This window comes from Ictalurus punctatus, chromosome 2 (assembly GCF_001660625.3).
Source record: "Ictalurus punctatus breed USDA103 chromosome 2, Coco_2.0, whole genome shotgun sequence".
Taxonomy (NCBI): domain Eukaryota; kingdom Metazoa; phylum Chordata; class Actinopteri; order Siluriformes; family Ictaluridae; genus Ictalurus; species Ictalurus punctatus.
In genome coordinates, this window is record NC_030417.2 from 19,687,650 (window position 1) to 19,758,800 (window position 71,151).

At 38.4% G+C, this 71,151-nt stretch overlaps 4 protein-coding genes and 2 long non-coding RNA genes across 17 annotated transcripts in view; 3 read left to right on the forward strand and 3 right to left on the reverse strand.

Annotated features, from left to right (window-relative positions):
- The first annotated feature begins 661 nt into the window (after window positions 1-661).
- nubp1 (nucleotide binding protein 1 (MinD homolog, E. coli)) lies at window positions 662-30,633 on the forward strand. Its single transcript, XM_017488918.3, has 11 exons — window positions 662-711; window positions 1,230-1,334; window positions 1,510-1,643; window positions 10,496-10,564; window positions 14,066-14,098; window positions 14,229-14,319; window positions 17,116-17,270; window positions 17,494-17,604; window positions 19,797-19,899; window positions 20,761-20,844; window positions 29,844-30,633. Exons 1-11 carry the CDS (start codon window positions 681-683, stop codon window positions 29,906-29,908), a joined length of 981 nt encoding a protein of 326 aa, XP_017344407.1. The 5' UTR covers window positions 662-680; the 3' UTR covers window positions 29,909-30,633.
- A 2,805-nt stretch (window positions 30,634-33,438) lies between these two features.
- Window positions 33,439-56,078, forward strand: ciita (class II, major histocompatibility complex, transactivator). 4 transcript variants are annotated; one of them, XM_017488798.3, is made up of 20 exons: window positions 35,443-35,584; window positions 38,170-38,217; window positions 39,892-39,954; window positions 40,057-40,095; window positions 40,300-40,386; window positions 40,515-40,565; window positions 40,719-40,850; window positions 40,940-41,032; window positions 41,118-41,174; window positions 43,258-43,377; window positions 43,493-43,558; window positions 43,652-45,326; window positions 45,913-46,092; window positions 48,418-48,483; window positions 51,433-51,513; window positions 52,236-52,319; window positions 52,423-52,506; window positions 52,711-52,794; window positions 55,312-55,395; window positions 55,799-56,078. In XM_017488798.3, the coding sequence occupies exons 1-20, from the start codon at window positions 35,545-35,547 to the stop codon at window positions 55,872-55,874; spliced, it is 3,210 nt and encodes a 1,069-aa protein (XP_017344287.1). In that variant the 5' UTR covers window positions 35,443-35,544; the 3' UTR covers window positions 55,875-56,078. The 4 variants fall into 4 exon arrangements, with proteins under 4 accessions (XP_053529584.1, XP_053529586.1, XP_053529588.1 ...); XM_053673609.1 differs by lacking the exons at window positions 35,443-35,584; window positions 55,312-55,395; window positions 55,799-56,078 and adding exons at window positions 33,439-34,074; window positions 54,408-55,060 and having other exon boundaries at window positions 39,886-39,954; window positions 40,512-40,565; XM_053673611.1 differs by lacking the exons at window positions 55,312-55,395; window positions 55,799-56,078 and adding an exon at window positions 54,408-55,060 and having other exon boundaries at window positions 35,438-35,584; window positions 39,886-39,954; window positions 40,512-40,565.
- LOC108276859 (uncharacterized) lies at window positions 40,739-43,249 on the reverse strand. 2 transcript variants are annotated; one of them, XR_001814996.3, is made up of 3 exons: window positions 42,843-43,249; window positions 41,312-41,417; window positions 40,739-41,171 (listed from the first exon to the last, which is right to left on the reverse strand). It is a non-coding gene; the product is annotated as an uncharacterized LOC108276859 (long non-coding RNA). The 2 variants fall into 2 exon arrangements; XR_001814995.3 differs by having other exon boundaries at window positions 42,822-43,249.
- On the reverse strand, window positions 51,154-52,704 carry LOC108276866 (uncharacterized). The gene is made up of 2 exons (XR_001814997.3): window positions 52,195-52,704; window positions 51,154-51,540 (listed from the first exon to the last, which is right to left on the reverse strand). It is a non-coding gene; the product is annotated as an uncharacterized LOC108276866 (long non-coding RNA).
- Window positions 56,079-56,190: 112 nt separating the features above from the next.
- On the reverse strand, window positions 56,191-59,802 carry dexi (Dexi homolog (mouse)). 3 transcript variants are annotated; one of them, XM_017488885.3, is made up of 3 exons: window positions 59,322-59,802; window positions 58,583-59,188; window positions 56,191-56,766 (listed from the first exon to the last, which is right to left on the reverse strand). In XM_017488885.3, exon 2 carries the CDS (start codon window positions 59,066-59,068, stop codon window positions 58,799-58,801), a length of 270 nt encoding a protein of 89 aa, XP_017344374.1. In that variant the 5' UTR covers window positions 59,069-59,188; window positions 59,322-59,802; the 3' UTR covers window positions 56,191-56,766; window positions 58,583-58,798. The 3 variants fall into 3 exon arrangements, with proteins under 3 accessions (XP_017344374.1, XP_053529610.1, XP_047006916.1); XM_053673635.1 differs by adding an exon at window positions 57,587-57,811 and having other exon boundaries at window positions 58,583-59,802; XM_047150960.2 differs by having other exon boundaries at window positions 58,583-59,802.
- Window positions 59,803-59,927: 125 nt separating this feature from the next.
- The window catches only part of clec16a (C-type lectin domain containing 16A), a 67,556-nt gene continuing 56,332 nt past the window's right edge, over window positions 59,928-71,151 (forward strand). For 5 of the 6 annotated variants that reach the window (XM_017488834.3, XM_047150941.2, XM_047150937.2 and 2 more), the window contains exons 1-8: window positions 59,928-60,142; window positions 61,178-61,306; window positions 61,396-61,529; window positions 61,642-61,790; window positions 65,092-65,197; window positions 66,651-66,656; window positions 68,260-68,383; window positions 69,101-69,275. In XM_017488834.3, coding sequence (XP_017344323.1) covers window positions 60,069-60,142; window positions 61,178-61,306; window positions 61,396-61,529; window positions 61,642-61,790; window positions 65,092-65,197; window positions 66,651-66,656; window positions 68,260-68,383; window positions 69,101-69,275 — 897 coding nt within the window. In that variant the 5' untranslated portion in view covers window positions 59,928-60,068. Of the gene's footprint in view, window positions 60,143-61,177; window positions 61,307-61,395; window positions 61,530-61,641; window positions 61,791-65,091; window positions 65,198-66,326; window positions 66,657-68,259; window positions 68,384-69,100; window positions 69,276-71,151 lie in introns of those variants that run through there. The other variant, XM_053673624.1, reaches the window with a different exon arrangement.

The following is a 71,151-nucleotide window of genomic DNA, read 5'->3' on the forward strand; positions in this document are numbered from 1 at the left end:
ATAATAATAATAATAATAATAATAATAATAATAACATTGTGCCCTGCGATGGACTGGCACCCTGTCCAGGGTGTACCCTGCCTTGTGCCCAATGCTCCCTGGGATAGGCTCCAGGTGCCCCGTGACCCTGAAAAGGAGTAAGCGGTAGAAGATGGATGGATAATAATAAATAATAATAATAATAATAATAATAATAATAATAATAATAATAATAATAATAGTTTATTATTTATAAGTTAAAACATTTATTTTCATTTCAATTGAGTCATTTATGCTGCATGTCTGAGGTAAAACGACAGAATATTTTACTGTATTCAATAACTTTAAGGCATGGATATTCCTATTTTCTTAGATATTCTCTAATTTTATGGATTTTTTTTTTTTTTCTTGGATCCACATATGTTTTATGAACATTGACATTTTCTTGGATATAAAAAAATATTTTTTGACTGTCTTTACTTTTTTTATTTGGACATTCTCATATTTTCTGGATAGTCTTATTTTCGTGGATATTTCATATATTTTATATATTTATTTAATTTATTTATTTTATATATTTAATTGGATATTTTATGCGTGATGTTTTATTTATCTCTGCAGCGGAACCTTTTATTAGCAGCACATAGTTTCAGGCCGGAGTCTCTTATTCTGCACAATGTATCCGGAAGTTTGATAGCAATATGGCGGATATTCCAAATGACGCTCCTCAACGTGAGTTACATAGAATAGTTTTAATTACCAAATTTTGTCTTTTAATTTAAGTTACATTGCAGTACTATTGATACTTATTGTATGGACTATTCGCCATTTATATAAAATAAATAAATGAATCAAATGGCTTTTTATAAAACTTTAAACCCAACTCGCCTATGTCACTGCCGGGCTGATAGGGAGGCTGTGTTCCAATTTGTTCCCCTCTCCCTGTATGAGTGCGCTATGTAGGGTGTAAAGTAATGGGTTCTACAGCGTATCAAGTGCACTTTGTATATAATAACGAGAGATTTGGAATTAGAGCCGAGTGTCGGACTACACTTAAGTGCTGTGTTGTATTTTTCTCTGAACTTTATCGTCTTGTTCAGCTAAAACCGAAACCTTTAAATAGTGTTTAAGCAAAATACGGGTTCTAAAATTAGCCAGCTAGTGTAAAACCCCTGCAATTGTCGTGTTGTGCATTTGTACTTGAGTTAATTTTGTGGGTTTATGTGTGTTTATTTATTTTTCTTCTCCAGATTGTCCAGGAACCAGCAGTGAGCAAGCTGGCAAATCTTCAGCTTGTGAAGGATGTCCGAACCAGGCCATATGTTCCTCCGGTGCTTCCAAAGCTCCAGATCCTGGTACCTTTTTAATTCCTCAACATTATTGATCATCTCTTCTCCCAGATTTTCTAGATTTTTAAAGTATTTATGTATTGAACATCATTGTCAGAACTTTGCATCTTACACTCTTGGGACCGCTGACAATAAACATTTCTTGACTTGTTCTTATACTATTTTTTATCCTTTTTTTAAGCTGTAGAGGAGATCAAGCTGAAGTTGTCCACCGTGAAGCACAAGATTGTAGTTCTGTCTGGTAAAGGAGGTGTCGGGAAAAGCACGTTTAGTGCTCACTTGGCTCACGCCCTGGCTAGTGATGAATCCACAGAGGTAGGTTCATATTAACACAAGGTACAATAAAATACACACTTCCAGCTGTTTTTGTGCCTGAAATAACCAAACGTTCAACAAATAATCAAAAAGAAATATTTTAGTAAGCATTATGAATAAACAAATCATGAGAAATTCACTGAATTTGAACATTTATGTCTTTTCCAAACTGGAATATGGCTGCGTTCATGCCTTGTCGGAATTACTGTAATTACTAGGTGACAAACCGGGCATTCTGCTTGGAGCTGTTCACGTTCTTGGACTCGGAATTAAATGAATCGGTGTGAGATGATGATGTTGATGACTGCACAATTACATTAAACTGTATTGTATGTCTTTAGTTTATTTTCACATTAATCTTGTGTTATTTAGACCTAGTCAATTTTACAAATTATTACACAGAAATATTACAAGTATTATATTAGTAGCGGTGGTACAAGGCAGAGCTCTCAGAAAATTCCTAGTTTACAAGTTGGAATTACGAGTTCTATGAGGACGTGAGTGCTTTTTATAAGTCGGAATCTTGTAACTACGGTAATTACGACATTACAAGCTTTGTTTGCTGATTTGTAGAGAGCTTCTTCAGTTCCGATGATTCTTCAGACGGAAATCCTGAAACGAAAGACAAAAAATTCCCACAAACTGAAGTCTATCAGGCTTAAAGATTGTCATATTATGAGGGTTTTGTGTAAGCAGTTTAAGCTGCAGTTGTAGTTTAACAAAAGCGAATCTTTTAAAAGTGTTGAAAGTTAAAACTGTGTGCTTGGGTGATTCGTGTCCTCTGATGACCTACAGTTTGTGTGCCTGCTTTATTGGCTGGAATTCAGTCGATGCTGACATTAATAATTTAGTGACGACCATAGAGAAAGGTTTTAAAGTTTTTGGAGCCTTGAAGATGGAAAGCAAAGGACGACGTTGAAGAGATTGTGAGGGTTATGACACTAAAGCATCTGCCTCCAAAAGGGTCCAATCTGCAAGGCGGAGTCCAGTCACAAACACCTGAGAGTGTAAGCAGGGGGTACAGGTGAGGAAGCTCAGCTAAATCAGGCTCATATTAAAGAGTAACACACTCATATATCTGTTTATAGTCACACTTAACTTAAACATGTTAGTCCCTGTTCTCACTCACGGCATAACAGACATGAATGCCGTCTGTTTCATGTTCTGTATCTAGAATATTGAAGAAAAAGGAGGTTACATGAGAACTGAAAACAGGAAATATTATTCGGGATTTGTTTCCTTGGAAATTTAACATCTAGTTTTTATTGGGGGGAAAAAATCATCAAGACAATCTGAGGCTCTTAAACCTGATATAAAAGAGAGAGAGATCAGTGAGGTGAATATTTATAATAGTGTAAAATGACACTGATACGTACAGTGCATTTAAAATAAAAATTAGACCAACATTACAACAAACCACAACACTAAACAATGTGGGTAAGGATAAAATGACACAAGATTGAAAAAGCTTTCACAGCAGTGATGAATGGAACCTAAAGGTCAGATGTTACTGTAATAATAAATAGCAGTTACATTTACATTACATTTATTCATTTAGCAGATGCTTTTCTCCATAGCGATTTACAAATGAGGAAATACAAGCAAAGCGATATATCAAGCAGAGAGCAGTACAAGTAGTGCAACCATACAGGATCTGTTAATTGAGTTCCAGAAGAAGCAAAGTGCACAGAGTAGAGGTGTAACAGCCAGAGTAATTTTTAAAAAAATTAATTTTATTTATTTTAATGGGATGGTTAGGTGTTCACGGAAGAGGTGGGTCTTTAGCTGTTTTTTGAAGATGGTGAGAGATTCTGTGGTCCGGATTGAGGTTGGAAGTTCATTCCACCACTGAGGGACAGATAGTGTGAAGGTTCTGGAAAGGGACCTTGAGCCACGCTGAGTAGGAACTACTAAGCGCTGGTCATTAATTGATCACAGATTGCGTGAGGGAATGTAAGCCTTCAGGAGAGTGTTGAGGTAGGGGGGTGCTGTTCCAGACAAGGTCTTGTAGATGAGCATCAAGGCCTTGAATTTGATGCAGTCTGCTACAGGAAGCCAGTGGAGGGAGATGAAGAGGGGTGTAAAGTGTAGTTGTGTGTGTGTGTGTGTGTGTGTGTGTGTGTGTGTGTGTGTGTGTGTGTGTGTGTGTGTTTGTAGTCTTGCCTACAGAGGGATAATTAATTACATCATATTTTCCACACTCTTCTCTCTGCAGTGTGTACGCTGCTCTTGTACTCGAGTGCCCTATTTTGTGTGTGTGTGATAGAAGTCTCCCATACACGACCTTTACCAAGGCATTGGCTCTGAGTGAACCATGTGTGTGTTTTTTCTGTCTCAGCTCTTTGACCCAGGGAAAGAAAACATGATTAGAGAATCCCGTTAGAAATTTAGTGTTTTATTCCCACTTCCTGCTAATATTCTGTTGTCCCTGACACACACACACACACACACAGAGACAATTTATCTCCGACTCCTGTACACACACGTGTCTAAAATAACACATGGCCGTTTTCCCAAACATTTTAGAGAAACACGTTCTCTGAAGGTCGCATTTATAACTAGATCTCTAGCTTTAGTTACACCCTTAAAATATTTCAAATAAAATCACTACTCTTAGTGATTTTGTTTTACACTAAAAAATTTTTTTTTTGCAGCATATTTATATGTGTAAAATCTGTTTTTTTTAAAAAAAGTGTAGTCATTATTTTTCCCCCCTCCATTTTCACTGAGGTAATGAGCAGCAGCTCCACTAGGGGTGGATGTGAGCTAGGAGCAGAAGCGTTTTTCCCTCACACACTGTGTGTGTGTACTGCAGTACACACGCTCACACACACACCGCCCACATGTGCAGATGATTAATACTGGTATCATTCGTTCACTCCACATCTGTTTTCCATTTTATTTCCACAAAACGAACACTGATTTCTTAATATAAAATCATCATTCAAATCTTAAATAATTTTTTCCCCTCATTTTTCATTCCAGCCATCCATTTTGTACCGTTTATCCTACACAGGGTCGCAGTGAGCCTGGAGCCTCTCCCAGGGGACTCGGGGTACAAGGTGGGGGACACCCTGGAAGGGGTGCCAACCCATTGCAGGGCACAATCTCACACACACACTACAGACAATTTGGATATGCCAATCAGCCTACAGCGCATGTCTTTGAATTAGGGGTGGAAACTGGAGTACCCAGAGGAAATTCCCAAAACAAATGAGGTACATTTGAATTGAGCCCTCATTTATCAACCTAGTTGACATTTTTAGCAGGTTGTCGTTCACTTGTCCTTTCTTCTGGGTCAAACAGACAAACTGTCAAAATATATATACACCTAAAGCCAAGCATATAGCTCTAGACTGTCCGGTGAAATAGAAGGAAATGGCAAGGAAATAAAACGGGCCAGAAAACAAGCTATTTATTGTTTATTAGGGGGCCAAGCGCCAATGTTTTCTTCTTCTTCTGGCTAGTGTGTCGAATGCAGCCTGTAGAACCATCTGGTAAAAAGTTGGGAAATTTGGTACACTGATTAAGGAGGGTCTAAGCAACATTCTGACCAAATTTGGGCAAAGTGTTGCTAATGCTCTAGTGCCACCATCACTTTTGGGCCTAATTTGGAAGTATGTTTATGGTCATAACTTCTGAACCGTGGGTCCCAAATTTAAAAGCCAGGCATCCCTGGGTTCCCTGCATTCAGAAGAGTCCAAGGCACCATATGACGCCAATTTCCACCTAATTAGATTTTCCACCATTTTGGATTTTGTCAAAAACTGTTTTTTCGCTACTCGTCCTACAAATTTTGTCCAATCATCATCATATGTGGCACATGTCATTTTCAAAGTAAGCCTCACAAAAGAATTTTCAATCCTCTAAACAATTTGAGCGTAACGGGCCAATGAATCTGACAGCGAAGCCACCAAACAGAAAGTGAGGCTGTATTCCAGCAACAACCTTGCATTCCGACACAAATCTTGGTAGGCATTATCAGGACCATGACCTGAGACTTTCCAACAAAATTTGTGACAGTGCCAGCTACTGGTCAAAAGGTACAATAACATGCTGAAAATGTTTCCATTTAAGTGCCATTTTTGCTACTCCTCCAAATCTTGTCCAATCTCTGATACTCAAAACTGTTCCCCTGTAACGCACTGGCAAATGAGTGAAACTACAAATCACTCTTGAATCCCTTTGCCTAAAGTTATGGCTCTGCTTTCCTGTGATTGCTTATTTGCAAAAATTATAGTGCGTCTGTGACTGTGCGGCTCACCGAGTCTGTGTGCTTGGCCTCTGAAAATGCTGCTTGCAGCTTTAATTATTATTATTATTGCTGAACTTCCATCTGTAAATCATCATTTTCTTTCTCTCTGCTGTGGGGGGAAAATTGTAAAAGCATGACATTCCTAACATTTCTGCATTTCTTCTACTTTATTTCCTTTCATTCTTATTTGTCTTTGCCAAACTCTATCCTTGTCACATAATGGAGGCTGAGAGAGAAGCAAGTGCAGGTTAGATAGTTTAATACAATAGTCCAATGGAACAGGCAGAAATCAATAAACAAAGACAGGCAGAGGTCAGGCAAACAGTCAAGGCAAAGAGACAAGGTCGTAAATGTGAACAAGGTCATAAATGTGTACAAGGTCAGAACCAGAATAAACTAGCACGGTATCAAGGCTTGGAAATGACAGAGATGAGGCAACTGCACGTATACATCGCAAAGAGTGAATGCACAGGAAGTCCTTTTATATTGTGGTTGTGATTGCATGGTGAATTGGCTGCAGGTGTGTGTGATTAGAATGAAGTTGAGTGTTCTGGGAATTGCAGTCCATGGTGGCCATGCTTGTAGGCTGCAGTGCAGGATGGGAAATGTAGTCACTGGTTTGCTGTGATATGACAGTCCTGTATGATTTCTCCTGCGTTCTTGTTTTTCTCATGATTAGTTATTAATAATTTAAAGATTTTATTATTTCTCCTTGTATTACGTCCATACTTTGTTCTTACTCTTTTATCACCACTAATTTCATTGTGAAGCACTTTGAGCCACATTTTAAAGATGTTGCTTTATTGTTAGAAGTAGTAGTAGTAATATTATTATTATTATTATTATTATTATTATTATGTGGCTTAGAAGTCAATGATCAGGAAAAATTAAGCTTGTTCATCAGAAGGAAAGTTGTCAGACTCAACCAGGAAATGATCTAACTTTCCATGGACTTGTGTTTATTTCGTGTGCAGATTTTTTCCCCTCTGCGTTCGTCAGACCTGCTTCACTGACAAGTGACGGATGACAGATTTTATGCAAATGACTGGTGATTTTTATTAGGTGACAAATCTGAGTGAACGTGTCCAGGAAGCCCAATCACACCACACCGCATCACTCCCTTACCGTCTCAGATCACACACAGGAAAGTTTCAGCTCACGGTCTGACCACGGCTCACTGTTACTAAATATATACTCGATAAAAACATGCATCGTGATGAGGAAGTTTCCCTCCCAACATATAGGGTCATGTGCAAGAGTTTACATCCTTGTGTGAAAAAAGGAATAATGTAGCTCTGTTTACTTTTATTTATTTATTAAATATATAAGTGTAAGATGTTAAAAATGTAACGTGGGTTAAATTTGTTACACGAATAACAGCAGCAGAAATAGGAGCAACCTTAAAATAACTTTTTAAATGACGGTCACATGGCAGTGTTTATGAACACCATCGACACATTGTCAGAAACCACAAAAATAAACACATTATATGGCCAAAAGTATGTGCACCCACCTTGTAATGATTGAGTTCAGGTTTTTGAGACAGAATGAGTTGCACTGAAGAGCTCAGTGACTTTACTGTTACAGGATGTCACCTTTATCATCTTTACAACAAGTCAGTTAGTGAAATTTCTGCTCCACTAGATCTGCCCCAGTCAAGTGTAAGTATTGTGAAATGGAAATGCCTATGAGAATCAACAGCTCAGCTACGAAGTGGTAGACCAGGCAAACGGGAAGAGAGGGAACGCCGAACGCTGTAGCGCATAAAACTCACCTAGTCTCTGTTTCATCAGTCACTATAAACTGTTGTAATGTTAATAATTACACATTCATATCAGGTGCTAACACAATCTTAAGGCATTATACACCGTTTTGGAATTAGTTACATAATTACAATTAGTTCTCTATGAGCGTTCATAACGCGTTATATGTTTATGTTGTATACTGCATCGTGACTCACCAAATGAATTACCACAGAGATGTTATCAGGAAATCTTATAAAGCTTTATGACTTTTGGAAGTGTGTCTGCGACTAAACGTAATGCACTCTAGGACTGATAATTGGTGTTTATTAATAATATAATGTGTTCTGAACAACAGTTATGATGCATTCTGACAGCAAATTATAAAACAGTTGCATAAATGATTATAACAACGTGTATAATGCTTTATGAATGCATTATAACCCACACATGCATAGAAAGTGTTACTGAAGGATATGTTTTAGAGCAAAATTCATACATATAAAGATCGAAAATAAATATTGTGATTAGAGATGTCATTATAGCACGTTTTCTCTTCTGATACTGGAGCCTTGAGGATTTCATTTCCAATACTGATGCACATTCAGGTTTTTTTTTTCTCTTTAAAATCTTCATGAAATGTGTTTTTCATGGTCGACGGCTGCACACAAGCTTAAGATCACTATGACTGGTCACTGATTGTGTTCTCTGGAGTGATTCATCGTCTCACCATGGATGACTTTTACAGTTACAATCAAAATTATTCAACCCCCATTGCAAATCAGGTTTATTGTCAAAATTTAGACTTTCATCTGTTTGCAATGAACAAATCAAACAAAAGCTATTTAAATTGAAACACAACAAATGCTTCAAGTGGTTTCCACAAATTCAACTGAAAACTTATGGTTCAAAATGATTCAACTCCTTCATGGCAAGCATCTTGAGTACTTATGAATAGAGCACCCTATTGCTGTTATGACCTGCTGCAAACAAGAGACATAGCTTCTGGCAGCATCCTGTTCCTCATGAACAATGGCCTCCAGTTCAGTAATATTATTGGACTTGCGTTCTGTAACCGTCTTCTTCACATCCCACTAGAGATTTTCTGTGGGGTCAGGTGACTGATGGCCCTGTAGAATCGTCCAGGTCGTCTTCTGCAACCAAGCCTTTGTGGAATTTGAGGTATGCTTGGGATCATTGTCCTGTTGGAAGGTCCAATGATGCCCAAGCTTCAGCTTCCTCACAGACAGCATGACGTTTTCTCCTAGGATTTCCTGATACTTCAATGAATCCACCTTGCCTTCCACACGCTGCAGGTTTCCAGTGCCAGAGGATGCAAAGCAGCCCCAGAGCATCACCGAGCCACCACCATGCTTGACTGTGGACAGAGTGTTCTTTCTTCATTCCTCTACTTCCAGATATACCGCTGATCCATCGTGCTGAAAAGTTCCAGTTTTGTTTCATCGCTCCACAGAACAGAATCCCAAAACTTCTGTAGCTTATTTATATGATTTTGAGGCGACTTTTCTTGTGCTTTTGGGTCAGTAGTGGTGTACGTCTTGGAGTTCTGGCATGGAAACCTTCTGCGTTTAGTACATGCCTTCTGTGCTCACTGTAACCTCAGTGCCTGTTGCCCCCAAGTCTTGCTGCAGGGCTTTTGCAGTCACTCGCGAGTTTTTCACAATTGATAGCTTCCTGTTTCTGCCCCGTCCAGGTATTTCATGCATTTTCTACCTCTAGCCAGTTCAGGTATTTCATGTGTTCTAGCTGAAGCACACCTGGTGCAACTAATGAAGCCCTTGATTAGTTTCATCAGGTGTGCTTGAGACACCTGTTTTGCATATTTGTGCTGTTGTGTAATTTCAAAACTGGAGAAATCATTATAAGTTGCATTTTCAGTTGAATTGTAAATTTTGACAATAAACCTGATTTGCAATGGGGTTGAATAATTTTGATTGCAACTGTAGTCCATTTATGTATTCATTTCGTCATTCCGTTATTCATTTATTTATTTTTCACCCGGTTTGGTAACCTTGTCATTAATTTATGCACTGTGTCTAGAGTGTATTCCCACCTCGCTCCCCATTTTTCCTGGGATCCGTGTAGACCGCAACCCTGACCACGATGAATTGTTTATTGAACATAAATAAATGAATAAATATAACGTTTCCATTTAGTCATTATGATTATTCCATCCTTTTGCCATGTGTTAGAAAGAAATACACATACATACAGGCACAAATACACAGAAAGACCAGAATAGAAGAAGAGCACAAAGAGGAACAGGAACCGGTGGGACTGCACGTCACTACAGGTCATGCTGTTATAGGAACGTAATCAGTGACCGGGAGCTATGTTTTTTTCATTTATCAGCACAGCCTGACAGTTTTATTCCTCTTACACCACACAAGTTTTTCATAGATTACAATTCTTTGTTTGTAAAAGATTGTCATGTCCTACTCTATCCGTTTTATAGTTATTTTTAATGTGAAACACCTGTGAAACGAGTTAGTTCCTGTTTCCACTGGCGCTATAAACAATCGCTACTTACTCATTACTTTCCCTCAAGTTATTAAGCAAATAAGGCAGCTGTCATGCTACCATATACACAAGATGGTAGGTCAGTAGTGCCACTAACCCATTTCATGCCCCCACCTCAGTTAACACCCACTCCACCTCCTTCTGCCATGCCAAAAAAAAAAGCCAAATTATTTTCTGGATTTATTATTTAAAAAATGAATGCAAAAAACAAAGGAAAGGATCGTTTCAATATTCTTTAAAAAAATTTTTTTTTATATTATCCGTATTTTTAAACTAGATGTTATGATGATTAACATTTTCTTCTTTAATTCCAGGTGGCTCTGCTGGACGTGGACATCTGTGGACCATCGATACCCAGAATAATGGGGCTAGAGGGAGAGCAGGTACGACAACACAGTGCTTCAGTCACTAACATTTCAAACCCAGTCTGGATCAGGAAGAGAGCGAGAGAGAGGCTTGGATTTCAATGGAAAAACAACAGACACTTTTATATATATATATATATATATATATATATATATATATATATATATATATATATATATCAAAAATTAAATCTCAAGATTTTTTTTCACGACAAAAGGGAGCAGGACCATGTGTGATACGTTATTAGCGATGTGCCGTTTAGTAATGATTTAAAAACTAATTGTTGGCAGATCTCTGTAGTGTAAAGTGGAATAACACTCTTGAAATCATAATTTTAGAGGAAAATAACTGGGGTGTATTATTTTTGTATATCAGTGCAGTTTGTTGCTGTTCCTTACAGTTTAGCGAGGTTGTGCTGAGGAGAAAAAAAAAATACTAGACACTTGCATGGTAAACACGTTTAAAGGGTTTATACCGTGAGGGAAAAAAGTATTTGATCCCCTGCTGATTTTGTACGTTTGCCCACTGACAAAGAAATGATCAGTCTATAATTTTAATGGTAGTTGTATTTGAAGAGTGAGAGACAGAATAACAACAAAAAAATCCAGAAAAACGTATGTCAAAAATGTTATAAATTGATTTGCATTTTAATGAGGGAAATAAGTATTTGACCCCTCTGCAAAACATGACTTAGTACTTGGTTTAAAAACCCTTGTTGGCAATCACAGAGGTCAGACGTTTCTTGTAGTTGGCCACCAGGTTTGCACACATCTCAGGAGGGATTTTGTCCCACTCCTCTTTGCAGATCTTCTCCAAGTCATTAAGGTTTCGAGGCTGACGTTTGGTAACTCGAACCTTCAGCTCTCTCCACAGATTTTCTATGGGATTAAGGTCTGGAGACTGCCTAGGTCACTCCAGGACCTTAATGTGCTTCTTCTTGAGCCACTCCTTTGTTGCCTTGGCCGTGTGTTTTGGGTCATTGTCATGCTGGAATATCCATCCACGACCCATTTTCAATGCCCTGTCTGAGGGAAGGAGGTTTTCACCCAAGATTTGACGGTACATGGCCCCGTCCATCGTCCCTTTGATGCGGTGAAGTTGTCCTGTCCCCTTAGCAGAAAAACACCCCCAAAGCATAATGTTTCCACCTCCATGTTTGACGGTGGGGATGGTGTTCCAGGGGTCATAGGCAGCATTCCTCCTCCTCCAAACACGGCGAGTTGAGTTGATGCCAAAGAGCTCCATTTTGGTCTCATCTGACCACAACATTTTCTCCCAGTTGTCCTCTGAATCATTCAGATGTTCATTGGCAAACTTCAGACGGGCATGTATATGTGCTTTCTTGAGCAGCGGACCTTGCGCGCGCTGCAGAATTTCAGTCCTTCACGGCGTAGTGTGTTACCAATTGTTTTCTTGGTGACTATGGTCCCAGCTGCCTTGAGATCATTGACAAGATCCTCCCGTGTAGTTCTGGGCTGATTCCTCACTGTTCTCATGATCAATGCAACTCCACGAGGTGAGATCTTGCATGGAGCCCCAGGCCGAGGGAGATTGACAGTTCTTTTGTGCTTCTTCCATTTGCGAATAATCGCACCAACTGTTGTCACCTTCTCACCAAGCTGCTTGGCAATGGTCTTGTAGCCCATTCCAGACTTGTGTAGGTCTACAGTCTTGTCCCTGACATCCTTGGAGAGCTCTTTGGTCTTGGCCATGGTGGAGAGTTTGGAATCTGATTGATTGATTGTTTCTGTGGACAGGTGTTTTTTATACAGGTAACAAACTGATATTAGGAGCACTCCCTTTAAGAGTGTGCTCCTAATCTCAGCTCGTTACCTGTATAAAAGACACCTGGGAGCCAGAAATCTTTCTGATTGAGAGGGGGTCGAATACTTTTTTCCATCATTAAAATGCAAATCAATTTATAACATTTTTGACATGCGTTTTTCTGGATTTTTTTGTTGTTATTCTGTCTCTCACTGTTCAAATACAACTACCATTAAAATTATAGAATGATCATTTCTTTGTCAGTGGGCAAACGTACAAAATCAGCAGGGGATCAAATACTTTTTTCCCTCACTGTATATAGACAAAAGCATGCAAAAATAGCCCCAAGAGTTGACTGTAGATGTATACAGTTGAGGTCATAAATTTACGTACCACCTACAGAATTTGCAAAATGTTAATAATTTAAAAACAATAATTTTTAAAAAATTTTATTGGATGATGAACGACTGTGTTTATGTTTTGTGATAGTTGTTCACGAGTCCCTTGTTTGTCCTGAGCAGTTAAACTGACCACTGTTCTTCAGAATAATCCTCCAGGTCCTGCACATTCTTTATTTTCCAGCATCTTCATATTTGACTCCTTTCCAGCAGTGACTATATGATGTCGAGATCTGTCTTTTCACACCGAGGACAACTGAGGGACTCGTACACAACTATTACAAAAGGTGCACCAACTGTTGCACACGTTCACTGATGCTCAAGAAGGTAACACGATGCATTAAGAGCCAGGGGGTGTAAACTTTTCCAGGATGATCAGTGTAAATTGTTATTTTGTTTAAAGATCTGTTTTTTTTTTTCACTTAGTACTGCCCTTCAGAAGCTACATAAGATATTTCCAAGTTTCCCAGAACACAAAATAATAACAATTTACATCGATCATCCTGTTAAAAAGTTTACACCCCCTGGTGTAAAATGCATCATGTTGCCTTCTTGAGCATCAGTGAATGTTTGCACCTTTTGTAATAGTTGTGTACGAGTCCCTCAGTTGTCCTCCGTGTCAAAGACGGATCCCGACATCATATATCCGCTGTTGGAAAGGGGTCAAATATGCAGATCAAAAAAATCATACAGTGAACATTGTCTTTGTTCCTCCTTGAGCTGTCGTCATTGCTCATGGCTCTTCTCTAGAAGTTTCCATTCCACTTTCTACTCGCCGTGTTGCTCAATGATGTGGCAGGAGCACAGATTTCTCAAACATTGGAATGCACTATACAAATGAGCAATTTTTTTTAACCGTCTTTTGTCGTTTTTAGAAATACGTGTTTTTAGAAATGCACTTTTTTTTCCGTGTGATTTTGGTCTCTGTTTTTTCCTTTTTAAGATCATGGCTTAATGGCTTATAGACGGAGTTCCTCTTTTCAGATGTGGCTTGGTTGTGTTCCTCACAAACCACAGTGATCTTTAATTGCTTCTAAACGTTACAGTTTTATATTGCTTTCTTTTGTGTGTGTGTGTGTGTGTTTTTGTAAATTCTCATCCTAACCCACTGCATAAAGTGAGGAATAAACCACTGTGTGTGGCGCCGTTATGGTTAACTAATCAACAGTGACATGGTGTGTTGAAGCAGAGACACTGCTGCTACCCTGACGTTGATTATTTTCCTCTAAAAGCACGTCCTGGAGTGTTTTATTCCTCTCACATCACAGCAGAGTGTCATCAAGTACAATTTCTATTAGTTATAGCTGCAGTATGTGTTTGGAGTGTTTGTGATTTGTGATCTATGTGTGCGTGTAGGTTCATCAGAGTGGCTCTGGCTGGTCTCCTGTGGTGAGGATCTGTGATTTAAATGTTCTAGATTATACTATTTACACCTCTAAAGCTGAATAAATGTTAAAAAGTTGAACCGCGCGTGTGTGATTGCAATTAATGTCACTGTGTGTGTGTGTTCTCTCCTCAGTACGTAGAAGATAACCTGGCTGTCATGTCCATCGGCTTCCTGCTCAGCAGTCCTGATGACGCTGTGATCTGGAGAGGCCCGAAGAAAAACGGTGGGTGGAGCCACGAGCTGCTGTGAGGAGGAGAAACGAGACTTCCCCCAACTCTGCACTCATCTCAGCACACTTACAGCAGTGACCCCACCACACCTTCTTCTGTTCTTTTCTTTCTTCCTCTTCTTCTTGCTCCTCGTCCTTTTCTTCATCTTCTTCCTCTCGTCGTCTTCCTCTTCTTTCTTTTCTTCTTTGTCTTCTTGTTCTTCCTCTTCTTCTTCCTCTTCATTGTCTTCTTCCTCTTTGTCTTCATCTTGTTTCTTTTCTTCTTCTTCTTCCTCTTTGTCTTCTTCTTCCTCTTTGTCTTCTTCTACTTTGTCTTCTGCTTCCTCTTTGTCTTCTTCTTTCTTCTTCTTCTTTGTCTGCTTATTGTTCTTCCTATTCCTCTTCTTATAATGCCGTATCTTGTCAGATCTACTCAGTAGATTTCCTCGACACCATGACAGTCACGTCGTATGACTGTTTGAAGGGGACATGATTTCCTGAACCGCACGTGGCTTCTCTCGTGTCACCTGACACCTTGATGCTAAATGGGAAGTGCTGCAGCATGTTTGCTCCCAATGTTATTTGTACCTACCACCAAACCACCGCCATGTAACCAAAATCCAAACAGTACATAGTGCTGAAAGGTTCGATCTGCACCACGTCAGCGCACCAAGTCGTATGCAGCTTTATTTTCGCTCTATATTTAAATAGGATTATAGCACAGAAGGCCATGTGTAAGACCTATAGGACCTGGTGAAGCAGTTTATATCCTACACTGCTTGGGGTTTTTTTTTTTTTTTTAAACACTACTTCGAGCCAGTACACCGGTTTCACTTCCTCCAAACGGATGAAAATGTCATTGGCACACAATTTGCGTTCATCACCTGCTCCGCTGTGGGTGACACGGTTCCCTTTCAGCACAAAAAAACCCACCCTGTCAGTGCTGTGGTGGTTGAATATGCTAAATTATTCCCCAAAAGTACACAACATGGTGCATCGTTGTGTTGATATTTCCGATATGAGATGGACAGCGCAACGGATAAAGGTCCTGCAATTAAACACAAGGGTGTGGGGCTGTTATAGTACAATAATATACATGTGATGAAGCAGAGTCACTCGTACCATCCTCATGTTGATTCATTTCCTGTATCACCACGTCCTGAAGCGTTTTATTCTTCTTACACCATAAATGAGTGCAGTTTGAAATATTAAAGAGCATCATGTTGGACTTTTTATCTGATTCTGGTTACATTTAATTGTGTTGAAATGAGTTCTCGCTTACGTTATAGAAGATCTAAACAATCGTTCCTTCACCAACATCTCTTTCTTTCGTTCTCTCTCGACGTAAAAAAAGTACAACCTCAGCTTGGCACTTGTCATTTTATCGAGAAACTATCAAGCGTAAACCTTTTTGTCCTAAAGACGCCGGAAATAGTTCCAGCTTCTACTGAGTGTTACAACAATCAATCTCTGCAAATGAGCGGTTACTACAGAAACGTATTGGAATCAGCATGATAGTTATAAATAAACCTGTGATTTGTTTCTGCACTAAAGTCAGAGCTACTGTAATAGAAAATGAATCATCATTATGACCAATCAGAATCCAGGATTCAGTCAGTAGCGTTTTTTTTCTTCTTTCTTTTCTGCAGTACATCGTAAGGAAATGGTTATTTCCTCGTCTCCTGGTGATGGCACTATGTCAAGAAAAACAACAATAAAGATAAATATTTATTTTTAGGAGTCTGTTTATAACCTATTGGCCCCTTTTTTGGGTGAGGGGGACTGTTATACAAGAATAGGAATATAATGATATAAAAATCTAAAGATCCAGATTGCTTGATGAGAAAAGGTGCATGCACTGCATTTCTCTGAGATTATCAAAGCTTACATGAAACCTTGTGGATGATTTTGAGGAAGTTGAACTAGGCGGACGGGAAATATTTTTACTTTTATGATTACGGATACATATATATGGGTGGATGTACGGATGTGTTTCAGAGATACAGGCCTAATGTCTGTCTCTCTCTCAACAAGCTGAATTTTTTTTTTATTTTATTCGGGAACGTCTGTTTGTGCAATAGCACAAGCGATAACAGAATGTAACTTATATGTTAGAAATGTAACTATAAATATATAAAAAGTATGATGTGTTGTTCTTTAATAAATATTAAAGAACACCACATTAACAACTGATGCTTAGTAGTGCGTACTCGGCATGGCTCATGGTCCCTTTCCAGAACCTTCACACTAACTGTCCCTCAGTGGTGGAATTAATTTCCAAACTCAATCCGGACCACAGAATCTGTCACTATCTTCAAAAAACAGCTAAAGACCCACCTCTTCTCTGAACACCAATCTAACCCCTAAAACGCCAACCCCACATTATCCTTTAAAAAAAACTTACTCTGGCACTTCCACCTCTACTCTGCGCACTTTGCTTTTCAAGATCTCAATTAAAAGATCTTGTATGGTTGCACTACTTGTACTGTTCTGTTTGATATATCGCTTTGCTTGTATTTCCTCATTTGTAAGTCGCTTTGGATAAAAGCATCTGCTAAATGAATAAATGTAAATACAATATCAACAATATTTAAATTTTTTTATTTGTATTTTTTTTTTACATTTTAATCATATTCAGACTGTGGTGTAAGAGGAATGAAACGCTTAAACATAATGAAACAGGACGTGCCGTTAATGCTAAATAATCAACTTCGGAATGATTCATTTCCTCTAACAGCACAACACACAAGGGGTTATTCCTTGTGTAACCTTTAGTGTTCTAACTGCTGAGTAATGCGTGTGTGTGTGTAGGAATGATTAAGCAGTTCCTGAGAGATGTGGACTGGGGCGAGCTGGACTACCTGATAGTGGACACACCCCCGGGAACCTCCGATGAACACCTGTCCGTGGTGCAGTATCTGAGTGGAGCAGGCATCGATGGAGCTGTTATTATAACTACACCACAGGTACTCACACACACCTCAGACTGACCCAATTCCATAACCTCATAACCTTGTGTAAATCAGGCCACATCAGGTTTCTTAAATTCTACTGTGGGGAACAAAAATCCCTTAATATGCAGCGATTACAAATAGACAAAAGATTTAGATTTTTCCGCATAAGGAAGTGAAGGATGTAATCCTCCTACCTCTGATCAACTTCCGACCGTTTCTCAATTTCCCCGAACAGGAAGTGTCTCTGCAGGACGTCCGGAAAGAGATCAGATTCTGTCAGAAGGTGAGGCTGCCCATCATCGGCGTGGTGGAGAACATGAGCGGCTTCGTGTGTCCCAAATGCAAGGCGAGTAAAAAAAAATTTAAAAATGAGATCGCCGGCGGAATTTACAGCTGTGTGCGAAAGTTTGGACACCCCTGGGTGAAAATGCATTAAACAAGGCTACAAAAAGCATTTTTAAGCTGTGATATCTGCTGGGACTGAGTGCTGACTAAGTACTGACTTAGTAGGGTGTCCAAACTTTTGCACATGCCACAATTACTTCTTTACAGGCTTTTTCCCCTCAGGTTCATCGAATCTAAAGTGTGCATTAACAGAATAAAAAATTCCTTCCTCATAATTTATATGTTATATACGTATTTTATTTTTAAAATAATGGGTGCATACCACTCTTTATATATATATATATATATATATATATATATATATATATATATATATATATATATATATATATATATATATATATATATATATATATATATTTATTTATTTATATATGTGTGTGTGTGTGTGTGTGTATGTGTATATGTATGCATGAAAACACCCTTTCATGCAGCACATTCATTCTTCTTCATCTTATCTTCTATTCAGTCTTTATTATAACCGATATCATGTGCCTTGTTTCTTAGTGGTTTCACACCGCCCCCAGATGAACTTCCTTAAATGGCAAGGTCCTAAAAGCGCACACACACACGTGCACACTGATCGACAACCATAATCTTTAAATCTATCTACTACTGGGCTTTTTATTTAATTTAATTTATTTTATTTTAGACTAGATGTCCAAATTCACAATTGTTTTTCAAAAAACAGTACTCCTAAGTAGCACTAAAAGTTTGTCAGCAAGTTAAGAGGAACTTTTACTAAAGAATAAGAACTTTTAATCTAAAAATAAATAAAGGGAGGCACTGATGTTTTAACCATGAATACATTCCAGCAGTCTGCATGCTTAAATCTTTAATTACTGTGCGATACTTTTAATATTTACTGTCATTATAGTTGACACGCCTTAAGTCCACAGCGATGTTGACGTCTATCTGGACGTCTTGTGGTCTTTGTGGTTTGTGATGTGATTTTAGTGACTAACTTTCTAAAAAGTTTGATAAACATGAATCCATCAGCTACTTTTTAATGCGGAAAGCCTCAAGATATTGGCACGTAAAAGTGATCAGGAATTTTAAAAAAGCCCAAATACTACAGTACCCGAAGTGCACGACTGTAACAGAGAGATTTAACATTTGATGTTTATTCAGTCAATCTTCATTAAAATGAATCAATAAACTTGAGAGCATTGTTTGTTGTATCTGAACCAGAGCGTGAATGTCCTCTGATCCGTGTCCATGTCATGTTTATGATTTAGATAGATCTGGATATTGGTGTCAGGTGTGACCTGCGTTTATTTATAAAACCTATTTCTATTGCATCTTCTCTTTTCCACTTCAGACAGGCATAAACACATTCTAATTTCCTGCTAAGATTTTGTTTAGCATTTGCATTTGATTGAAGTATCTTATGTGCTACTCAGCGTTGAAACCCTTAAAATGCCAAGCCCACATTATCCTGAAAAAATAAATAAAATAAAAAACCCACATACTCTGGCACTTACACCTCTACTCTGTGCACTTTGCTTTTCTAGAACTCACTTATAAATCTTGTGTAGTAGCACTGCTTGTTGTTCTCCGCTTGATATACGGCTTTGCTTGTACTTCCTCATTTGTAAGTCGCTTTGGATAAAAGCGTCTGCTAGATGAATAAATGTAAATACACTTTTTTGCGAGAAAATGTCACAATAGACTAAGCAAACGAATCGAAAATGATCACTCGCATTTTTATTCATTTACGAGAGGAAAAATAACCCGACTGTATAAACGGATTATTCTGTGTTTCTTTATTCCGCCTTTCTTTCTTGCCCCTGTTTGTTTTACATAGTGACCTGTTCTGAAGCAAGAGGTCGAGTTTAATACTAACTTTCAGCTTGTTTTTACATGGTAACATTGGTCTCCAAGGGACTTTCCCCACAAGAGGAACTTGGTGTATATATTTGCTTTATCTGAACTTTTATCCACATTGTAATCGTGAACACCATTTCACACGCCAGTCTAGAGAAATTCTTGCCATTTGTGGTGCTTTCCCATTAAAGCCCCTTCTTTGTTAGTGTTCAAATTTTAGCCTGTTTTTAAATTCTGCATGAAGGACTTGAGCAAGTTGCTTTCATGTGTCTGAAATGTTTTTTATTTCATGCACCCTTAAAACAGAACACGTCTCAGATTTTCCCTCCGACCACGGGAGGAGCTCAGCGGATGTGCGAGGAGCTGAGTCTGCCTCTGCTCGGCCGAGTTCCTCTGGACCCACGGATAGGTACGCAATGCCACGGCGTCGCTCGGTTCCAGATTCTGATTGGCCGGAAGGTGTTCGATTTATTCTCTGACAGTCACAGCAAATCACAGCTCCTTCACAGTTAATGTGCGCAATCTAGTATGTTATCGTTTCTATAGTAACAGCTTGTTCACAGAGGATGCACCACATAAACGGATGTGTGTAATCGTTTCGTGTCAGGATTTATTATTATATTTATCATTTATAGAAGGCGGTTCCAGTGTCAGCACTTTGTAAAGTCATAACGACACAACTGTAAATTTCTGTGTAAATCGACAAGCTTAGTTTTTTTTTTAACTTAAAGGCTGGTGAGAGCAGGAACTTGTCTCGCAGACCTTCCGCAACATTAAACATAGCCATAAATAGATAAAAAAGGCCAATGTGTCCTTCTTTAGTAAACAACGCTTGTAATGATTGGGGAGTTGCTTGTAGTACAACAGCAATAAAACACATCAAGATGTGCTGTTATTGGAAAATAATCACACCACTCCTTTGTTGATTATTTTTCTGTAATAGCACATCAGTTTGAACTCAGTACAATATAATAATGGAGTCTCTCTTTCTCTCTCTCTCTGATTAAACCAGTTAAACCACATCCTGCGTACTATCCCATTAATATTCTTCCTTCCTATTAGAATTTTTTAAAAAAAAAACATTTAAACAAAAGAGTCATTCTAAGAAATGGCGTATATAAACCATGTCATTTTGAGTATTCTTGTGATGTAGAATGTAACTTCTGTCGCCAGCAGTTTCTACCAGTTTCTAGTTCTCTCTTTTTTTTAAAACCGGGTTCCGCATTTGCTAATTGTAATTCTCCTTTTTATTTTATTTTTTAATTCAAAGGTCGAAGCTGTGACGAGGGAAAGTCTTTCCTGAATGAAGTGCCAGATTCTCCAGCGGCCGCAGTCTATCGGGCTATAGTGCAGAGTAAGATCAAACACGCACACAAACACAAACTTCCTGATTCTTTGTCTTTGTTTTGCATGGGTCATATCAGGACACACAACCTGAAGAGGAGGGCGGGTTTTTAACGATGTTGGCAAAACTGCCCACACGTACGCACACCTTGAGAGGAAAGCATGTGTTTGGTGATCTTTTCCTGATGAAAGCATTCTGATCTTTTTTTTATTTTTTTATTTCCTGCATTTTGGAACAAGACTGAAGAATGACAAACAATGTGCAAGAAAAATGATAGTATAAATATCAGGCTAAAATGCAAGCACAAAAGATCACACCTTGTGTGACTTTTCATAGGTGCACATTTTATACAGCGGACTCTACCTACATCTGTGCAAATTCTTTTTATAGTCCTGGGTAGGGATGCAGCGTGTTTCTTTTCAGACCTAAAGACTCATATTCTAAGAGTGTTGAGAAGGAACGTTTTATTGTTGGTTCTCGTTGATACTAATACTGACGCAGAAATGAGTAGAGGATGGGCAATCTGACAAAATATCATGCATCTCGAATGCTTTAAATAAATATCCTGTCCACATTTACCGGGATGATTTCCTAGACCACGAGATATCGTGTGTTTCCTGAGTCCTGCCGTACGTGTATGAGCCAAGGTCGAGTGGAGAGACGCAGGGTCGTCACCGATTGGTCGACATGATGACATTGTTGATTCTTACTAATGGAAACGGTGTATAACGACAGGTTAGTGGTAAAGTCACATAAACACCAACTCTGACAAACTTCACCTTCTTCCCAACACTCAACCAAGTGACTGCAGGAAAAGGGAAAGGTGTGCAGGAAGACGTGCCAAAAACGCACAGACGAACCACGTTTACTCCTAATGAGCTGCTACTGCAGAGCTAGACACACACCCGGAGGTGGGGCATATCCGTTCTAACCTCTACACAGGACTTATTGATGATAGCTGCTTGGAAATAATGCTTGAGTGGCAAGCGACTTGTGATCTTAAACATGTTCCAAAAGAAAGAAAAAGACGCCTGTGAGGTCAACAGCCGACAATCCCATGGCTGTGGCAAAAGGGTACAATATTAAACGACATGATGAGATGCACGCGGATCAATGATGGAACTAATGGAACTGCAGCACAAGTCAGTGTGGTTTTATTTTATTCTACTGACACCTAGAACCAACATTCCCCAAAATGACAGCTTTTGCCTCCAAAATCCTTCGTGTGTTCGGGACTATATATCTGCATGAGCAGGCTTTTTCCAGAACTAATATTAACAAGTCCAACCTGCACTCTCGACTCGCATACAGGCATCTGAATGACATTATGAAAATAGCAAATGCCCAAAAACTACAGATGCACTTGTTGAAGAAAAGAGATGTCGGGAAGCAGGATTTAAAAGCAAAATGCCCATGTTTCATGGCTTCAAACGGCATTATAAACATTAAGTAATGCATTACACATGCAATTTGTAGCATTTGAATTGTTTCCCCAGAAGTGGCAAAGTATAAAATGAAAACAAGAATATTTTTCTTTGTTTTTGTCGTTGTTTTTTGTTTTTTTCTCATTCTATTATTGTATTGGTGTCTTTAATGATGAGGTGCAGGTACAAAATGTTTGATTTTAAAAAATGGTGACCAAAAACGCTTTTTTTTCAGTGTGAACTGAAAGCCAAAACTTGAAAAACAAAAAAACTAATTTGTTGCATTTAATGTAGTCAGTACAGTGTGTCTGCAAAGATTTTCCTCATTCCAGATAAACTGTTTACATTCTTATGCTTGGCACTTCAAAACTTTATCCAAGTGTTTTAAATATTCTGTGTTCAACCACTTTGAACATATTTTGAAACAAAGTCCAATTTACGTGGCTGTTAGTTTTGTATATTTAACGAATTACCCGCCATGTTGAATCAGACAGAAATGTAATTCAGGCTGGTTTACTCATTTCTGACTGCGGCTGAACGCAGCATGTTTTGCTTTCTGGACAAACTGGCTTTCATTACATGGACGTCGTTATCAGAGCGAGGCCGTGTTGAAAACGCAGAGTGTTTCAGTTCCCAGTCAGACTCATAGCTCAGGTTTTGTTTGTGTTTTGCATGTAAGCAGCAAAACACCTGCTGAAGCCAAGAGACGATCTGTTCCTCCCCTGCTTCAATTGGCCTGTAGGGTTTGTTGTTGTCTTACTGCTGCGTCTCAGTGCTTCTTAAAAAAAAAAAAAAATTGGACAGAATCATGCTCAGGCTTCTGTCTGATTATAGACCCATTCACTTATTTCCCCACATCTGCCCAAACGTAACTCTGTCTGACTTCACTCTTCATACAGAACATAGTGCTAGAGTAATATATATATAATAGATAGATAGATAGATAGATAGATAGATCTCTCTCTCTCTCTCTCTCTCTCTCTCTCTCTATATATATATATATATATATATATATATATATATATATATATATATATATATATATATATATATATATATATATATATATATGAGTGAGCAATAGATTGTCCTAGGTTGCTGAAGATGAAAAGATTGTAGGATATGGATTTTCTCCATACTTTGGTCACCTGCCAATTCCCACCCAGTAGCTATATCTGCCCTATCACATGGCTGCTACAAATCACACACTGAAGAAAGTGCTTTCTGCCCTCTTCCACATACATGAGCTCACAGACCCCTACGATTGGCCAGTGTCACTGTGATTGTCACAGGAGAAAGAGATTGCCACTCAGGCATTGTTGGCGTTCGAACTCCTGGAATAGTCTTGCTATTTTTTTTAGCTTTTTTTGGTTAATGCTAAAATTCGTTCCCGAGGTTTATCGTCTCTGAGATATAGCTAAAGTAATGTGTTGGCATTAAACTTAAATTGTTAAATCAGGCTTTTAATTCTTTTGAATTATTGCACTACAAAAATATTGAATAAGAATTTTACTGCCAAGGCCATGCTCTTTATTATCTAAACTTCACCTACTTAATAATTGTAAAATGTATTAAAAATGACAGATTTATAAAGATTATAGATTATAAAAATGATTAAGATTCAACACTATATACACCGATCAGCCATAACATCAAAACCACTGACGGGTGAAGTGAATAACGTTGACTCGTTAAAGTGGGACCTGTCAAGCGGTGGGATATTGATATGGGATGTATTAGGCAGCAAATGAACAGTTAGTTCTCAAAGTTGAGGGGTTGAAAGCAGAAAAATGGGCAAGCGTAAGGATCTGAGCGACTTTCACAAGGGCCAAATTGTGATTGCTCGACAACTGAGTCAGAGCATCTCCAAAACGGCCGGTCTTGTGGGGTTTTCCCGGTATGCAGTGGTTAGTACTTACCAAAAGTAGTCCCGAGGAAGGTGGCCTGGTCTGATGAATCACGTTTTCTTTTACATCATGTGGACAGTGTGTGCGTTGCTTACCTGGGGAAGAAATGGCACCAGGATGCACTATGGGTCTTTGACTATATAGAAATCAAGCTGACGGAGGCAGTGTGATGCTCTGGGTAATGTTCTGCTGGGAAACTTTGGGTCCTGGCATTCATGTGGATGTTACTTTGACACGTACCACCTACCTAAACATTGCTGCAGACCAAGTACACCCCTTCATGGCAACAGTATTGCCTAATGGTAGTGGCCTCTTTCAGCAAGATAATGCCCCTGCCACACTGCAAAAACTGTTCAGGAATGGTTTGAAGAACAAAGAGTTCAAGGTGTTGACTTGACCTCCAAATTGCCCAGATCTCAATCCCATCGAGCATCTGTGGGATGTGCTGGACAAAAAAGCCAGATCCATGGAGGCCCCAACTTACAGGACTTAAAGGATCCATGCCTGAACGGGTCAGAGCTGTTTTAGAGGCACAAGGGGAACCTACACAATATTTGGCAGGTGGTTTTAATGCTGTGGCTGATCGGTGTATATTGTGTTGCATATCTTGTATTGTAAAAATTGTATTGTGCTCTGATATTTTCATCGTATCGTCTAGCCTTAATTAAGAATGCATTCTAGGGTTTGTAGAAACACTAACTTGGTGAGAATTCTATCACGAAAACATCTCTAGCTCATAGCTTCACAGTTTAGCAATAAAATAAAAAAACCCAAAAAAACATTTCTTAATTTATTCATTTGTTAATTTATTCAGATTATACTCCAGAGCCAGACCTTTTTCACCAAATGTGTGGTCATTCAGCAGTGGGAGAATGTGTGTCATTGAAGGCTCCATCAAAGATTTATTAAATGTGGTGTGATTGACCTCTGAGGGTTAACTTAGTCCATATCAATGATTTTCTCATGCCTTTAATTTTGGGAAATTACCAGTCATGTGATTGTTGATGGTACTTCCTTTCAGTTTGTATCAATAAGAAGCCACTAAGGAATTTTTTTCTTTATATATATATACCAGCAGACCCCAGACTGTGACAGTTATCGCACGCGTGGGTGTTTTGAAGATGAGCTTGCGCCGTTATAAAAGCCCCTTTCTATGTTGTAATAGTCTATGTTGCCGCAAAGCTAATGAAATGCCTCCCATAGAGGTGGAAAACACCGTTCATTCCTGCCTCTGTAACCTGATCTGCAAGCTTTATACTTCGCGTGTGCTGGCAAACCATGTGACTGGCAGGAAAATCCTAATGTGGAACTAAAGTTACTTATTATCTTCTAAAAGCTCAAATCTGAATCGACTTGTTAGATGTTAGAATTAATTTCATTATTTTTTTTTTTTTTATCTATAGCTCCAGAAGTCATGGGGAATCGTGATTAAAGTGCACCTGTGCTTCAGTGTCAGTTTTCATTCTTTAACTGCATGGTAAATCATTTCAACCAACATAGGCAAAGGTACAGGCAAGGACTTGATTTTATTTATGGTTTTATTGGTAATACACAGCATGTTATTGTCAGCCATGTTTCTCTGAAAGCTTTGGTAACCATACATAACAAAAATGCTCATGCTGTGGCAATCTGCCAAGCTGTACAGTATAGTTCAAAAGTCAGCTCTGAGGAGAAAATAAATAAGTAAGTAAATATTTAAATTAAATCTAAATTAAATGAAATATGAAAATCAGTTCAGTTCATTCTATGTTTTATTCTTTCTTTTTTAAATGTGGTGACAATAACAGTCAACATCAACAATCATCTACTAATGCCACTCCTTTCTCTGATCCATGCTGAAACTACTATCTGAGCTGCTGTTAATAATCACCAACCCCATGGTGTGATGGAGCAGAGTTACTGATACACTGGGGAGTATAACAGCACAACCTGAAAGGGTTTATCCCTCTTACACCACAGCAAATTACCTACAACTACAATTTGTTTTATTTATTAAAGAATGACACACTGTACATTTTATCCATTTAGAGTTGCATTTAACATTGTGGAACGTCATCGAAACAAGTTCTTCTTTACCAGCTATAAAGTCGTTCCCTCACCAGCCTCTCTTTTATTCTCTCTTGTGAAGTTAATAAGACACCAAAAAAAAATATAAAGACTCCTTCCACAAACAGAAGGAAAAGGGCTGAGTAGTTGTTCTAGGTAATTAAACACAGCTATCTCACTATTAGCACAGAAGATTGAATACTATGACACTGAAAGCTGCCTTTCAGAAATGTATACAGCTAAACTGATAAAAAAATGTCGTGCAAAATGTCACGTATAAGCGTATCCGAAAAGCTAGTGTGCTAACTATCACTATGAAACTTTGTTTTTGTTCCTGTGTAGTAAGTGTTATTTCTTAACTGCTTATACTGCAAAAGTATATAAACTGGCTATTATTCCCTTTAAATTTTGCTTTTGTGACCCAGGTGCTTTTGTGTGTAATTTGATATTGACTTATTTTCAGTGATAAAACAGGCGAATTTGCATCTTTCGTTCACATAAAGTCCGAATAAAATAGGTAAATTTCAAAATATGTTGATTTTCCTGAACTCAATGAGGATTACAACAGCGTCAAGACGTTGCTGGATGCCTTGAAGTATGATGAGTATGGCTGGGAGGTCATCGTAGACTTTAAAATAGTGGCATTCCTGATGGACCTTCAAGGAAAATGTTTCCCTGCTGTCATTGTATTTTGGGCAGCAGGGACACCAAGGCGCACTACCAGAGGTGGGACTGGCTACAAAGGACGCTGTGGAATTCGCTGTTAGGAGGAGCAACGTCAAGTGGGAGCTATTGGTGGACCTCTGGAAGGTGCTGATGCCACCACTGCACATCAAATTGGGCCTTATGAAACAATTTGTCACAGGTCTTGTTATGGCATCGGCAGCCTTCAAGTACCTTCAAGACTCAAAAGACAAAGCCAGTGTCTTTGTCGGACCACAGATAGAAGATACTGGAGAAGAACATTTTGGAGTGTGAAACTTTGGAGTTCAAAAAAGAACTGCAAATATGAACTTCTAACTATCAAAAAGGTTCAATGTGGAACTTGTAGCTTTTATAACGATCCCTTGGTTAGTTGGTACATATCAGTTCTTTTTGGAAACTTTGTTGTGACAATAGAGGTTTATATTAGAACCTGGCCTGTTCTCATGGTTCCTTTATGAACCTTTATGGAACTTTTTCATTTTTTACAGATTCAAAGTCTTCAATCAGTTAAATCGTTAAAGACCACCCCATAATTGTTCAGATTTTAAAGTAGACTTGTTACAAAAGCAAAACTGCAACATTTTGTGTTGGATTCGTTTTTTTTTTTATTATTATTATTTTTTTATTTAAATGAACAAGCAGACATTGCTGCTAAAGAGACCCTTACATAAGGAATTCAAGATTCACTTTCTGCCAGTATTGACAAATAACAATTCACTAGTACTTTCCTCTCCTTAGGTAACCGTGCTTGTTTCAATTTTGAGAATAAAAAAAAGCAGCAACATTTAAACCAGATCAAAGTGGTACACAATGCAGTGTGCTGAATCTCCCAATGTCTGTCTCGCACAAAAAAATGCTACAAACTTTAAAGGGTGAGCAGCAGGACTGAGTGGAGCAACACGAATATCTGAATTATGAATATCATAACCTATGAGAATAACTGTGACCTTTTTGAAACGCTATGAAAATAACATGAATTTAATGTCACAATTACATTAAGGTATGTGTTAATTAAGGAATAATTGATGATGAGCCATTGAACCTCTTCAGGAGGTGAAATACTGCTCAACTGGGCTAAGGTCTGGTGATTGACAGTTTAAAACCTTCCACTTCCACTAAGAAAACCCCCCCACCCCCCTCGGAAGTCCTTTGTTGATTTGGCAGTGTATTTTGGATCATTGTCTTTCTGCATGATGAAGTTCCTCCTGATTATATTGGATGCATTTCTCTGTTGATTGTCAGACAGATTGTTTCTGTAGACCTCTGCATTCATTTTGCTGCTACCATCATGAGTTCCATCATCAATAAAGATTAGCGAGCCTGTTCCAGAAGCAGCCATGCAAGCCAAAGCCATGACACTACCTCCACCATGTTTCACAGATGAGCTTCTATGTTTTGACTCATGAGCAGATCCTTTCTTTCTCCATACCTTTAAGGTTCCCCAACAGCTGAAATCTCCAGGAACCTCAAAAGGTTTATTTTTGAACCATTTTTGAGCCTTTTCTCCTTAGAGTGAAGGAATTCCTTGAGAAGCTCACTAGGAAAGAGAAAGCGGTTTGGAACAGCTTCGTCACAGCGGTTTGGGGCTTCCAGGGGCAAGCACAAAGCTGAAAACGATGTGGAGCTGCTTGAGACTCTGGTGAAGAACTACTGCACAGTGAGCTGCAGGATGTCTCTCAAAGTCCAGTCCTTGATGCTTATGTCGATCACTTAAGGAAGAACATGGGAGTGTACTCAGAGGAGCTTGCCCCTTTGAACACCACTACCAAGGACAATATAACGAGAACATGATGAGCGACAACGAATTAGGGGCCGCTTCACAATATGATTGTAAATCTCAAAAAAAAACAACAACTTCCTTCTATATCTTTTGTGGTCATTTTTTTATACGTTTATTATAGATACATGTTAATCGGGTTCATATTTTTGTTTTATTCTGACTTTTTATATGAATGAAAATTCACCTATTTTCTCAATGAAAATAGGCAAAGTTCATTAATACAGAAGTCTTGTTCACTAAAGCAAACTTTGAGGGGATTAATAGCCATTTTATAGAAAGAAAATAGACAATATCACTTACTACAAAGAATCAAAAATTGTACTACATACTGTTATCATTTATGCTAGTAACTGTCTTGGGGATGCACGTTATATTTTGGCCAGTCTATACAGATCCCTCTGTGGGGCTTCTTCAAGTCGTCTTTGAATTGTTACGGATTCTTATTGGAACTTTTTTGTGATGAGGAAATCCTCCTGTTGTCGTGTTTGTAAACCTTGTTGGTTCTTAAAACTAAAAGTTTTCTTCCGGTGTGTCTTTGCTTAACCTGCAGGAAGAGAGTGCTACACAGAAGTTTCCTTCTGAGAAAAGTGTTAACCATTATAAAAAGCTAAGAACTCTCTGTCTTTCAAAAGAACCATAATAACTAAAGCACCAAAGCCTGAGAAGACATGGATGCTTCAGAAAAAATAGTTCAAGATTTTTTTTTAATTTTTTTTTGGTTGCATGTTAAACTGTTCAATCTAAACCTTTTTTTTTTTTTTAAATTTGGGATTTTACTTTTATTTAAAAGCAACACCTGTCTTGCTTGCAGATTGTTAGCAGTGTTGGTGACAGAAAACTTAAGAATGGATGTTGGCTAACTAGTGTGAAAATGTTATAATTTGTTAAGGTTGTTATTGGTATATTTTTGATTTAAATTGTGGAAGGAGCAAGTGTGCAAGTCAGTGATAAGGAAACCCCGACATGAGTGAGGTTTTCATATAACCCTAGAGTCTTATCAGGCAAAACAACGACAGAAAAAAAACCCCAGAAGTGACTGCTTTAGGGAAGTGCATAGAGCCAAACATTAAAAATGAACCATTTCCTTACAGAAATTAAATCTACTGCAAGTTATAACTTTTTTTGCTTTTTCTCCCCCCCACCCAGGTATAAAAGATTACTGTGCTTCTGGTTTCTCCTCACATGGAAACTCGAACATGGATAACAAGTGAACATCAGCGCTGGACAACAATCTATGGTGTATAATCATAATCATAATCATAATCAATTCCAGAATTGGTTTTCATTCTATAAGAGCATGTTACGTTCTTTATAGGGGGTATGTAGTCGTCGCCCCCCCAGTTTGGCTTTATCTGAACATCTACAGGAACGCTTGAGTGAGTCATTTCTGGTCATGGACTCCTTGCGATATTCCTTTACAATTTATATGACAGCACCTACATCTACATCCTTTTTCTTTAAATGTATGTGTTACGTCACTGCTCTTTAATTCTTCCATGCCGAAATACTCAATGCTCATTCAGATTCTTTTTTTAACGTGGAAAAAATTTCACACTCGGAGTTTCAGGGGTTAAATTAGCAGTTCCTTTTAGCGCACCGCTAAACACGGAACTATGGTAATGTTTTAAATTTTCCTCTTTATGAATGCAAGTGATCCCTGATGAGTAGAAGCACTGAAGGAGAACATTTCAATCAACATCAGTGGTTATGATTTCTGTTCTGAATTTGTTTTCAATGTGAACACGAGCAAAATGAGGCTTCATGTAGTGAAATGTTCCTGTTCGTACCACGGCGTTGTTGAAATCTTCTTTCTGATTGGCCAGAACATGTTGATTGTCCGTTACTGTGTGTACATTACGGATTCTATAGCAACAGATCATTCACAGGGACTTGTACGGCGGACGCTCCACAGATAATAAACAGATTAACAAGTGTGTGTGTTGATTTGGGGATGTTTTTTTATATTTATTCAGCATTTATAGAAAGGAGTCTCCAGTGTCGGTGCTGTAACTTTTCCAAACTTTAGTTTAGATCAATGAATGAACTTGTTTCACAGACATTAAATGTAACTGTAAATGGATAAAAGCATTTTATTTTTACTTATTAATGAACACGTCATAGTAATCACTGTTCTAGGCAGTATAACTCCGTTATAACTCTGTATAACAGCTAGAATACATAAAGTGTACAAATGGTCATGGAGATGTTTGTTTACATGGTTTACAAGTAACACACACTTCTGAGTCATAAGAGGAAGTAGACGAGGGTGTGTTTACACCTGATCTACCTGAACGTCCTCAACAGCATTCCATCCTGCTTTATCATTGTCTGATCATCGTTTCTGTAAAGCTGCCATCACAAACCGCTAAAACACCACCATAGCAAACCCCATGCTCGCACACTGCACAAGTGAACATAATGAATACGAATACAGTCTCATTTATCTAATATTTCATCATAATCTCATATTAAACCTTGACACAAAAGCTTAATTTAGCTTCTTTCTGGAAATAAACACTTACAGAAAGAGACATTTTCAGGGTGAAAGTTGGTGAATGTTTAGAAATAAGCTATGTATTTATTTTATAATGATGTAAAAATGGAAATATCGATTATATAGATAATATCTTGGATCATTTTGCTTACACATAATTTGTCTTGATAAGGTATCATTTTGGTGCCATTTAGAAAAATGTGGAATTTTAAAGTCATTGTTTTTGCAGACTTGGATTTTTCTTTTTTCTTTTTTTTTGGGAAGCATTTCTAGAAGACATCGATGCTTTTATTTGGTTGTCTTTTGCCTTTTTTTTTAATTATTTTTTTTAACTTTCCGTCATTTTTCTGCAGATGGCATTTTAATGTATTCTCTTTTCGTGGATGACCTTTAAAACATAACAACAAAGCCAAATGCGGGAACTTCAGGGAAGTTTCAAAAAACATTGAAAAGGTGTGAAGTTTCTAGTGAGGAAAATGCAAGACCCATGAAGAAGAAACTGTTCTAAACGGACTGGGGACATAACAAAGGGAAAATTTCCTTCTGTACTTTCTGGAATTTTTTTGGTAATCAGGATCATTGTCGAATTGCACAATGGATCCTATTATTAAAAGTAAACATGGTGATAGTTGAATCATTTTAATGTGTTTTTTAAATTTCTGTTATATAAAGTAGAGAATAAAGTATTTAAATCCCCCCCCCCCCCCCCCACAAAAAACAAAAAACAAACCCATTGGGTTGTTTTATTTTTTTTTGTGCACTATTGTCTTTTGTGATCATATTTGACGTCAGAAATGCTTTTTGTTTTTTTCATTCTTTTTTTTTTTTTTTTTTTTTAAATGAAATGAATCATGAATAATAAATCCTGTTTAGGAATAATGTTTAGTTTTACTTCATTGTTTGGGTAGATCACATTTTCAAACATTATTAAAGGTACAGTTAAGAATCTTTTAGAAAGATATGAACCCTTAAGCAGCTACCAAGAGTTAAATGTTAAACTCGGGACAAGTTCAGTACTTACCCAGTTAATACATACACTCTTAGAAGCAAGGGTTCTTTAAGGATTCATTGTATATTTAAGGGATATTAGCTTCCAAAAAAAGCTCTTTTTTTTTATAGTTGTATGGAGTTACAGTCTTCAAGGTTTCTTTTTTAATAAGTAGAGGTTCTTCAGATGTTCTTTAAGCCTTCACTGTATAATTAAGGGTTCTTAGTGTCCAAAAAGAAAAAGCTTGTACTTGTACTGGAAGCCTTTCTGATAGGAAAACACTTTGTAGGGTTCTCGATGGAATCTTTAAAGGTTCCCCAACATGCTTATGCAGTTAATAAGTACAATCTAAGGGAAATGGGGTTCTTTGAGGGTTCACAGGTTGCTTCCAAAAATGTTATCACTTGGAACCTTTTTCTGATAAACCCTTATATGTAGGGTTCTACATTCTTCAAGGCTTCTGTGCAATAAGTATGGGGTCTTCAGGGTTTTTTTTTTTTTAAGGGTTCATAGAATCCTACAACAAGGTGTTTTCCTATCTGTTCCAATCCATGTACAACCCTTTTTGGAAACTACAGTCCTTTATTTATCCAATAAAACTTTAACAAACCCTTAGAAAACCTTTTTTTTTTTTTTATAGGAATGTGTATTTTTACTGGGGATGTGGAAAATCTTAAAGGCCCTACTTGGAACCCTTATTGCTTTCAAATACTCTTTCTTAAAGGAAAACACTGTTGTATGGTTCTACATAGGACTTTTACAAGTTCCATCACACCTGTACACACGTTAATACATACACTTTTATAGGGGGTAGGTTCTCCAAGGGTTCTTTAAGGGTTCGCTGGATCTTTCCAGTACTTGGATTAGAAGGAAAACACATTGTTGTAGGGATCCACTAAGAGTGTACTGTTCAAAAATAAATGTCACGTTTCCTAATAGAGTTGATTAATTTTTTTTTAATGACACATTATTAAAAGTTGGTGGGGGATTTCCACAAAGAAAAAAGTGCAGTCTGAAATGAAACGAATTTCTTGCAAAAGTGAAAGTCAATACCAGAGTCTTTAAGAATCAAACCGGCATCTGTGATGCCTTTATATGATATAATTGTTTTTATTTTGTAATACTTTGTTTTATGTTTTTACAATTCACTGTTAAAAATGTTAATAACTTCAAAATTGTTTTAGGATTCTCTTAGAATGTGACCTGATGGCTTAATGATTTGTTATTTATGTGAATAGTTCTGTTTATTCAGTTCAGCTCAGTGCAGTGCTGACCTCGGATCAGATTTGTGGATCGTACATGACTGACTCACCGATCCTTGATTAGCATTTCACCATTTTCATGAGTTTTATGCATTGTGATGGAATTAAACTTCCCACTTCTCCGTTACATCTGATTTCTAGTCTGAAAAAAAAGTGAAGTGAGATAGAGCCATCCTCTTCAAAGTATCTGCGTGTTTCTCTGATTTGGGAAAAGCACATGTGAAACTGTCCGAACATTGCATGCTGGCGATCATCAATGCTTTGTTGTGAGTTGCTTTTGAGCGGCTCCTCCATCCAAACAGTCTGGTGAAGATTTTGGTGAAGGTCCTGGATGCCTCATGAGAATCCTATGAAGAGCTTGTGGAATCATGGTGCCTTTCCAAGAGGTTCTATCCGAGGTGAGGAGGGTTCTGCAGGAGTTGAATCCGAACTTCCTGCCTTCACTTCTCACCCAGCTTGTGGAGGCTCAGATCTTTTCGGCTCAGTACTACCAGAGCTTTTTTTCCGAGAGCCTGAGCGATGTGGATGTGGACGATTTGGCCAGGAGACTCGCTCTTCCTGTTTGGGAGAAATGGGATGCCAGCAAAGTAATCCTCTCTTCAGTCCTCACAGAGAACGAGACAGATATCCATGGTATGATTGTCCTCTAAACCTTTGGTGATTTTTTTTTTTTCCAGTTGATAGTGTTGTTTATTATTATGTTGTTTATTATTATTATTATTGTTTTTGTTATTCAAACCTTTAGAATAAACGTGTGTCTAGGAACCCTGTTAATTTCTGATAAATCCTGAAGGCCCTAAATAACTTGTGGGAAAAGTCATGGAAAATATGTGGCAGTGCAGCCAAGAGGAAACCAAGAAACCACCCATCCCCCACTCTCTTGCCAGAGCACTGCATAATAACTGGCATTTGTGGTTGTGTTCTTGGCAGCGCAGAGCCAAACCTAGCAAAGATTGAAGCCATTCCTGTCTGGCAGGTTTTAATCACACAGGTTTAAATAACCTTCTAATGGCTGTTTATAATCAGTGATGTCTTTGAATTTGTCATTTCGTATTTACTTTTTAATACTGGTTCGGTAGATCATTACACAACACTCCAGCAGAATGTTGGCGGTGTTGTCATGGGCACCGAACCATGGGAGTAAACAGGAAGTGTAATTCCAGCTCCAGGGTTTGTGTGTTTGATGAGTTGTAAGGCTGCATTTCACACCTGGTACAGTTGGCACTGCCTCTACACCCAGAAATGGCATGGGCAATTGCAGGTAGATAGATAGATAGACTGATCAATAAACATGATATGGGCAAGAGTATGTGGCTACCTGACCTTCAACCTCAGATGTGATTCTTCCTCAAACTGTTGCCAAAAGTTAAAAGCGCACAGTTGTATAGAACGTCTCTGTACGCTGTAGCATTACGGTTTCCCTTCACTGGAACTAAAAGGCTCGAACCTGTTCCAGCATGAAAGTGCACAGAGCGTGCTCCATGAACACATGCCGTGTTAAGGTTTGAAGAAGGTGGAAGAACTCGAGAGTCCTGTACAGAACCCTGACCTCAACCCTACTGAACACCATTGGGATGAACTGGAACTGGAGCCTCCTCAACACCCTGACATCAGTGTCTGATCTCAACCTCACTGATGCTCTTGTAGCTGAATGATCACAAATCCCCACAGCCACGCGCTAAAATCTAGTGGAAAGCCTTCCCAGAAGAGTGGAGCTTATAATAACAGCAAAGCGGGGAATAAATCTAGAAGGAGATGTTCAACAAGTACAAATGGGTGTGATGGTCAGGGGTGCACATACTGACAGACAGACAGACAGACAGACAGCTAAATATTTCTGTATATTCCTATATTTTCATGCCATTACTATAATAAATTGACTCAACGTTCAAGTAATTCAAAATGAAATCCTAAAGTCTTGCACCTGCACGTATAAACATCTGTGCTGAGCTACACAGCGCCAGGCCAGACCCCGAATATGAAAGTAAAACCAAATCAAACCCAAGTCGCACCACACCGCGCCACTTCAGTGCGAACAGAGGACATAGGCAGAGCGTCAGCTTCCCCTCTTCAAATCTACTCATGTTATCATGAACTCAAAACATGCTTTTGCAGTGTAAAATGGAGGCGCGCTCCGAAACAGGTAATCTATCATTTTTATAGGCTATAGAATAGAGAGCTGAATAATACCTCGTTAAAGAACTGGAATAAAAGCGCGTCTTGGTGACGTTTGAACATGTTTACGCGCATTTATGTATAATGTTATTGTTTATTTGAGGAGACGTTTAATAACTTTTTTTTTTTTTTGCAGTGATGTCTATTAATACTTTTAGGGGGGCATATGTTGTGTGAAGATGTACTTTTGTAGCCTGCTTGGTTGGAAAGTGTTGGAATGTGCATCTTTTTAAGTGCGCTTTTTCCGCTGTTTTCTAACTACAACAAAGACGCCATGTAAATGCTGTATGATCGATGTAGCGACCCTTGAGGCGGTTTATTTTTGGTTCACTGTTTGCGGTTCGAGTCGGAGTCACTGACATGACTCCTGAAAATACACTGCGCACATCATGAAAGTCATTTTAAATATATATGTATGCATACCGTTTCGTATAACTGTCTAGTTCAATTGCGCTGGAGAAGAACTGATGATATAACCTAATCTGATGGAAGTTAATGATGACTAGCACAGTGGTGCTATTCATGGTGATGAGGATGAGGAGGAGAATGATGATGTAATACAGTGTTACACATGCTTTCGTTTTGAAAATAAATGAAAAGATTTCCTTCGGCGAGTAAATCTAGGCTATTCACTGCTATTTATACAACTGAATGCAAAACGTGTTCATACTGCTAGTTTACTGTAAAAGCTTTTACTTTAGGGGTGCTATGGGTAATGGGGAATCACACTGGTGCTTTAAGGGGTTCTTGGATAGTTAAGGGGCACATCGATGGGTTTGTTTTAAAATAAAGTTGCACGGTGATTACTAAAGGAGTGTTTTGAATAATAAGGGGGCACATTGCTTCCTAAAAGGTTTGTTTTGGAAAGTTAGGGGGTACATTGCTTCCTTAAGGAGTTCAGTGGAAAGTTAGGGGATACACTGCTTACTAAAAGGTGTTTTTTTTTTTTTGGATAGCTAGTGGTCATGTTGTGGACTTCTTTGGATAGTTAAGGGGCACATTGGTTCCTTAAGGAGGGTGTGTGTGTGTGTGTGTGTGTGTGTGTGTGTGTGTGTGTGTGTGTGTATATATATATATATATATATATATATATATATATATATATATATATATATATATATATATATATAAGCTTTTACTTTAGGGGTGCTATGGGTAATGAGGAATCACACTGGTGCTTTAAGGGGTTCTTTGGATAGTTAAGGGGCACATTGATGGGTTTGTTTTATAATAAAGGTGCACAGTGCTTACTAAAGAAGTGTTTTGGATATAATAGAATAAATATGTATGTATGTATGTATGTATGTATCCAAAGAACCTATATATATATATATATATATATATATATATATATATATATATATATATATATATATATATATATATATACACCTGTTATATATATATATATAACAGGTGTATATATATATATATATATATATATATATATATATATATATATATATATACACCTGTTACAACATGTAATCTTTTATTTTTATATTTCAAACAAGCTGTAGAATAACTCCAATTAGGGAGTTACTATTAGAGTGTTAGCATTGTGGAGTTCGTTGGGTTTGTAAGGGGCGCATTGCATCCTTAAGGGGTTCTTTGGATAGTTAAGTGGCATAGTGTTTCCTTAAAGTGGTTCTTTGATATAGTTAGGGGTTTTCAGTATAACATGGAGCTATACTGTGAAACAGTTAATCTTCTATTTTTATATTTTAAAAAGCTGTAGAATAACATGCTGTGATATCAATAATGAGAATAAAAAGGTGTCTTAGTGATGTTTATCCACATGTTTACACACATTTGTTGCAATGCTGTGATTTATTTGAGTAGGCAAGAGGATATTCTGTAACCTTTTTGGAGTAATATCAATACTAGGGGGTGCATTGCTTCCTTAAGTATAATTGGATAATTAAGGGTCACATTGTGGCATTATTTGGATAGTTTAATGGTACATTGCTTCCTTAAAGGGGTTCCTTGAATAGTTCGGGGGTATATCCCATCTTTAAGGGGTTATTTGGATTGTTAAGGGGCACATTGTGGAGTTCTTTGGATAGGTAAGGGGCACATTATATCATTAAATGTCTTATTGATGGTTGTGCATGTTTATGCACATTTGTTCCAATGCTATGATTTTATTTGAGTCGACAAGAGGATATTATTACAAGAGGGTACATTGCTTCCTTAAGGGGTACTTCAGATGGTTAGGGGGTACATTGCTTCCTTAAAAGACCTGCTGAATGGCTCCTGTGCATTTAAAGGGTTAATCAGAATTCCATGTCACTACTGAGCTCATGTATTAATAGTGAATCTTTACCTTAACAGTGTTTACTGCATTAGTTAACATAACAAACCACAAAACTATATTTAAAATATTAACAATGGAATGTCCAAGCTACAGTAATGTCCTTTAATTTAATTAGGCAATGTTTATTCAGTCTATAACTAAAAATAAGTCCATATAATTAAGCATAATTGAAATTAAAGCCTTTCCCCTCACACTGCTGGCAGTGAATCCAGTTTAACCCGTTCGTATTCTCATAGAACCTGAAGACATCATGACCAGTGTGGATCATGGGGAAACCATGCCTGGTAAGGATCATTTACCAAAAAAACAACCATATATACACACACACACACACACACACTGGGGGAAGTGAGTATTGGGCTCGCAAATACTATTTTTCAGTAAATATATTTCCAATGGGGTGATTCACATTAAATTTTCACTAGACTTCGGTATTAACTCAAGAAATCCAGAAATATAAAGGATTCACAACATTAAAGTCCATAAATGAAGTTATGTGTAATAAAGTGGAATGACACAGGGGGAAAAAAGTATTGAACACATTAACTGAAACATATTTAATACTTAGTGGAGAAGTCTTTGTTTGTAATGACAGCTTCAAGACGCTTCCTGCATGAAGTAATTAATCGGCCGCTGTAGTCAGGTGTGATTTTGGCCCATTCTTCTAAACATATTGTCTTTAAATCTTGTTCAACTGGATTCAAGTCAGATGATTGACTGGACCATTCTAACACCTTGATTTGTTCCCTCTGAAACCAATTGAGAGTTTCCTTTGCTGTATGCCTTGGATCGTTGTCCTGCTGGAAGGTCCACACACGTCTCATCTCCATCATCCTGGTGGATGGCAGCAGATTCTTCTCAAGAATCTCCTGGTAAAGGGCTCCATTCATCGTTCCTTCATTTATATGAAGTCTGTCAGTACCATGGGATGAAAAACAGCCCCACACCATGATGCTTCCTCCTCCAAACTTCACTGGTATAGTGTTTTTATGGTGATGTACAGTGCCATTTCTTCTCCAAACATGGTGTATAGTATGACAGCCAAAAAGTAAAATTTTGCTCTCATCTGACCAGACTACACTCTCCCAGTATTTCATAGCCTTGTCCAAATGAGTTGTAGCAAACTTTACACGAGCTTCGACATGCCTTTTCTTTAGTAATGGAGTCTTGTGAGGTGAGCGTGAGCAGTGGAGGGCATTGCCTATTCTTTTCTCTGTGACGATGGCATCTGCTGAATCCAAGTGTTTCTGGAGCTCTTTCCGAGTGATTTTCAGCTCTTGGGCTACTCTTCTGACTATTCTTCTGACTCCCTGGTCAGAAATCTGGCTAGGAGCTCCTGTGCGTTGCCGGATGATGATGGAGTGATGTTGCTTCCACTCGCGGATAATGGCCACAGTGGTGCTTACTGGAAGATTCAGAAGTTTTGAAATACGTCTGTATCTGATTCCATCAATATGTTTCACAACAATAATGCTGTGAAGGTCTTGGGAGAGCTCTTTGCTTTTACCCATCATGAGATGTTTCTTGTGTGACACCCTGGTAACGAAAAGCCTTTTTATAGACCATCAATTTACTAACCCAGCTGATATTAATTTACACAGATAGGGGGTATAATTACTTACGGATTTCAGCTGGTTCCTTGCCTTAACTTGCCTTGGAGAACTGCTTTTTCTTAGCGTGTTCAATACTTTTTTCCTGTGTCATTCCACTTTATTACAAATAACTTTATTTATGGACTTTAATGTTGTGAATTCTTTAAATTTGCAGATTTCTTGAGTTAATACTGATGTCTGGTGAAAATTTCGTGTGAATAACCTCTATGGACACGTTCAATACTTAATTCCCCCACTGTGCGTGTGTGTGTGTGTGTGTGTATATATATATGTATGTATGTATGTATATATTGCCGACAATTAAAGAATATGAAGCATTTGTTTCTTTGTTTTTATAAGTAACAGATCGTCTATTGGACATGATCGTCTCTGCGCCACTTGAAGAATTTCCATTTGAAGAATTTCTCGGTCAGTTAAACTCCACTCTACACATAAATGACAAACATCTATGATTCAGTTTAAAATTCTATTTTAAAATATATTTATGCATTCCCTTTTTTTTAACAATAGATTCAAGTTACTCAGATGAGGTCTGGGACGATATCCCAGGTGAGCGCAAGGCAGTTTTTTATGGCATGTAAAGACACCAATGATAGAACCGACTACTAAAATGCACCAGAAGATGAAAAATGAGTTAAACGTCCGCATCTTTATCATCCACTCATGGTGGATATGGAGTTAAACTGATTTGCTTTTAAGTTAAGCACTAACAGTTGATTTGTTGCTTTTGCTGCTTCTGCCTCTCTTTATCAGATGGATCAGATGAAAAATCCACACTGGTTTATGGGGTATGCAGTGAGATTTCATCTCCGACGGAAATACCAACCAAGAAGCGTCGAGGTGAACATTATTTAAATTCATTGATTACACTTCTTTATTTGCTCTTTTTTTATTACACTTGCAAACTGTGAACACATGAGGGGTGTGTGTGTGTGTGTGTGTGTGTGTGTCTGTGTGATTCTCAGTAGTGTGTGAAAGGGCACCGAAGAAAACACCTCGCGCTAAACGCAGTAAAAGAGGTAAGCTCAGAATAAAAAACAAAACAAAAATGTAACTGTCAATCACTGAAAGACATTTGTGAATGCACACTCATTTCAAAGTATAAAGTGAAACCTTTTCTTTGTTTAATTGGTAATCCCCTTTGTTTCCCCCTTGTCTCATCCTTCCATTAGCCCCCAAGAGCTCTGAAACGCCCCCTGAAGTCAACATGGCTGTGCAGGAAGGGGATTTCCACGTCACTGGCGTGTCCTCGCTTGTACGCTTCCCCTTAACGATCGCCACTACCGCCTCTCTGATGCCATCTGGTGAACATGAGCTCTCATATTTTGGTCCCGTTTCCCGGTCAGATTTCAGCCACCATGTAACCATGTGTGGATTTTTTCCACTCTTTCAGGTGCACCAGCAATGCAGATCATACAAACATTCAACCCCCTTTCTCCTCCAGTGATTAAAGGCATTCTGCCGGTACGGCACACCTATGTGCTGGGTGAGTCATGAGTTTCATTATCTCACCATCTGTTTGTTGATTCTTTGTCTAAACAGTGACCACCATTTTGTCTGTGACTCTGTAGTTTCACCACAATCTCTAGCTCCAGTGCCAATGCCACAGATTGCCCCTTTGTCACCTGGTAAGTAAAACAGATGACGTTTTCCCAATCAAATATCTGTTTGTACGAATGACACAGCAATGACGCAACACTTTCAATAATGGCCGTTTGAATGATTAGGACACAATGATTATTAAATATACAGGAATCAGACATACCAACATGGTGCTCTAGAGCTCGGTGTTAAGTTTCAAAAGAATAATTCCAAGAACCTATCCCCAAGGGCGTTATTTCCGATGGCAAGATGAGGCCACACCTTTGCTGCTGGGAAAGTGAAAGAGACATAATAAGATTGCACATTTCAGTTTTACTTCACTGTACATTGAAGCAAAAATAATCAGAATGTCAAAGGGTTTCTGTTCACCAGTCAAGAATACAGCCAATGTAGAGAATAATGGTTGCATTAAGTGTAAAGTGTTGCTGTATTGGCAGAACCGTGACTTATTGCTTAAGTACCCTTGGGCGTACAAGGAATTTGACTTGGTTTGGCTCACAATCATAAAAACATTGACACAAACTGTATTACCAATATATTGGCCTTTTTGCTATTTACAGTTGTAGACACAATATGCAACTATTGCATAGGAAATCAGGGAAGGAAAGTGGGAACTTTTCCAGGGTAGGTTTGTTTGTTCTGGAATGGAATTGTTCTGAATTTACCCAGTAAATCAATCTGCCAAAATTCCTACTGGCACACCCACAGTAGAGACATATAGTAACATGAACTGAGAAGAACAGTTTGTGTAACAGTGTAGATTTGCTGTCCCCTCAAAATAACACACAGCCATTAATGTCTAAACCGCTGGCAACAAAAGTGAGTACACCCCTAAGTGAAAATGTCCAAATTGGGCCCAATTAGCCATTTTCCCTCCCCGGTGTCATGTGACTTGTTAGTGTACAAGTGTGTCTTGCCTACAGTCAAGCATGGTGGTGGGAGTGTCATGGTCTGGGGCTGCATGAGTGCTGCCGGCACTGGGGAGCTACAGTTCATTGAGGGAACCATGAATGCCAACATGTACTGTGACATACTGAAGCAGAGCATGATCCCCTCCCTTCGGAGACTGGGCCGCAGGGCAGTATTCCAGCATGATAACGACCCCAAATACACCTCCAAGACGACCACTGCCTTGCTAAAGAAGCTGAGGGTGAAGGTGATGGACTAAACCCTATTGAGCATCTGTGGGGCATCCTCAAACGGAAGGTGGAGGAGCACAAGGTCTCTAACATCCACCAGCTCCGTGATGTCGTCATGGAGAAGTGGAAGAGGATCCAGTGCCAACCTGTGACACTCTGGTGAACTCCATGCCCAAGAGGGTTAAGGCAGTGCTGGAAAATAATGGTGGCCACACAAAATATTGACACTTTGGGCCAAATTTGGACATTTTCACTTAGGGGTGGACTCAATTTTGCTGCCAGCAGTTTAGACATTAATGGTTGTGTGTTGAGTTATTTTGAGGGGACAGCAAATTTACACTGTTACACAAGCTGTACACTCACTACTTTACATTGTAGCCAACATGCAAGGGGTCGGTTGTAATATTTGCCATTCGCTTCCTAGCTCTATATGGAACATGTCCTGGTGTGTGGTCTGTTGAACTCATGATTGTTGGCAAAGCCAAACCAGACTTTCATACAAGTGCTGAGTACAGAATATTGAACTAGACCAACAGGACTTGCAGCTGGTCAAACCTCCTCAGGCGTTACAGGAAATATATCCTCAGATTGGTCTTCCAAGGACCATCAATGTTGGCTTCCACTTTACAGTTTCTGCAAGACAAAACAACAGATTGCCATGAAGGTTTTTGAAGAGATTATAGATCCTATGTAAAGTAGAAGAAGCCAGAACTTTTGCAACCACTGTAATTAACTTAGTGTGAAGAAATATTGGTATAATTATATAAATAAACCAGCCATGCCAATTCAATGGATGACAGGTGAATTGTCAGGAATGGAAATATGCATTGAGTCATGCATTATTAACAGAGATAATAATGCATAACTTTGGGCTTGGTTAAATTGAATTGACACCAGGAAGTACATGTTCAAAAGAATGATGGTACTCATTATATGTGTATTAACTGTCAACTCTCCTTTGCTTCTTCAGTTGATGGTACAGTGGCTCCTTTAGAGCTCAGCATGTCCATTCATCCCGTAAGCTCATTATCGGACAGCGCAAGTAGGGGTCAGTCTCCATCCCAACTAGCTCCTGTTTCACCCTCAAAAGGTAGACTTACTGTTCTTGTCTTTGCTTATATAATCAGTATTTCAGTGGCTGGCCAGTTATTGATTATTTTTGTAGAACCATGTCTTTTATTTTGTCTGATTTTGTTACATCACAGACAAATCACCCTCCAAAGAGTATCTTTCTACAACCCAGCAAATCAAGAAGATGCCAGTGATACCAAGTGAGGCAAAATAAAGTTACTAGACTAATTCTGTGTCCAAATAATCATATAAAGCTCATATCAATAACATCTAAAATGTGTTTTTTTGTACAGAGAATGTTCAAGACTTCATTGAGTGCTTGAAGTTACACCTACAAAAAACGTGTAGTATGATGCAAGGAGGAATGAGCATGGAGTCTCACTACATAGACACACCACTGGTGCAAAGGAAGCTTATCATCAGAACTGGCAAAAATGCAAACAAATGCTTAGAGAAGGAACTTGTGGTGCTCAGTGATTCAGAGCGAAAGAAAGCCACGATGCACAGGAGCCATGTTTTCCAAAACTATGGATCCAATAGCAAGCAACTGATCACAGTCCTTGGGAAAGCCGGCATGGGAAAAAGCACATTTATCCAGCGTTTGGCCTTGGACTGGTCCACCGGTGGCCTTCAGCAGTTCCAATTCATCTTTTTGCTGAATTGCAAAATTCTCAATCTGACTCAGGCGAGCTATAGTCTGAAGAGTTTGCTGTTTGACTCATCCATGTTTCCTCAGTGTGAGGATTCAGAGGCCATCTTCAAACACGTTCTCGCCTTTCCAGAGAACGTTCTCATTGTTTTTGACAGTTTCGATGACATGAAAGACCTTGAAGGTCTTCTTCAATCCACCGCTACCTCAGCCACGGATGGCGACTACAGTATCCGGCAGCTCTTTTCTGGTTTGTTCCAGAAAAAGATTCTGTCAGGGTGCACACTTTTGATTGCCACCCGACCCAAAGATGTCTTAAACCAGCTGCTGCGGAAAGTAGACAGTATCTTGGAGTTATGTTGCTTTTCTCCAAAGGACATAGAAATGTATGTCTCAAACTATTTTGGGGATACATCAGAGAAAGAGAATGCACTGAGAACAATAACAAGCCAAAAATATATTTTCAACTTATGCTCGAACCCTTTGCTATGTCGCCTTACGTGCTTTTTGTCAGAGCATCAAAAAAGCAATGGTTTGCCTTCGACTCTTACGGATTTATACCAAAGAGTGCTCAGCCAGCATTTAGAGCTGAATGATAACCTTCAGGGATCCGACAAGGACATTGTGCAGTTATGTAACGTGGCATGGGATGGATTTAAGATGCAAAGCTCCCTTTTAAACCAAAATCAAAACAAAAACCTGGTAGACTACGGACTCAACTCTGGGATACTTACGACACGTACACGATATGAAGAACCTGGCAACAAGCAGGTCACCTATTTTGCTAATCTTTTTGTGCAGAACCTTCTAACCGCTCTGCTTTTGGTACATTCTAATGAAATGAATGACAAAACGCTGCTGGGTCAGACTGCACTCCACCAACGTAAAAGGAAGTCTCCAGGAGAATGGCAGGATGTGCTACAAAGGTTCGTAATGGGATTACTCTTTCAGAAAAACACCCCCCCCTGTTTCAGGGTCTTCCAAAGCAGTACTGACCTACAGGCCAAAAGAAAAGCAGTGGAAGTCCATCTGGAGAATCTGAAACCGGGTGAGCTGATTCCCAGCAGGTTACTGGAACTGTTTCATTGTGTGTACGAGGCCAGAAATGTCAAACTTGCCAAACTTCTGGTCAAAAACCTTCCTGACAATCTGTCATTTTGCGGAGCTCAGCTCTCTCCAGTGGATGTCTATGTTGTTTGGCATCTTCTGTTGAATACCAAAGGACTCAAACGGACATTTTCCATTGACTTGAGGGACACGTGTGTTCCTCTCAGTGGTCTCAAAGAGCTGGTTGCGCTGGACTGTGTGGCCTCATTCCGGTGAGAAATCCATGTTTTTAAGTTTGCTTAATTCTGCTTTACACAATGCAGTAACAGTGGCGTTATCAGTTTGTCCCACATCATGGTAAACAAGATGTTGCCAATGAGATCTTAGTCTAATTCTGTGCAATATGAGTCATGTTCAAGTGATCTGTACATTAGTTCATACATTACATTCTCGCACAAGTCCTACTGGTGACTTGTCAACAATCATGAGATTACGAGATTTTGTTCCACAATTTCAGACACTTCCAGAATTTTTTTATTGGCCATTTTTGGTCCAAAGGCCATGTTAAGCAATCTAAGGCCAACCATTTTAACTCGAGACCAGCATATGACCATTTGTTTTTATCGGCAACAGCATTATTGTGGCAAATCATCAGCCTCAAGGTAAGACATATTGCAAGGTGTAGATGCAGTAATGTAGATGTATAATTTGAAACTGCAATTTATTTTTTTGTTAATTCTTGTCATCAAAAACGTTCTATATTGTTTTTTGAAGTAGAATATATTTGAATATTTGAGATATATTGTAAATCTTGTACATATTTATATTCATAAAGCTATGCCTATTTCCCCCCAATAGAGCACCTACGATGGACGCCATTAATCTGTGGGAGGACCTGCATCACAGCAATGATGAACTGAGTTTGAAAAATGCCATCGACAAGTTTACTATAAACCCTCTGAAGGTGTCTCAGGTGTCTCATGTGGAGAACCTGCTCGTTCTTGTACAAATCCACAATGAGAAGAAGCTGCCCTTATGGTGAGACATCAACAATGCTTTAATGATGAGTGTTGTGTAGATGCAAAGTCTCGCAAGCAAAAACTGTAGACTTATACACTTGACACATTCTTGAAGATTGCGTTGTATCCATGCGCCATCAGAGCCACAACTAACCACAAATTCTGCCCTCTGAAAAGTAATCCCAGACCAATGTTTAAACAGGTTTACAACTAAGTTTACAAACACTGCTGGCTGACGCATCTAACAAAACGTTTCATTTAAAATTAAAACATTTATTGACTAAATTGAACAACTTAATTTCTGTTCTTTCATTGAGATTTGTGTTTACAGTAACGGCACATACAGTTGTCTGGAGAATCTGCAGAATGTTAATAATTTTTTTTAAATTGCATGTTGATTTTTATTCAGCTCTGAGCTGAATCAACTGTTTTACACAACAGATGTTTCCATATAGTCCACAAGACACAATACTAACTGAATTTACACAAATGAACCGGTTCAAAAGTTTACATACGCTTCATTCTTAATACTGTGTCTGGATGATGAACGACTGTGTTTATGTTTTGTGATAGTTGTTCACGAGTCCCTTGTTTGTCCTGAGCAGTTAAACTGCCCACTGCTCTTCAGAAAAATCCTCCATATCCTGCACATTCTTTACTTTTCCAGCATCTTCTGCATATTTGACTTCTTTCCAGCAGTGACTACCGTAATTTCCGGACTATAAACCGCTACTTTTGTCACACGCTTTGAACACTGCGGCTTAAACAATGACGCGGCTAATTTATGGATTTTTACGGGCTAACGAGCTTCATGCCGCCAAAACATTTAGCCTCGTCACATCGGACCAATGAAATTACCGAACACGTCACAGTGGACCAATGAAACTGTTCGAATTAAATCAAACGCACTCAGTCATTTTTGCGCTTCATGCACACACCCTCGTCACGGAAAACACACGAAGAAATGCATATGATGCAGCTTTCAAGTTAAAGGCGATCGATCTGGCTGTCGAAGAAGGAAATAGCATGCGAAGAGCAACTTTTGCTCGGGTTTGCCAGTGGATCCTAACAGCGTGGAGCAGTATCAAAAAATCTACCATCACCAGCGGGTTTCGAAAGGCTGGACTGCTGCGTGATGAAGAGGACAGCACAAGCTCAAGGGCGAATTTGCCTCGAGATGTAAGTGTCATTGAGAGCGACAACGAAAGAGAGACTGAGGAAGTGTGTGACGAAGTGCCGGTGATTCTGAGGCTGTTCAATTCCGACACTGAAGAAGGTGACTTTAGTGGTTTTAGTGCGCAGAAGGAAGATGAAGATAGCGATCAATGACTTTTCCTGGTAGGCAACTGTATTTTTTTTTTTTTTTTTAACCAGCCGTGTTACAGGCACTGTTCGGAAAAAAACATTTACGGTACGTATTTAATTAAAAGTTAAAAATAAATCTTTGTGTAACATCTTTCTGTGTAGATATCTCATGTTACAACGTGGACACCTGCGGCTTATAGACAAGTGCGGCCTATATATGTACAAAAAAAAAAAATTCTTTTTAAAGTTAGTCGGTGCGGCTTATATTCAGGTGCGCTCAATAGTCCGAAAATTACGGTATATGATGTTGTAATTTGTTTAAAGCTCTTTAAAAAAAAAATAATAGTACTGCCCTTCATAAGCTACATAAGCTATTTTCCTCAGAAGACAAAATAATAACAATTTTCACCGATCATCCTGTTCAATAGTTTACACCCCCTGGCTCTTAATGCATCGTGTTACCTTCTTGGGCATCAGTGAACGTGTGCACCTTTTGTAATAGTTGTGTACAAGTCCCTCAGATGTCCTCGGTGTGAAAAGACAGATCTCCACATCATATAGCCACTTTTGGAAAGGTGGCTCAAATATGCAGAAGAAGAATGTGTAGGACCTGGAGGATTATTCTGAAGAACAGTGGGCAGTTTAACTGCTCAGGACAAACAAGGGACTCGTGAACAACTATCACAAAACATAAACACAGTCGTTCATCATCCAGGTAACGACACACAGTATTAAGAATGAAGCGTATGTAAACTTTTGAACTGGTTCATTTGTGTAAATTCAGTTAGTATTGTGTCTTGTGGACTATATGGAAACATCTATTATGTGAAGCAGCTTATTCAGAGCAGAACTAAATAAAAAAAAACCTAAATGCAATTTTTATGATCCCTCTTGTTGTTTTTTAAAAATTTACATTTTGCACATTCTGCAAGGGGTATGTAAATTCATGAGCACAACTGTATGCTTAAAGATCCAGTGAACAGGGAGAATAAAACACTTGTGTAGCCTGATGTAGTGACGGTCACCGTTGTGTTTTCAGCGAGGCGGAGCCGGCTCTAGAGGACGGTGTCCCAGCAGTGAGACATCTTCACAAGTTGGAGTACGAGTGAGTCCTACCAAAACCTGTTCAAATAATATTTGACTGCAATATCAGACAAGATTGTCATGTTTCAGGTTTGTACTTAGCAACAGATCTTCCGCTGATCATAATCTCTTTAGATTCTTGGAAATGTACAGAATATGATTTTTTTTAAAAAGGCCCCCAAAACCTTCTGATCTACAGTACAATCTGATGTCTACTTGGACAGTAAAATCACCAGTAGGCTAAAGAGGATCCATAAAATCAATTTGAACATATATACATACATTTAGTTATAATATAACAAACACATTTAGTTCTACTAAAATCTCCTCCCAACCCCTCAACCGAAATTATTTGCTTAAACGCATCCTTCACGTCCTCCTTGTTTGTTTGTACGGGTTCAAAGGTGGTTATTATGATGCGGTGTGTTCTAGTGGCTTTGACTGGAAAGAAATAGTGGAGTGCTGAAAGAAAATATAGAACATGCAAAATTCCCACTTAAATCTTCCCGTCTGCAGTACAGTGACTTGGAAAAATCATAGTAAAATATGAATTCCTGATCTGTAATTATGATATTGTGATGCCGTCCAAGTGCATAGATTTCTGACAACACTTGAAGGCAGCACAAGAAATTTCAGTCAGGCTAGCTTTAACTGAAACTTGTTTACTTTAAAAAAAAAAAAAAAATTCGAAGCAAACTTTCATTGATACGTTTGACTGTTTTTTTTTTCCCCTTTCAAATCTCTTTTTAAGAAAGCTGGCTTCATACTTTCGTTAGAAACTTGCTCCAAACACATACTGTCCATGCAGATACAGTACCGTAATTTTCGGACTATTGAGCGCACCTGAATATAAGCCGCACCCACTAATTTTAAAAAGAAATTTTTTTTGTACATATATAGGCCGCACTCGTCTATAAGCCGCAGGTGTCCACGTTGTAACATGAGATATTTACACAGAAAGATGTTACACAACGTTTTTTAAAAAAACTTTTAATTAAATACGTACCGTATATGTTTTTTTCTGAACAGTGCCTGTAACACGGCTGGTTAAAAAATAAAAAAAATACAGTTGCCTACCAGGAAAAGTCATTGATCGCTATCTTCATCTTCCTCCTGCGCACTAAAACCACTAAAGTCGTCTTCTTCAGTGTCGGAATTGAACAGCCTCAGAATCACCGGCACTTCGTCACACACTTCCTCAGTCTCTCTTTCGTTGTCGCTCTCAATGTCACTTACGTCTCGAGGCAAATTCGCCCTTGAGCTTGTGCTGTCCTCTTCATCACGCAGCAGTCCAGCCTTTCGAAATCCGCTGGTGATGGTAGATTTTTTGACACTGCTCCACGCTGTTAGGATCCACTGGCAAACCTGAGCAAAAGTTGCTCTTCGCATGCTATTTCCTTCTTCGACAGCCAGATCGATCGCCTTTAACTTGAAAGCTGCATCATATGCATTTCTTCGTGTGTTTTCCGTGACGAGGGGGTGTGCATGAAGCGCAAAATGACTGATCTGAAGAATTTAGTGTGAGTGCGTTTGATTTAATTTCAACCACCGAATCCACTGTTAACCTGTTCGGTAATTTCATTGGTCCGATGTGACGAGGCTAAATGTTTTGGCGGCATGAAGCGCGTTAGCCCGTAAAAATCCATAAATTAGCCGCGTCATTGTTTAAGCCGCAGTGTTCAAAGCGTGTGAAAAAAGTAGCGGCTTATAGTCCGGAAATTACGGTACATCAGTGTTTTAAATACTCCTCACTGTGCGTACAGAACGTTTCCTACTTTTGTTGCCTTGATTTGCGCTCGGAAGTTCCTCGTCTTGTGATTTTCTTTCACTGACAGCATATCTGCCGCTTTTAAAGGATTTTAAGGAGTTGTAAAGGTCATGACGTTTTTAGCCACAAAATATGAATTCGCTTACTAAATCTGTAACTGTCCGTATAACGCTCATGTACTAAGAACTATTATCACATAGGGCTGGGCGATATATCAATATAAATGACATATGATTACGCGATACACTTTTCTGAGATATCGTTGGTATGATGATGTATTTGTTACGTTTTAATCATTACAAATGAAATGGTACTAAATTGATGCTGCTGATTCGATGTCATTTTTTAAACTTAATCGTCGTCGTTTTTGTTGACATTAAAGTTACTTTTAACGGTTGCGTTTTGTTTATTTTACTACTGTTTTGCAGAGTTTGTCGGCTAAAGTTTATATTGTGATGCGCATCATGTGTCATAAAAATATCATATCAGGATACTTGAGGATATTTCTGTCATATCGCCCAGCACTGTTATCACCCATGCGTGATTACTTCAGTCAACTTCTATCTCTTATTACTCATGATGGCCTTAATCATAACTGTTTTTAATTCATTTGATATCGACAAGATGATGCGGAAGTGTTCGATTAGATGTGGACTGAGCGGTGAATAAGAAGACGCCACCATCCGATTTTAAAAACGAAAACAAAAAAAAGCAAAAAGTGGTACCCTTTGTGAATCCTCCAGCCTCCTTTTCCCATCTTCTTTCATTTATGTTAAATCTCTTATGACGTCTTTTATCAGTGACCGTCAGGGATACGTTATTCAGCTGGTTTATGTGGGGTGTTTATAGAATAAAGAAATAAAGAAAAGGACAGCAATAAAAGAAAAGATAGAAAAGCAGAAAATTAAAGATAGGTACTGAAGCTTAGATTACTTACTTTATTATAGATTAAATGAATTAGGTGTCTGCGTATGCACTCACACACCTGTGGTATGTGTAACGAGCTTCGTTCTTCTCTCTTCTATACATTTTTTTCTGTAAATTGGTGACACAAGCCCTCAGGTAGTGAACGTCTGGTGCTAAGTAATAAACAGGGGCATGTTGAGGATTGATGAGGCCACAGGAACACTGTGGTGGTGTGTGTGTGTGTGTGTGTGTGTGTCGGTACTGATCAGCGTGTTGTGTTCTCTTTATGTACTAAAGGCTCGGCCAGCAGAACAGTCCTGAGGTTTTTCTCCGGCAGGCGGAGGTCTTATCTGCTCTTCAGTCTCTCCATCATCTGGAGTAAGTTCTCTTCTTATAAACGTTCACCTGCGGAAAAATATCACGCTGTAAAAAAAAAAAAAAAGAAGAAGAAGAAATGTACAAAGGTTTGTATCCTGTACAAAAGAAGGCAAGAAAAAAGGTCAGAAAGAAAGAAAATGGAAGCTTAGAAAAAAGGGAATTTGGAAGGAAGGAAGTAAAGAAAGAAAGAAATCGAAGTTTCGAAATAAATAAAAGAAAATGGTAAGAAGGAAGGAAGGCATTTAGAAAGAAAGAAAGAAATAAAGAAAGACTTTAGAAAGAAAAAAACAAAGGAAGGAAGAAAGAAAAAGATATTTAGAAAGAAAGAACGCAAAGGAAGAAAGAGAAGCAAAAAGAAAGAAAAACGGAAGTTCAGAACGAAATAAAAGAAAACTAAAACTCTAAACGAGGAAGGAAAACATTTAGAAAGAAAAAAGTGGAAGAAAGGAAGAAAGCATGGAGGACAGAACAAAAGAGAAAAGGAAAGTGGAAATGTATAAATAATCAAAGAAAAAAAAACTAAGAAAAAGAAAGGGGGAGAGCATGTAAAGGATGGACGGAGAAAGCGGAGTTAAACAGAGAGAGAGTTTGAGTTTGTTGTGTAGCGGTTTGTAAAGCTGATGTGAAGGATACAGGACTGCTGTACCGTCTGTGTGTGTGTGTGTGTGTGTGTGTACACACCTCACTGCGCTTCTCTTGAACACTCTGCTTGTCTCTTGCAGTCTGGAGAATAATAAAATGGGGGATGCTGAAGCGGAGCAGTTGGCCGGTGTGCTGAGCTCGCTGTCGTCTCTGAAGCTGCTGAAGTCAGTCTCGCACGTGTTCCTGAACTCGCTGATTATTTATAAAATCTCTGTGTGAAAGTGTCACAGTGCGTGTAACGTTAAATTCCTTCCTCCGACATTCCAGTCTTTCTCAGAACTGCATCGGAGACGCCGGAGTGCAGAAACTTTCCGAGGCCCTACCGTCCGCGTCCTCGCTGCAGAGCCTCAGGTACAACCTCCTGCCACGCCCACTTTATTCATCTAGATCTACATTTACATTACATTTATTCATTTCGCAGACGCTTTTATCCAAAGCAACTTACAAATGAGAAAATGATAATAGCACACCTGTAGAGAATGATGCGGTGTGTTGTATTTATGAAGTAATATTGTAATAATATTGCTGTAATATTGTCACTCTCACCTCCTCCAGCCTGTATGGAAACGTGATCGGGGACAGCGGCGCTGAGAGCTTGGCGTCGGTTTTACCGCTCATGACGTCTCTGCTGGACCTGGAGTGAGTCTCGTTCATCAGTAAAGCTCAGCTTTACACGTGCAGTGTAACACATGGCTCAGATTTCAGCTTCCTCTTCTAGCACACTGAAATCGGCACACGTCCAGGTTCAGGGCTTCCGTTGATTCTGACCTGACGCATGTTAAATGAGAGGAGAAGGCACATTCTACAGAGCTGTGAACTTCTCTGACCTTCACGATCATTTAAGGCCTAAGTTATGAGCTTGGGAATGAATCAAACTCGCATTTCATTATCACGGTATCAAATTAGAAAGAAAGAATAAAAAAAGGAAGAAAAGAAAACAATGAAGGGAAGGACAGATAGACGCGCGCACACACACACACACCCTCTAGGGGGAGCCCTCATTGTGTGTATGAGCTTAAAGCTGAAACTATAACAAGACACACATGACAATTTTCCACCACAGGAACTACAGACGGTACTCTTGTGTGTTTCAACCGCAGGCACAAGGGTCTAAATTAAGTTCCAGGTCAAATAGAGGAGAAACCAGAACGAGGACAGGCGCAGTACACTACCGCAAACCCACAATCAGTGTGTTAAAGTTCTTATAAAAAAAGAAAATGAAATGCTGGGTTAAGCCACATAACAGCTGTTAGGAAATTCATCAAATATATAACATATTAAACAAACAAATAAATCATTTACAAATGTTGGTCCGTGTACGTTTTGTTCATTAGGTTTTTTTAGTTTCAAAAATTGAAAAATAAATTACACATGACGATGCGTTCGTTCATTTTTTTTGTTTTAATATTGAAAACTAAAAGGACCAATGAATTATGTTTAAAACCCTTTTTTTTTTTTTTTTTTTTGCTAAAAATTGCAACATATTTCAAATATTCCTCATTTCTGCTTTCTTCCCGTCTTATTTTTTGAATTGGAGTTATTTGGTGTTGTGGCATGCTCGCATAACCCGGGTGTAACTGAACTAACTGTAAAACGTGCAGAATCCATCAGTGGCTTCTCAAACATGTTGCTTCACTGCGATAAAGTCAGTTTTAGGTTTGATATTCATTTTCCCCTGCCCTTGTCCTATAGAGGTGACAGTCTTACACAGATATCAATACCACCATTAGCTTTAATAATATTCAATTATTCTATACGGACATAAAACATTTACTCAAAAATACCAGTGTGTATTAGAGCTACATATTGACACCTGAGAATATTCTGAGCCGGTATCACAACACAAATTGGGCCCTAAGGGACCGTCTGGCAATTCCACCCACGGAGTTAAAACGTGGACAGACCCGGTTCTGTCCAGATAAAGAAGGTGGACAGACTCGAGCCGCTTCACGAGTGTAGCACACTTTCAGTCAATTCTTTAAAAAAACAACAACCACATTTTAAATGACGTGTTGAAGGTTGTTTGAAGTTAAAAGATAAAGGGGGTAAAAGTAAATAATTAGAATAATAATTTTAATAATAATAACAACAACAATACAGCAACAAAAAAACAAACAAAACCACACAACTCCAGAATATATGCAGTAAGCCCAAATAAGAAAAAAAAAACAAAATAAAATAAGGTTTAAAAAACAAAATATGTAACACATATAACATCCACCCATCCATTTTCTATACCGCTTATTCTACAGGGTCGCGGGGAACCTGGAGTCTATCCCAGGGAGCATGGGGCACAAGGAGGGGGACACCCTGGAAGGGATGCCAATCCATCGCAGAGCACAATCACATGCACATTCACACACTACGGACACGTTTTGGACACGCCAATCAGACTACCATGCATGTGTTTGGACTGGGGGAGGAAACCGGAGTACCCGGAGGAAACCCCTGTAGTTCTGAAACCCTTGCGCAGCACAGGGAGAACTTGCAAACTCCACACACACAAACACACACACACACACACGGGGCAGCGGCGGGAATCGAACCCTCAACCTTGGAGGCGAACGTGCTAACCACTAAGCCACCGTGCGCTCCATATATAACGTATTCAATAAATAAAATTAATTGATTTGGGGGTAAAAGTGTCTGAGCCAAATGGATTATTTTTCAATGTTTAATTTGGACATAACATTAAAGAAAATTAATAAAATATATAATAATAATAATAATAATAATAAAAGAACAAAACAGCAAAAAAAAAGAAGAGAAAAAATGGAGTAAGCCACAAATAAAGGGGGGAAAGATGATGGAGACAAACTGATTATTTTTCTCCATTAAATTAACTTTTAAAGTTAAAAGCTACAAAATATAAAAGTGAATAATACTTTAAAAAAAAAAAAAAGAACAGCAGCAAAAAATAAGAAAAATAGTCATGGTCTAAGCCCGAATTAAAAAAAACAACAAAACAAAACATAAAATAACTATTAGCTATAATTTAGAGTACATTAAAGTACATTTCAAAATAAATGAATTAATTAATGTAATCGAATTAGTAGGAAATGTGACAGAACCAAATTAATTCATTTCCCAAGTGCTCTTTAAATCATTTGTCTATAAATGTAATAATAATCATCATCATCATGTTTCTGTCCTCAGTGTGAAGTACAACAAGTTCACAGACATCGGAGCCAAAAAGCTCAGCGCTGCATTAAAGAAATCGCCGAGTGTGAAGTCTCTTCAGTAAGTCACCTCCACACACACACACACACACACACACACAGTGAGTTTTTTAAAAACAGCATTAGCTTCAGATTTCACACATATCATCACTACTTTAAACCTATCTCAAGCTGTAATGAAGTCGACGTGTTGTAATGCTGTAAGCTTTATCGTGTTTCACTTCGTTTCCTAATAAACCGTACACCATTCCCCTCCAAGACACATCTTCAGTGCTTGAAATTAACGTGTGCAAAAAACAGTCACAGCTGTTTGAACACATAACTTTTACAAAACTACAATGTCTAACATTACCATTGCTCTTCTTCTCTCCATGATTTATAGTTTTATTTCATTACGCTACCCGAAACATTTAAACGATCATCTTTTGTCTTGCTTCTGAATCGTTTTCTCTTTTTTCTTCCAGGATGTGGAACGACTGTGTTCCTTACGGGGTTTTTGAGCATCTTCAGCTCCAAGACTGCAGGATTAAAGCTCTATAATTCACCTTTTATTTAAGAAAGAAAACTGCTGCTATTAAAACTTTGTTCTTCAGGTACATCCACACACACACTTCACCGAACGCTGTCACCTCGGCTAAGACACTAATGCTCTTACGGTGCGTAATCAATTTCGTGTTGCACTATTTCTGTTCGATTTTTTTTATGAGCGAGCTGCTGCCTAATAAAGTACTTTTCTATATAAAATTTAAAGAGCTAAGTTGTTGTTATTAGTGTTTAAAAAAAATATATGTTAAATATATGTTATTCCTGCGTAATTGAAAACAAATGAAAGAAGCATCACAATGTCAGAGCTGCATTAAGTGAAATTAATTATTTATTTTATATTTTTATATATATATATATGTGTGTGTGTATATACATAAGGTTTGTATCTGAAATCCATCAGTTGGATTGAATCCATGTTTTACAGCATGGAACAAGCGTACAGCTCGTCAACTCCTCACAAGCAGCACAATACTGAGAATATCACATCAGTCTCAAAGAGGTATTGCTCAACTAAATCGTCTAATCTAGAAAATAAAGGATTTTTAAAAAAACAAACAAACAAACAAACAAAAAAAACATGCAGAACTCGGACATCTCTGGCTGGAATGAAAGTGTCAAAGGTTATTCATTTATCGAATAAAAATAAATTGATTATGAAATGCAATGAAGCCCTGACGTAAACCAAACCTGAATCTCAGCAGCTTTAATAAAACCTCAGTCTAAATGTCACTAAGCCAGCTTGGTGATTAGTGAGCCACAGAGTAGGTGATGATGTCATGTCCGACGTCGATCCGATCCGTTTAACGGCGCAGACGTCCTGCTTTTCCCTTGGAAAATTCCACCTGATGAGAAGATCTGCACGTCGTTTTTCTTGAGCCTGGACAACCTAAGGAGACACGACACACTCAACCACTGATACGCAAAACAATCACCTTAATCCTCATCTCTAACTTACACCACAGCGCTGTGGGATTCTGGAAAGTGTTGATTACTTTTCTGTAACAGCAGCTCTGACAGTAGCACAGGTTTATATTAAGTGCACCTATTATGCTTTGCAGATATTTCCTTTCATGTAGTGTGTTATAGAGCTGTTTGTGAATGTAAAAGGCCTGCTTAGTTTCACAAATCACGACAAACGGAGTTATTGACTCCCAAAAGAAGGAAGCGATTCTGAACAGCTGAAACGAGTCGTCAGTAATTCCAGACTTACTATCTGTTCAAACCTACGTAGGTTTGCAACAAAAACACGCCTCTGGATTTCATCGGCTGCTCGCGAACAACGTGTACTTTGACCCGCCCTCAAACACTACAGTTGAGGTTGCGTCCTGAAAGATTTAGGTTCATGCTGCAAAAGCAAAACCACTTTGCATGGACTCCCAAAGGACGAGGATGTAAAGCGTCAGTGGTTAGAATTCATTTTTAAAATGATACCAACGCAGTTCGACCTTCGAAGTCAACGCGGGATTTGCGAAACGATTATTCATTAAAGATTCGGCCGTACCCACTTTATTTGAACCATCTTGCGCCTCTGGATCACAACCTGTAAGTATGATTAATTATTTATGTATATATTTTCTACCAAGTGTTCCAAATAAGCAGTTTTGTGTTGTACACGTGTACAGCCACTGCACAGCTGTTAGCCTGTTAACTATTAGCCTCTGCTAACCAGCTAACTCATGTTATTGTCAAACTACATATAAACTTACCACTGAGAAACGTCCTGTTCTCGACGTGCTTGCGATGGTGGTTCGGATTGATCTTCCGAAGTATCATTATCAGACTCAGGCTCAAACTGATAAGGTAAAACCGACATTATTACTGAGCTGAAATTCAGATATGGCAGTGGGCGGTTCCTTTCCGACACACGCTGTAAGCGGTAGACCAATCACAACAGACTGGGACATCTGACCAATCAGATCAGAGTAGGCTCTCTAAAGGGAGGAGTTTAAGTGAACAGATCATTGAGTGAGTCGTTTGTGAGAAAAAGAGGTGATGCCGTAGTGTAAATTAAGAGAAAATTAAAACAGATTTTTGACCTAGGATGAATGTAAACCTATTGTATGAGACCTCTAAAACAAAATTAGGCACGTTTATATAGCATAATAGATGCTCTTTAACACCCTCATTCTAACGTTATCGTTTCTATAGTAACAGCTCATTCACTGAATAAAAAAAACCCAAAAGCATGCGATTGTTGACATGGTGAAGTTTTCTGTAACGTTTATGTAATGTTTATGGAAGGATTCTCCAGTGTCCATGCTTTGTAACAGTCAGGGATAAAGCTGTAACTTAATGTTTTTTGACATGAGAGAGTCTTATAGAGAGGAAATAAATAGAGGCTGGTGAAGGAATAAGTGTTTCTAGCTGCTATAAAATAAGCAAGAACAGGAACTAACTTGTTTTGAGGACGTTCCACAACATCAAATGTAACTGTACATGGGTAAAAAAAAAAAAAAGTGTGATGTTTGTTAATTAATAAAACATTTTATTTGTTGTAAATTGTTGCTGTTGTATAAGGGGAATAAAACGCTTGGGGACTTCACTTGAGGGGACACACACTTCATTCTTCTTCATCACATCACCCTGTTGGTGATTATTTTACTGTAACAGCATGCATGAAATTCCTTGCTTTATTTAGCTCATAACCTTATCATATGAGCCATTTATTTTGCACAAATTCAAAAGAGCATGTTTTAACTTACTTCTTTATGCACGGATTTCTTCCATGTGATGACCAAGGCACCATTTTCTCACACCTACAGCGATCATAAACATGATTTCCATCCATCTTCGTCATCATCATCATCATCATCATCATAATGGCTCCAGTCCTTGGCTGTATTACCCACAATCCCATCTTCCTAGCACACACCTGACTTATATGGCATATAACTCGAGCCATTTTCTATCTGTACTAGCTATTCCAGATATCCCTCAAACACATCAAACTCTGTGTCTGTCTCATATGGGACGGATGCCGGGTCAGAGAGGACACCCAGATCCACCAGTGCCTGGTCCATGTCCTCGGGCAGGAACACGATTCCCACATTAAGCACTATGTATTCCATCAGAAAGGCATAGTAGAGGATGAGGACGTTTATAAAGAAGAGGCCGAGATAAAACATATATGGAAGGACGTCAATTAAAGATTCCACAGAATCTAATCGGAAATAGACGGAGTGTGGCATAGAATCTCAGACATGTGATCTTGTCTCATGGGGCAAATCCTGCAAACTTGCGGAAAAGGTTTAGCTGAAGAAGATGAAGTGCAGAATGAGTGACTCCTTCTGGTGCATGACTTGTAGTTACTGGAAAGATAAAAAAAAATATTTCTATCCAGTCTGTTAAACGCTCTGGTGTGTGTACAGTGAATGAACAGGCCAACTACAGCACATGCACTCCTTCACACACATCTGCTGACTCTGCAACTCTCCAACATACCAGTCATCTCGGGAGAAAAACAGACGTTTACGAAGAAATCAGCACGTTTCTATCATTTAAATGTCTCTTAACATCCCATGTAGACCTGGATAACTCCATTTTCTGCACACCAATCAACTTGTGTTATTGTATAAAACCGCATTCTGACATTAACATCCATTTTTAACACCTCGGCTTTTAAAATTTCCTCTTGCGGAACGCCGCGCCGATTGTTTTAAAATGGCGGTATGAGGTACGTCTACTTTACTTTTACACAAAAACAGGGAAAACAAGGTTAAAATCGAGACAAAATGACAATCGGTGTCAAATAAGAAAAACAAAAACAAATGTCGCGTGCTTATGACGTCAACACGCCTCATATAACCCTTCGTTCAAATTATACTCTGGGAGTTATAGTCCGTAAATGGCGGATATGAGTTTACAATGCCTGCGCCCGTGTTTGTAGCTAAACTACAAATCCCAAGTTCTTGGCTGGATGAGCGTCAAAATCTCGCCAGGGCAGCGGTTCAATTCCAAATCCCTCCCTATACGAGCTCTAGCGCACTAGATCAGCGCAGAAAAGAGGTTACGTCAAACCCTATGCAGTGTACTCGAATAGGGCTTTACGACAGTATTGGATTTCAGCCTCTCTTGTCACTGTCCTAGCTAACCTTAGCGATGTTTTCTCATTCACCAGAGCCGTAATGGATTATTTTACTCAAGTCGAATAAATAAAAACAAAGTGACACCATAAAAGAAAACGCCACCATGTTCGGCCGGTCCAGGGCCTGGGTGGGAGGGCAAGGGAAGTCCAAAAACATCCACTCTTTGGATCATTTGAAGTAAGTGTTGCTAAGAGCGTAACAAACCCTTGTCGCGTAGTACAGCACAGCTAGCTACATAGCGCGAGCTACGTTTCGTAACAAAATTGTAGCTAGCCGCTTAGCTAACTTTTGTGTGTGTGTGTGTGTGTGTGTGTGTGTGTTTGTTTTCTTGGTGTGTTTTCTTGGTCATTATTATAAGCTTTAAACACTCAGTAAGCAGCCTGGCTTTGCTCTACTTTAGCTAGCTTAAATCATATTAAAGTCCAATAACTTTATTGTGGATATAAATCTTGCGTTATAGGACGTGTCTCGTTATAATTATGTAAATGTATGCATAATACACGCACACATTAATTATGTGACATTCTTTAGGTGCTGTAGGATATATGGTATTTTAAAAAACGTAATGGGTATGCTTTTAAAATGGACTGTTTTTAAACAATCAGCCAAAAGGATTTATATTGGCATCTTGTATATTATGCAAATGAGCAAATTTGAATAAATGCGATTTTCTTTTGCATTTCATGTTACTAGTTAAATCCGCTTATTGTTCTGTTTTCACTACAGTAAAGTTGTCGTGATGAAGCGGAGTCTGAGTTACAACTCCAGAGTTGATTATTTTCCTGTGACAGTTTGTCCTGAAGTGTTTTATTCTTCTTATACCGCAGCAATTTTCCAACAATTACGACTTTCATCAAATTCATAAAAAAGCGACTCGTCATACCTTTTCATCGGTAATCTTGAAGTTACAGCTTTACCCGCTGATACCAGAGATTCCTTCCATAAATGTTCAATAAACTTCCAGTCTCCTTACAGAAAACCTCACCATATCAATGATTATGGATTTGTATTTGTTGGAGGCCACTTATTTTGGTCTCTTAGTAGCTATACACATATCCGTGTATTATTATTATTATTATAATAATAATTATTATTATTCTTTTTTAAATTCAGTTATCTTTTTAAATTCACAATTTATTCATCTGTTAAATATGTTTATATCGTAAATATGTTTATATATGACCTGTCATGTTTTTCATTTCGTCTCCACAGGTACATGTATCACGTTCTGACCAAGAACACGACGGTGACCGATCACAACCGGAACCTGCTCGTCGAGACCATTCGCTCCATCACGGAAATCCTCATTTGGGGCGATCAGAATGACAGCTCGGTCTTCGAGTGCGTTTTTAACTTATTGTTTTGTTTGAGTCGTGAGAGTTTGAGGTCTTACTCTCTCTCTCTCTCTCTCTCTCATTCTTTCTTTTCAGCTTCTTTTTGGAGAAGAACATGTTTGCGTTTTTCCTCAACATCCTGCGGCAGAAGTCGGGCCGGTACGTCTGCGTGCAGCTCCTGCAGACGCTCAACATCCTGTTCGAGAACATAAGTCACGAGACGTCTCTCTGTAAGTGCTCGTCTTTCGTCTGTGAACATTTCAGAGTTTTCGATGATTTGTTTTGTTTTACACTTAATGGTTTGTTTTGATGTTTGTTTGTTTGTTTAAAAAATTTCTACAGACTACTTGCTGTCGAATAACCACGTCAACTCCATCATCGTGCATAAATTTGACTTCTCTGATGAGGAGATCATGGCCTACTACATCTCCTTTCTGAAGACGCTGTCGCTGAAACTCAACAACCACACCGTGCATTTCTTTTACAACGAGGTAAGGCTGTGGTAAGGTCCCGGAAGGTTCCGGAGAAACATTTTCAAACAGTGAAGGGGAAAAAAAAGACATAAATAAATATGAACCAGTGAATATTTAAAAAAAAAAATGTATTTTTTTTTTGGTTGTTTTTTTTTGGTTCGGCTCTTTTGTATAGGGGAAAGTTATTGGTGTACTGTAAATGGTTGCACATGTTATTTTCGGTATCAAATTATTTCAAGGCTGTCTACATAACACCTTCATAACTCATGCACAACATGACTTAAAAACTTCGTAACACTTACTTCATATTCACGAGTTGATCATTTTCCTTATTGTTACACTTCTGTTCTCGCTCCCTCACCAGCCTCTCTCTCTCTCTCTCTCACTCTCCCTCTCTCTCGCACACTCTCTCTCTCCCTCTCTCTCTGTCTCTCTCTCTCTCTCTCTCTCTCTCTCTCTCTCTCTCTCTCTCTCTTTTTCCCTCCTTATTCTATCCTCTGTCCTTACGCAAAACTATTCAGAGCGTATGCATGTGTTATGGAGTCCTTATGTAAACAGCCTTTGAATAAAGTGTTACCTTGTGTTCTTTATTCTCGGACACCTCTCTGACCCGCGGCGGTGCGCTGGTGTCTGGAATAGAGAAAGCCTGGGAGGAAGGATTTGCTGTATGAGAGATTTGTTGCTGCAGGTGTGAACAGTTTAGAGAAGATACTTTGGAAAAAGCTTTTAATAAATTCTGTGACTGTCTAATAAAATAACCCTAGATTAAAGAAGATTATTGTAGGAACTTACACAACGCAATTAATATGATCTGATACGCTGCTTCTGTCTGGAATGTCCTGTAGTTAGCGCTTATGATAATTATTATTTTCATAGGTTTAAAGTTTAATACTATAAATTAAAATTACACTCTCTCAAATGTAGTCATGTGTGCATACTTGTACTACACACTAATAGTATGAAATTTTTTTTATTTATTTAAAAAATTTTTTTATTTTTTAATTTTTTTGTGTGTGTACGCAAGTACTGGGACATACTAACGCGTCATATAACTGAAGAGAACGCTGTTGCCTAGTTACGCACACCGTCACCATAAACAAACTCCTCGTTGCAGCTTTTAAACTTTTCTTCTTTCATTATTCTTTACATAATTTTTACTAATTTAATTTAAACTAAATTTAATATAAACTTAATTTAATTAATCATTCCTTTGATTTATATTTCCACATTTCATTTACATCGCTCTAAAATGTGTCCTTGAATTTCGACAAAGCTCCTCCTCCCTCCCTCGTGTAAGGAGTTGTGGGTAATCTTAGCTGAAAAAGTGTCCACGGATCCACACTTCAAAAATCTATCATAAATAGTAGAGCATCCGGGTCCCTTTGGGATACTCGGTTCAATATAGTATGATCAGGGACACACTAATTCTAATCTCGTTTAGTACATATAGTAGTTAATTTGAGACGCAGCACTGTTTTCTGAACTTGTGCTACAAGGCTAACCTGTAATGGAAGCCTAAAGCTACCCGTTTAGCAAGTGTGGCATCTCTTCAGCCTCACACTGTTATCTATAAACAGGGATAAAATTAGGTCATTTATTTATCGGGTCACGATTAGATTTGGATGACGATACTGGCGTCAGGATTCAGTTCAATTCTCTGAATGTTTTGAACAAAACTTTAATGAAGTAAAGTTATGGCTAACTATTTATTCCGTGTCAATTCATATATAATTGCTGCTGCATGTCTCACATGTTAATAATTCTTTTATCACTCCCCTGAAAAAAAATCTTATCTGGGATGTCATGTTTAGGATTTAATATCTCCAGAAATAATATTCCCAGCCCGATGAAATTTGACAGACATAAATACACACTTGTTTTCTATCTGTAGAAATGCTCAGAAGTCACCACAGAAGGCCATTTTTTTCTTATGGGATCGTTAAAACGGGTCAAAAGTGCAAAATGTCCAAATGAGTGATATTAAGGGCTTAAAGGTCACAGTTTGTGCTTACTCTAGTGTATTTCATTGACTTTTGTCAAAACCTGAGGTGTGAACAGCCAACAGAATTCAAGATATTGACAAAATGACAAGTTCAAAAGTTTGCGCTATTTTGACTTGCCCAGATGGCGATGTTGACGATGTTTTTGCATAGCATCGAATGTACCAATTTACATAAAATGGACGTAAAATATGTATGACTTTATAAAGCGCTTCCTACAACAGTCTACATTCGGGGGCGGGTTTATATTGTCTGTCTTATTGTTGAAGTGAGTCGACATCACCATCTGCGCATGTTCAAATAGACTTCTCTTGTCTATTTGTCAATATCTTGAATCTTGAGTCAATGAAATACAGTAGTGTAAACACAAACTGTGTCTATTAAAGTGTCTAATCCCTTACTGTCACTCACATTTGGAAATTTTGCATTTACACAGATAAAACAAATTTGTCTTTATTTCTGCTAAATTTGGCTGGGAATATTATTTCTGGAGATATTAAATACGAAAACATGACTTCCCATATAAGACTTATTTTTTTAGGGGAGTGGAAAGAAAATGTGATTGTTAAAATTCCACTCAAATACTTTACAGACTTTGGTTTAAGGTCGCATGCTTTTTTTTTTTTTTTTAAATCTGTTGGTCGTTTAATGTGGTCGCTCGCCCGTGGAGCAAGTCCGTTCCTGTTATCACTTATCGGCTATAAAAAGTCGTTCTCTCACCAGAAAAGTGGAAACTCCTGGGAAGATGTCTAAAAAAGCTTAACGTTACAGCTTTACCCCCTGACACTGGAGAGAAGGGGTGGAGCGATATGGCAGAAATATCATATCACGACACTTGAAATATCACGATATGCCATGTATATGTGTGTATATATAATATAAAATATAAATTTCAATGGTTCACTACAAATTTTTAACAAGAAATCAGCATGTAATCAGAGTTTATAATTCCTATTTACAAATAAAAATTAAAAAAAGGATCTCACCACACCAGTGATATCTTAGAACAGTGACTTAATTTATTATGATATTGACATTTTATCATCGCATTGCCCTGCTTTACTGGCGAATCCTTATGTATTGTTTCTTTAGAAACGATATCGCTCAATAACAGGCCTGTAAACCTGTGATATGCAGCTTTTCTACTGTCAGAGCTTCTGACCAATCAGATTTGAGGATATGATCGTATGAAAGCACGTGTATTGGATGATGGACTATATGTTGTGGCGTAGCTGTAGCGGTGTGACCGCAGCTCTCCTCTCTCTGAGTGAATCCTTCCTCGCGTTGACGTGCTCGCTCTCTGTCTCCCATGCTTCCAGCACACTAATGATTTTGCCCTGTACACGGAGGCCATTAAGTTTTTCAACCATCCAGAGAGCATGGTCAGGATCGCAGTCAGGACTATCACTCTCAATGTGTATAAAGGTGAGTGAACAGCTCCCGGCTCTGTGCTGCGCCTCTCTCTCTCTCTCTCTCTCTCTCTCTCTCTCTCTCTCTCTCTCTCTCTCTCTCTCTCTAGCTTTCTGCTTTCCTCTCCACTGTCTGTCACTCTTTTTTTTATCATGCCACCACTCTGATGCTCCTGCAGGTAACACACACACACATTCCTCACCAATTAAATGAAATATTAACAGTTTATAGAGTGAGTAAAATATTTTTCACCTACACAAGCTCCAGCTCATGCCTGCTTTGTGATCTCTTGGCTGTTCTGGGAATGGTGTGAGGTTTGTAAGGGTTTTTTTAAAAATTTATTTATTTATTTTTTTTAAATTAATATAAAGTAAAATGTTTCATCCGCATTCCACGCAAACCTCACTCCATTCCTTTTTGGCTGTTCATACACTAGGGATGTGACAGATTAAAGTCATAGAATGATAAGCGTACAAACCTTCAAAATGATTTGTATATCACTTCAAAATGAACATCATGATTGCCTATTGATTCTGGATGCTTGCGTTCCCTTTCGAAACAGGGAGTCGGAGTGACAGCTTGTCAAGGCACTTGACTGATTTACAAGAGACATAAGATTTGAGATATGCCACACCCCCTGCTGAATCTAAACACACGCATGGAGAAGAGTGAAGAGCTTTTTTCGAGAGCTTAAGAAGCTTAAATAATCACAGAGTTGTGTCAGAGTTGTCAAGTAGTGACGTTGGTTTACACAGCTACGGTGTGAACACAGATTCAGTTCCGGTCGTCGTACAGCCATCGCTGATTATAGTGTCCAGTATTATAACGATCATTAAAATCCACACCCATAGTTTTTCCCAGCTGCATCCATCGTGAGAGCGGCTGAGAACGGTCCGCTGTCATTATACAGTACGAGAGCGGCCTCTAGAGGCGAAATAAAAACTGTTGCGGACAAATTTTGTCCTGTTATTTTTTATTTGGTGTGTTACTTTTGGGTTCAGTTTGGATGTATTTCTTTTATTTACTTTAATATTTATTAATAGTTAATATATATTAATATTTATATATTAAATATATTAACTGTATGTTAAATATTATATAATAACTTCGTAATAATAACAATTACATTTTTTAAAAGTACATTTTCAGGGTTTTCAGCACTGTTTACTTTGAATGTTATATTTTCATTCAGTATAAATTTTTTATATATTTTTTATTGAGAAAGATTTAAACTTGCTTCCTATTTCCTGCATAAAAATCGATGTGTTGTGCAGCTTTCTGAGGGTCTTCACTGATTTACTGTAGACACATACACTCACACATCTCTGGGTTTTGGGAGGGTGTTTAAGGTGCACTTTTATCATTTTGAGCTCCACTTGTTCCATTAGTCTCTCTAACCCTATTAACCATGTGTCTGTTCTTCCCTCCTCCGTCTCTGATGACTCCTGTGTGCCTTATTCCATTCCAGTGTCATGTAAGTTGGTCAATTTCAGAACTTTAACTCTACTGTTGTTGTTGTTTTTCTTTTGCGGTGCATGCTTACTTTAAAGTTAGTAAATGCTCCTGTTGTGGTTTATTCTGTGCAAAAATGTATCAATTCTGAAAAAAAAAGAAACATATTTTCACCACCTGCACCCACTATTTAATTCCTACCTGGTCATTTAGTTTTTTCCCCTGTCCTGTCGTGTTTATTTTTCTCCTTATGGAAAAGCTGCTGGGGTCTCAGGTTCACACAGCAGCACCGAGCAGCACCGAGTAGCACTGGGTCCTCGTGCGTTATAGTTCAGTGTTTTAAGCTTTAACGCTGTATGGCCATATGATTAGATCACATTTAGAAATATTTCACTCTGATTAGACCATTAAACTTTGTCCAGTCAGACTAGCATCAGTCTCCCATCTACCTCGTCTCTTCATAATAACCAGATTGTTAATGATTTACTCCGGTCTTTAAACAGCAGGTATTAATCTTTCATAGATGCCGTATTTTCTTGACACTTTTCCCCTCTAGATGGTGCTGCATTTACACACTGGAGCTGCGTGTATAAGTTATAAACTACATTAGCCGTATATGAGTTTGTTGCGTTTTTAGATCTATAAAAATATTTTTGAATGATTCATGCTTTCTTTATCTGTCTTTATATAGAATCTGAATTATCTGAATAATACTTATTTTTATTTCTTTTATTAGATTTTATGTTTATTCTTGTGCTCATTTTCTTATATATAAACACAGCTATACAAAATTACAGTTTTTGTAGATTCCCGTCACATAAAATCCCATAGCGACACTAATAAAATGAATACACTAGTAAAAATAAGATACACATTAATTAACGCTAATAAGCTAAAACGACTGGTTTACACTAAATGTTCTGGATGGAGCTCTGAGTCCCTGAGCGAGTGATCTAGCACGAGGATGTGTTTTTATTCGAGACTCCAAAGCTCTTCTGTAAGTGGCTCTAGATAAGAACATCTGCTAAACGCTATAATGTAATAAACATTTCAACAATTTAAACTCCACAGTATATCCCAGACATAAAAAGTTAATCTTCTTATAAGTAAATTTGCACACACTCAAATGCATGAGTCCGAGGAGATACGAGAGCTTTTCCAAATTTACAGGATTTTCATGAAAACGCATACTGTACCGTTCTTCTTGTGTAAATGCTCTTATGAATTCTGGACACGTTCGTATCCAGCTTAATCAAATGAGGCCCACTGTTAGCATAAACGTTAGTCCTTCTTAATGTCTGATATGACGTATGGGATAAATGTGTTGGGTTTTTTTGGTTTGTCTTTTTACTTTGCTTTATGCTATATAACGTCTTGTTCAACGTAAAATGTTTTAATAATAATTTTTTTTTCATCCGTCAGTAAATTAAAATAGCGCTTTTTTTACTCATTGCACTGAAATAAATGACTCCTCCTCATCAGCCCAACACATGTGCACTCGCTCAACACTAACAGCTTTTATGGCTTATTAATGAACGTTTACGCGGCCGCTGTTAAGATCAGAGATAAACCTCCGGATCAGTTATTGTGACCTGAGAGTGCTAACATCTCCTTACGCTCTGCAGTGGATAACCAGCACATGCTGCACTACATCCGGGACAAAACAGCCGTGCCCTACTTCTCCAACCTGGTGTGGTTCATCGGCAGCCACGTCATCGAGCTGGACAAATGTGTGCAGACGGACGAAGAGTAAGAATTATGATCGTGACAGACGAGTTCACGTTCCGATTGTTATTCACCTCGTTTCCATCTACACCACTGCATGAATTTTATCTAACAGGGACAACGTGTTTCGCAGATATCCCACAACATTAAACTTTTGTAACTATAAACGGATAAAAAAATATCGTCTTTAAATTAAGAGAGTGCAATCGTTAGCAAATTGCTGCAGTGTAAAAAGAATAAAACGCTTAGGGACAGGCAGTTATGGGAAAATAACTACTATACATCATACCACCTTGACGTTGATTATTTTCCTTTTATAGCAATGCACCAGATTTAACACCGTGTTGTGTATAAGTTATGTCGTAAACTGTTTAGTGATTACAGCATGTGAAGCTGTGTAAGGTAATTTTCTGTTTAGTTCAGATAACAAGCACTAGAGGGCAGTGTAGGACAGGCAGACATCTTTGTGTGTCTCTTTGAGCGTTTCAAAGAAGGAAAACATTACACATAAAACTACATATTCACACACGTTTAATATAATACATAAAAATACAGATTTATTGTTAAACAGTTCTAGATTTTTTTAAAACAAGATTTTTGAAGGATATTCGTTTTTGTCATGCGTCCAGTAAACCGGAATGTAAATGTGTTGCTCTAAAAATGCTTAAATGTTGCTAGTTTTATTTGTTTGATAGTGCTGTGATGGATAAATGTATAGCCATTCTCATTTTATTTCCTCAGGCATAAGAACAAAGGGAAGCTGAGCGACCTTGTGGCGGAGCACCTGGATCATCTGCACTACCTGAACGACATCCTCATCATCAACTGCGAGTTCCTGAACGATGTTCTGACTGATCACCTGCTGAACCGCCTCTTCCTGCCGCTCTACGTCTACTCGCTGGTCAGCCAGGAGCAGGTGAGTGCTGCCTAGATCGTTAATCCGTACAGAACCGTTTATCAGAAATACTCGTTTCTGATTGGCAGCTGGTTGTGTCCGCTATTTTCTTATTTTGTGATGCATGTAATATGTTTGAAATACAAGAGGGACTCTTTGTAAAAGCTGTAATGTAAAGAGTAAACCTCTGTGTCATTCTGTTATAGGAAAATAATCAACGACAGGGTGGCGCGATGAAGCTGTCACCACCCCAGGCTTGATTGTTTTCCGATAAAAGTGCATCCCGAAGTGTTTTATTCCAAAATTTTGACATCATATGCTTTCTGTTTATATTTACGTCTAATGCTGTGGACCGCCAGCAAAAACGAAGCTGCTTGCATTACAGCAGCTGTAAACATTTGTTCCCTCACCATCCTTTTTTTCTCTCTCTCTTTTCTAGTTAATAAGATGGAAAAAAACAACACCACAAAATCGTAAACTTAATGTTACGTCTGACTTTTACAAACTCTGGAGACTAATTCCATGAATGTTAAACAACTTCTTGTGTGGTTTTTTTTTGTTGTTTGTTTTGTTTTGATTTTTAAAAAAAAAGAAAACCGTTTATGTGGAGTACAAGGCCCTGTGAATGAGCTGTTGCTATAGAAACGATAACATATTGTGAATTACAGCGCTGTGGGATTAAAAACTAACCTGTCATGAATGGAGAGCAGCTACCAGATATGGCTTTTATCTGTAATGACTCAGAGGACTTATTCAGTTATTTTTTTTTCACGATGAATAATTCTCCCACCAGCTCTTAAAGCAGATGTGTGGAATAAACGGAAAATTTGTTTAATATAATTTACTATGCACTCAGCTCTTTTACACCCACTTTATGATACAATTCGGCAGACTAATAGACTGATCGGCTCGCAGTAAATTACTCATCTCCGACTCGACCCGGCTAGTCAAAGCAAATCCGACTGTTTGAATGTGATTCATATGTTAAGAATATAGCCATTCAGATGCAAAGCAGGAAATGTCTTTTGCTCAGAACAGCAGCGTGATGTGCTTTTCAGACCATGCTGGATTTCACACAAGTCTAATGTCACGGTGCTTTAGTCACTTAGTTTACATTTGAGACTTAAATAAATAAATGTCAGACATAGTAATTGCACCTAGTTACTTGAGTGACATTATAGTAAAGTTATTTATAGCACGAATAACACCTTATAATGCCAGGCATTTGCTTTGTAAATGCTCGTAACATGCATTACATATGAGGCAGGAGTGTGTGACTTAATGCCAGGTTTGCACAGTAGACACTAATGTTATAATGCGCTATAACACAAGTTTGTAATATACAGTAGAATATGTGTTGTGTATGAAACTTCACATACATTTGTGGTGCAGATCCTATGTTATACTGCAACATCGCGCTCTACTGTATATATTCTTATGCTCATATCTTATAATGCATTACACAACCTGACATTACAGCGTCATACTTTAAACTTGTGCTTTATTCACGTAATTGTAACATATGAGCATGCATACAGACTGGGAAACAGCCTATATGGTGTTATGTATAATATATAACATGTTATAAATGCACATGGATACATATGTCCTGTTACTTCATATAAATATCTTGTGCATATTCTGCATAATCCTACGTCTCACTTTCTATTGCTCTGCGGGTCATCACTTTTAACTGATTCATAAACATGTGAAACCTTATTCTTTTGTGCTTATTAATCTTTTTTTGCAAAAAAAAAAAAAGAAAAAAAAAAAAGGATAAGGTTAATTTTCTGTGTCAGTGGTAAAATGATCCTTCTTAATCTAATCCAGGGTCAGGAGGTAAGCAACTGAAGTGCAAAAGTACAGCTCCAAAGCACAGGGTTATCTTAATATGTGA

Excerpts from the sequence above, each read along its gene's own strand:
- nubp1 (XM_017488918.3), top strand. The coding sequence starts at position 681 with ATGGCGGATATTCCAAATGACGCTCCTCAAC. Across the intron at positions 1,335-1,509 it reads TTCCAAAGCTCCAGATCCTG|CTGTAGAGGAGATCAAGCTG; the intron begins GTACCTTTTTAA and ends CCTTTTTTTAAG. Across the intron at positions 14,320-17,115 it reads GAGAGGCCCGAAGAAAAACG|GAATGATTAAGCAGTTCCTG; the intron begins GTGGGTGGAGCC and ends GTGTGTGTGTAG.
- ciita (XM_053673609.1), top strand. The coding sequence starts at position 33,810 with ATGGTGCCTTTCCAAGAGGTTCTATCCGAGGTGAGGAGGGTTCTGCAG. Across the intron at positions 41,033-41,117 it reads ACGGCACACCTATGTGCTGG|TTTCACCACAATCTCTAGCT; the intron begins GTGAGTCATGAG and ends GTGACTCTGTAG. Across the intron at positions 52,320-52,422 it reads TCGTCTCTGAAGCTGCTGAA|TCTTTCTCAGAACTGCATCG; the intron begins GTCAGTCTCGCA and ends CCGACATTCCAG.
- dexi (XM_017488885.3), bottom strand. The coding sequence starts at position 59,068 with ATGCCACACTCCGTCTATTTCCGATTAGATTCTGTGGAATCTTTAATT.